Source organism: Microcaecilia unicolor, chromosome 3 (genome assembly GCF_901765095.1).
Source record: "Microcaecilia unicolor chromosome 3, aMicUni1.1, whole genome shotgun sequence".
Classification (NCBI taxonomy): Eukaryota; Metazoa; Chordata; class Amphibia; order Gymnophiona; family Siphonopidae; genus Microcaecilia; species Microcaecilia unicolor.
In genome coordinates, this window is record NC_044033.1 from 320,862,417 (window position 1) to 320,934,505 (window position 72,089).

Genomic DNA, 72,089 nt, shown 5'->3' on the forward strand with positions numbered 1-72,089 from the left:
TAAGAAAGTAAGGTGCCTAAAAGGCCTGTGTCAGGTCTTCATATAATATTTATTGAGAGGTTGTGACAAATTACACCCTAGTAGATTGATAGATGGACCTGTGAATTGATTTGTTCTTATGCCTTTCTCTTTGGTCATCTCTAGTCCAACCTCTTATCTCATTGAAAAGTGCTGTGACAGCATGAAATATGATACAATCTACCTATAGTTTGCAATGTTTGTGCTATTGTGCAACTTTGGAACAGCAGACAATCTATAAAAGTCTTGACAAATTGGATGTGAGAACAAGAAAAATTCCTTCATGTCTCCCAAGTAATTTATAAGAACCAGTGTATGCTGCGATAATATATCCCTGGAGCTGATGGTTATATGGGTCTCATAGTAATGAGATCACATGGAGTCAACATTTAAACAGAAGTTATACATTTTGTGAAAGATACGCTAACCACTGTTACCACGTCCTCCAGCAACGAGTTCCAGAGCTTAACTATTCTATTTCCTCCTATTTGTTTAAAAAATAGTTCCATGCAATTTCATTGAGTGTCCCCTGGTCTTTGTACTTTTTGAATGAGTGAAAAGTCAATTTACCTCCACCCACTCCACACTACTCAGGATTTTGTAGACCTCAATCATTTCCCTCCCATCAGCCATTTCTTTTCCAAGCTGAAGAGCCATAAACTCTTTAGCCTTTCTTCATATGGGAGCAGTTCCATCCTTTCTGTCATTTTGGTAGCTCTTCGTTGAACCTTTTTTAATTCTACTATATCATTTTTGCGATATGGCGACCAGAATTGAACATAGTACTCAAGGTGAGGTCATACCATTGAGTGTTACAGAGGTATTATAATATTTATGGTCTTATTTTGCATCCCTCTCCTAATAATTCCTATCATCCTGTTTGCTTTTTTGGCTGCTGCCACAAACAGGGCAGAAGATTTCAGCGTATTGTATATGACATCTAGGTCTATTTCTTCACAACTGACTCCAAAAGTGGAACCTAGCAGTAGATAACCTTAAATTTCATCTCCCATTTGGATGCCCTTCCAGTTTCTTAAGGTCTTCCTGCAATTTTTTATAATCCGCATGCATTTTGATAATTTTGACTAGTTTCTTTTTTTTTTTTATTTATAACCATTTAAATTTTTACAAGCGATAAAACAACTTGCTGGAAATACAGAGAAAGTAATATGTAGGAATTATTTCAGTCAGGTAATTCTATTTTCTTCCTTAGACCACTAAATAGAGAGAGTGAAACAAGATAAGGAGATCAATTAAACAGTAAACAGAAAAAAAAAACGTGGTATTAACCTGATTATCCCCAGATATTGCTAGTCTAATTCATTATTCCGCATTGATCATCTGGTTGGCCTCTTCAAGGCCAATATGGTGTATAGTTAAAACATTTCATTGAAAACATACTTATTGAACAATATTAGTTAGAAATAATACATCTGATTACATTCTTTCTCTTTTAAAAACCAGAAATTATTTAACAATACATATACTTAAGTCTCTAATTCAAATCCCACTGATTAAAGTAATCCCAGTTTTCACAGGCTTCACTCCTTTTAAAGTAATAATTTGAGGAAATATTTCTGAGGAAAACTTTAGGAGTCATACCCGGAACTCTGGGAAAAACAATAATCTCGATAGTAATCATCTATAATAATATTCATTTTATTATTCAAAATTTCTGGTCTCTTATCATTTTCAAAATCATAACCACTTCTTGCTCATGTAGAATCATTTGTTATATCAATTTTTTACTCTCAAAGGGTTCAGTTGAATTGTCCATGTAACTCTCTAATAAAATTATATCTGAAACAAAATTATTTACTGCCACCGTTAGGTCCTGAAGCGCCTTCCAGATGGTATTCAATGTAACCTCCACGGGAGCCAAAAACTCCAAGTTGATTTCTCATAGGTGTTTAGGAGTGGTTCCGCTGATTCGGGTTCTGCTGTAAACGTCCTCCGTTTCAGCATATACCTCTAACTCACTCCTCCACTCCTTTGGGCATGGTGGTTGAATAATTCGGGAGCGATGGAGTTGTTTTTTCCAGGTCCAAGAGCGTCGACGCTCCTTCGCCGACGCTAATCAAAGGACTCGACAACCCTTTCATCTGTGGGCAGTTTGTCGCTCAGTGGTCCCGCACTTGCTGCTCAGGGGATAAAACGCTGGCCATCGGCGTCTGACCACCGGTTCTCCCCTTCCTCTCAGTTAAGGTAACTGCAATGCAGAGAGGAAATTTACTTAAAGAAGACGAAACTTCAGAGGGCAGCTAGGCCGTTGGGCATACGAACTTCAGGTCACCATCTTACCACTCTCCCAGTTTGGGACACTCTTTGTCTGGTTTCTCCTCAGAGGCCTGTATGATATGGGTAACCCTTCAGCATAGCCCTCTAAGTCATTGAAACACACAAGCCCCTCCACCCCTTCAAGGTGGTGTCTCTTCAGAGGGGAATTTTGACTAGTTTCATGTGATCTGCAAATTAAATCACCTCACTTGTTCAGATTTCCATATCATTTATAAATATGTTAAATAGCATTGGTCCCCTCAGCACTCTCCTATTTACCCTCCTCCATTGAGAAAAATGGTCATTTAACCCTACTCTCTGTTGTCTGTACAATAACTAATTCATAATCAATAGAAAGACACTGTCTTCTATCTCATGACTCCTTAATTTTCTCAGGAGTCTCTCATGAGGTACTTTGACAAAACCTTTCTGAAAGTCTAGATACACTACATCAGTTGGTTCACCTTTATCGACATGTGTATTCTCACCATAAAAGAAATGAAGCAAATTGTTGAGGCAAGACCTCCTTTGGCTGAATCCATGCTGACTCTGTCCCATTAAACCATGTTTGTCTATGTGTTTTTGTAATTTTATTCTTTATAATAGTTTCCACTATTTTCCCCAGCACTGAAGTCAGGCTTACTGGTCTGTAATTTCTTGGGTCTTCTCTGGAACCCTTTTTAAAAATCGGTGTCGCACTAGCCACCCTCCACTTTTCAGTTACTATGGGCAATTATAATGACGTTACAGATCACTAACAGCAGATCAGCAATTTCATGTTTGAGTTCTTTCATTACCCTGGGATGTATACCATCCAGTCCAGTTGATTTATCACTCTTTAATTTTTCAATTTGGCTCGGTACGTCCTCCAATTTCATTGAGATTTCTTTCAGTTCCTCCACATCACGACCCCTGGAACCATTTCTTTTCCAGGTAGATCTCTTAAGCTTCTTTTGTAAAGACTGAAGATAGAAACAAAGAATTCATTCAATTTCTCTGCTATGGCCTTGTCCTCCCTGAGTACTCCTTTTGCTCCTTCCTGATCTAATAGTCCCATAGATTCCCTCACAGCTTTCTGCTTCTGATAAACCTGAAAATGTGTTACTATGAGTTTTCATCTCCACAGCAGGTTTTTCTTCATATTCTCTTTTAGCCTTCTTTATCAGTGCTTTGCATCTGACTTGACAGTGATGATGTTGCTTCATATTTTCTTTATTCGTATCCTTTCTCCATTTTTTGAAGGATGTTCTTTTGGCTCTAATATCCTCTTTCACCTCACCTTTTAACCATGCTCTCATTTGCTCTTTTTTTCCACTTAACAAAAGTGGAAAAAGGAGCAAATGACAACATGGTTAAATATGTGGAATATATCTAGTCTGGGCTTCCGTGATGGTATTTTTAAACAACGTCCATGCCTGATTTAAAGTCTTAACCTTTGCAACCAATTCTTTCAGCTTCTTTTTAACCATTTTCCTCATTTTGTCAAAGTTGCCCTTTTGAAAATTAAAAGCTGCTTCAGGAGATTTCCTTAGTGACTTCTGCTCTAAGAAGCAGTCATTTACTACATCTACTGTAGAAATTTTACCTCCCTAACACTCCTCAATGTAACATTTATCCAGTCAGTATTAGGATAATTGAAATCACCCATATAATGTTGCCCAATTTGCCATATTTTCATCTGTCTGTTCATTCATCCCAACCAGTATACTCCTTCCCTCATTTAGAATGGAATATCAATCCATAGAAATTCCATACTGCTATCTGTTTCATGTAGAATGTTTATTTTGTTTGTCTCAATTCCATCTTTAACATGTAGCGCAACTCCTTAACAATTTTATCCACTCTGTCATTGCGATATAATTTGTACTCTGCTAACACAGTGTCCCATTGATTGTCCTCCTTCCACCAGCTCTCCGAGATGCTTAATATATCTACCTCTTCATTTAGTGCTATATAATCCAATTCTCCTATCTTATTTTTAAGACTTCTAGCATTTGTGGATAGACACGTCAAATTGTCTTTTTTCCCTTGCATCTATAGGCTGCTTTGAAGTTAAAGGGGATAATTTACATCCTTTATTCTGTTCTCCCCTTGAAAACTCTAGGCTTTCTTTCCCCATTATTGAAACCTTTATTGGGATTCCCTAAATGTCCTGTTTCAATAGTATCTTTCAAGGATTCTCTGCACTGAACCATGCGCTGCTTGGTGGCTGTTGGCGTCCCCTTCCCCATTTTAATTTAAAAGATGCTCTATTGCCTTTTTAAATATTATTATCACCAGCAGCCTGGTTCCCTCCTGGTTTAAGGTTGAGCCCATCCTTTTGGAACAGACCCCCCCTCCCCAGAATGTTGGCCAATTCCTAACAAAATTAAATATCGCACCATTGTCTGAACCATGCATTGAGACTTTGCAGCTCTGCCTGCCTCTTGGATCCTGCATGTGGAAATGGAGAGCATTTCTGAAAATGTTACCCTGGAGGTTCTGAACTTTAGCTTTCTACCTAATAAACTAAATTTGGTTTGCAGAATCTCCCTGTCACATTTTCCTATGTAATTGGTACCCACATGTACCAAGACAGCTGGCTGCTCCATAGCATCTAAGTGATGTATGAGGTCCACCACCTTTGCACAAGGCAGGCAAGTGAGCAGGGAATTCTCATGTCCACCATTCACCCAACTATCTAATAATTGAATTACTAACTACTGTCTTATTCTTTCCCTACTGTTCAGATGTTCCCAGAGACACATCCTCGGTGGGAGAGGACATTGCATCCCCTGGTAGTCAGATCTTGGCTACAGCATTACTTCCAACTTCACCAGGGTAATACTCTCCCTTTAGGAGACCTCCCTCCTCTAAGGCAGCACAGGGGCTGCCAGGTTTGAGTTGGGACTTCTCCACAATGTCTCTGTAGGTTTCATCTATGTACCTCCATCTCTCTCAGCTCCTCTCCTACTCTAGCCTCAGGAGAATGGATTTGTTCACTGAGAGCTAGGAGCTCTTTGCATCAGGCACATACATATAACCTATCACTAACTTGGAGAAAATCATACATGTGACACTCAATGCAAAAGTCTGGATAGCATCCCTCTTGGTGCTGGACTGCTGTCTGAGTCTTAGTATTATTGAGTTATTTAATAATTTAAAACTTGTTAAGATGTTGAGATATTAGACTAATATAAAGAGCATTTAGATTATTTGGTATTTTGTATGATTTATTTACATAGTAAGTGAAGGCAGATAAAGACCCAAATGGTCCATCCAGTCTGCCCAACAGTCACAATCATTATCAATTCAAGATTAAATCAACAATGATCTGATATTTTAGATCATGGTCTTTCTTTGATGTTTCTGAGATATAGAACGTAGAAGTCTGCCCGACTCTGTTCTATGTGTTTGCTTCTCAGAAAGTAATGAAATTTAATTAAAACTCTGTAATGAAGGCTTCCCTCTTGTTATCCTAATTGGAATAATAGACTATAAATTAAGACTATAAATGAAGAGATGTGCTAGTTTTGGGTGGGATTTGTGGAGGGTGGGCAGAAATGAAGACTGAACTAGGCCCTGCTGTTCCTTCTAGAGGCTATCTGTTAAAAGGTGTAGGCTGTGGCAGAAAGTTCTAGTTTTAAAACTATGGGGGAAAGGGTTTTACATTATGGAAACTAGTTAATAAAGTTTGCTTTTTTCAATTCAAACTGTCTTTATCAATAAACCTAGAACTTCTCTTTTATCCCCAATCTTTAAAGCACCAAACCACAGAAATAAAATAATGTTCTCTCCAGAGATCTGTCCTCCTCTCTCAGAACTTCTCAGGAAGTTAGAGTCCATTGGGCATCTCTCAATTGGAGGCAAGCCATGGGAGTGGCATGACATCTGCTGAGCTGTGACCTGCTTTCTGCTTCAGACTTGTGAGGCAAGTACTATCAATGCATCTACTCTTCATAGGGGCAGAAAATCCCAAACTACCACTGTATCAACCAGGGCTTCTATGTATTCCAATCATTGAATTTGGATAAGCTTGGACTTTGATGACATACCCTAGGAGTTTCCACACCTGAATATTTCTCCGCATTGTCTCTTGCGCTCTTTCCTACAATATGCTCTTGACCAGCAATTGGTGTCAGTATATTTCCTGATAAGGTCTGATACCTCCTCCACCTTGTCAACAAAGTTTATCTCAGCAAGCTACATCCACTAACCTCTTGAACCACTGGTTCCAGGTCAGAGACACGCAACCATGGGAGTCTATGGATCCTCACACCAATAGCAGAGAGTCTGGATGCAATATCAAAGATGTTATAAGTTCCGCTGGCCATATATATCCTGCACTGCAGCTACTTGTTGGCTAACTGGTGAAGCTCTGTGGCCTGCTCCTGAGGGAGGGAGTCTATAAGACTTAAGCCTCCTATGCACTTTATATGCTCGTGTAGAGCTGGTAGACTGGGATGCAGATAATGAGCATTGAGGCCTAATAGAGTTTCCTCCCAAATGAGTCCATGATCCACATCTCTCTACCTGGGGTAACCAAGGCATAACTCCTGAAACTTCTGGCTCATTTTAGGGAGGATTCAACTATCAGAGTGTGGTGAGGCAATTGTGCTCTCTTGAATCCGGGAGCCTTCTGGATACGATATTGAGTATCCATCTTATTTGGTACAACCTGCACTGAGAGGGGAGATTCCCAATTCTTCATCATTAAGGATAGGGTATAATGGAACTGTGATCCCTTTCTTTAGGAGGAGATGCATAGTCCAAGACAGATTACATCTTTGCCCTAGGCTCCTCCTCCATCTTCAAATTAAATGGATTGGCCAAAGCCATCTCCTTCACAAAACTTGTGAATGAGAGACTCCCGGGTTGAGATTTACATCTCTCTTGAGGCAGGAAGGAGACAGAATGGACTCCATAGAACTCACATCCAGAAGTGCGGATTCTCCTTTGACTTCCATGAGCAGTCCAAGTCAGACTCCTCACAATACTCCAGATGTGTAGAGTGAGTCTGTGCCTGCCCTGGCTCAGTAGAACTATATCAATGTCCCAGAGGATGCCCTACTATCAGATTCCAAGGAAGCTTCCTGTCCCAGTGTTGAGAGCGGTACATAATGAGTTGATGTTGATGACGATGTCGACAACCGTCAAGGCACAGGAGTCGGAGACTGCTCCGTAGACAAAATAGGGGCCTCAGGAAGGAGTTGAGGCTGAGCTCCATCTGGCATAAGCACCCTTGATGCTTGAATGGTGTGCAGCTGAAACATCTCCTCCAGCTTCTCGCTGAGCATGCCCTAGAACTGCTCATTGAGGGCAGGCATTATCAAAGACTGGGGAGTTGGTTCAGGGGCAACCTAAGAAAGGGTCAGTGTCAAATCAGAAGTGGGATCCTGGCTGCTCAGGGACTGGACACCGGAGCCTCTACTAAAGAGGGGACACTATCCACTTAGGAGTGCCGGGGCATCAGCATTGCCGGCAACCGAGAAGCACTAGCAAAGTACTTTGAAGAGGATGATGATTATGCTTCTTTGGTTTCCCTCAACACTCAGCATCATAGTCCTTTGGTGCCAATGAGGATGACATCGAACCCGAACGCATCTTCGGAGTTCGGTCCAATGCACGCTGGTACCAAGGCCTAATATTAGCACCTCCTTGATGCTGGTGTTCTTCCACTGGTAGATGAAGTTTGAGCAGCCATCGAATTTGAAGCTTCCAGTGCCGATGTTGATGGACCATCCTTCAAGGAAACATAAAGTTTTTCCTGCTGGACCTGACTCATCTTCTATGTCCTTAACTGTATTTTTAAACAGAGAGAATAAGAGTTAGGCTCATGGTTAAGCCCAAGGCACCGGATATATGAGTCTCACTACTGAAATCATCAGACTGCACTGGGCACACCTTTTAGCCACTGGGCATCTTCATGGACATTAGGTAAAGAATTGTGGCTAAATTAGACTCCTCAATCTTGAGTGACAAAAAGAGGCAAGGCTCAACTGAGGCTGGTGCTCAGGCCTGAAGGGGACCTGAAAAGCTGAACAAAAAAGAAAGAAAGAAAACTTGATGAACTGAAAACCTAAAAAAAATAAAGGCGAAGGTGAAGAAAATGGTGGAAAATATGAGGAAAACCCGCATGGGAAACCACTGATAAGGTATCTGTGAAAAGCGCTGAGGAGAAACCACAAAGAAGCGGTCTCCCAGCTCCATGGAAAAACGTAGACTGAGGAACTGCACTTACATGTCGGGTGAAGAGGCACCTGCACATGTGCAGTAGGACTCTGCTAGAATTTTCTAGTACCTATATATGCTAGGCAGGGTCAACACCAAGCTCATCCAGATGTCACCCAGATTTGAGAATACTTATGGCCTACTTGCCTTCAGAGAATAGCATGATATGATTTTATAATTTAGGTATGTACCTTTGCACCTCATCCACACATGTGAATGCCATCCACAATATGTGCACCATGAAATCGTGTTGTGTACTTTTCTGCTAATTCATATTATGTAAGAGGTCAATTTATTTGCAGAAGTGACTAGAATACAATATTTACACATGTTCTTGCCGTCTTCAGCTAGGTGACTCTTTACAGAATTACCGCAATGTGTGGAAATGTACATTCTCTAATCTGTGTGCCTAAGTTTCTAGAAATGTGTCTTTTGGATGCCCATCTTTTTTCTATGTGAGAATAGAAACAAGACAATACATAAGTACATACATAAGTACATAATTATTGCCATACTGGGAAAGACCAAAGGTCCATTAAGCCCAGCATCCTGTTTCCAACAGTGGCCAATCCAGGTCACAAATACCTGGCAAGATCCCAAAAAAGTACAAAACATTTTATACTGCTTATCCACAAAATAGTGGATTTTCCCCAAGTCCATTTAATAATTGTCAATGGACTTTTCCTTTAGGAAGGCGTTCAAACCTTTTTTAAACTCTGCTATGCTAACCACCTTTACCACATTCTCTGGCAACGAATTCCAGAATTTAATACACGTTGAGTGAAGAAAATTTTTCTCCGATTCATTTTAAATTTACTACATTGTAGCTTCATCGCATGCCCCCTAGTCCTAGTATTTTTGGAAAGCGTGAACAGACGTTTCACATCTACCCGTTCAACTCCACTCATTATTTTATAGACCTCTATCAAGATATATAGAGCTGGACCTCTTCCCTGAAGAAATAGCAAGACTTAGCCATGTTGGTGAAGGTTCTTGGTGCTGTGGAAGCTGTTGAAAGTTAAGTGCTGCTGGTCATAATTCTTAACTCCTATGTTTACACCGTTTGAGAAAAAGTTAATTTATTGGATCCATGAAGATGTGCACAGCATTGCCTATAGAACCCCCCCCCCCCCCCCCCCCCCCAAAAAAAAAAAAACTATTTCTTTCTACATTGTGAAAGAAGTAGTGACAGTAATGTTTGAGGTATGTCTAAGCAGAAGGTGCTGGGAAGATTATATTTTATTATTTTGACTGTAGAGGCATATATTTAGGGATGGACAGAGATAAGTGTGTTCTAAAGTGTAACTCCTGTTGAACCAATTATAAAACGCAAGAGCACATCTCAGTAGCCCCATTTCCTGGAACACAGCAGGTGTTAGCCAGCCTTCTGGAGGTAAAACTAACATCCAAAAACCTACTATAGGTAAAATTAACATCCACCCTTCAGCAGCAATTTTGAGATACAGAAGCTGCAGGACTGGAACAACGATTGAGTGTTCCCACCTTTAGAAAAAGTGAATAAATGCTGGGTCTCTGAGGTTTGAAAGGGATTGAAGAAGGTCGGGGGGGGGGGGGGCTCTTACTTTAGTATTTCAGCAGCAGCCACAGAAGTCACTTGGAGGAAGGTTGGGGGGAGAAGGGAGATTTTATCCTGTTGTTTCATTATTCCTTATCTTTGTTTCATTGACTTTAAGGAAAAGAAGCCGAAGACATTTAAAATGAATTAAAAAGAAGAAATAAAACACAAACATTTTCTGTGCACAGCCCTCTTTTGCTCTGCTGTGTCTCCCCAACAGCTCAGTATAGCTTTTCTAATACGTCATACCAGTTGGCTTTATCATCTAATACTTTATCTCCTCTACTCTGCCCAGTATAATTCTGTTCTAAATATTTGATATGTGAATGAAATGTAATCTTACGACTAAGATGGTGATGAATTCAATCTTTTATTTTCAACAGATAAGTTACATCTCAGGGAATCTTGTCATGAGCGACACAGTTAAGTTTCCTTATTTTTACCGGACTGTCCCTAGTGAGCTGCACCTCTGTGCTGGGATAATCAAATTGTTGAAGTATTTTGGCTGGAACTGGGTCGGTGTCATTGCAGCTGATGATGAAAACAGCATGAGGGCTGTGCAGATCCTGAGAGAAGAGATTGAGCAGAGTGGAGGTTGCATTGAATTCATAGAAACCATCCAAGAGTCCAGTTCAATCATGATTCAAAATGTTACTAATATTTACAACACCATCATTACATCTTCAGCTAAAGTGATTATTTTGTATTGTAATAGAGACTTCACAGATGCTATAAGATATACACCCATTTGGCAAGTACCGGGAAAGGTCTGGATCATAACAGCTGAATGGATATTTTTCATTCCCTTCAACATTGTCGATAGGAAAAACACCTTTGCTTTCACTGTGGGAAAGAGGACTATTCCAAGCTTTCACAAATTTGTCCGTGAGGTGAATCCTGCTCTATTTTCAAGTGATGTATTCATAGAGTCATGGTGGAAGGACCTGTGTAACAACAAGTGCCCTAAGAGCATCCAAAGATCCTGCAGCAGTGATGAAACGTCTAACTACATCTTACACTGTGACATCGTAATCCTTGGAAGCAGTTATAATGTGTACAATGCTGTGTACGGTCTGGCACATGCACTGCATGACATGATCACTTCTGGTTCTAGAAATAGCATCCTGTTACATGGAGAACGTGAGAACGTTTTGGATTTTTCACCATGGAAGGTAATATCCTTTGATGAAGGAATGCTATTTTCAGAAACAAGGGATAGTCTATAATTGCAGGATGCAGTGAAGTCTGTATAGTCACACAGATGCTTCCTGCTCACCGTCAGAGATGTGTACCAATTTCAAAGATACAAGTTGCTTGTAAAGCATATATATATAATGATGAGAGTAGTATTAATTGCACAGATGTCAGAGCTTTATTTATAAATTACTTCCACAGCGGGTACATCTTTTTTTTCCAATTTGTCAAAACATCTGCCCGTATCATCTGTCTCTGCGTTCAATGAGCTTTCTTCTTTTGATCATATACTCTCCTCTGCTGCTTTTAGGTGACTTCATCCTGCCCTGTCAGACTCTGCATCATCTTTCTTGGGTTTAACCTCTGCTGCTAATCTTACTCAACATGTTTCTTTTCCTATCCACTCCGTTGGCAATGTAAGCTACCTAACCATAAAGTTCATGTTGGTGAGATTTCCTTCTCTGTTCCCTGGTCTAAGGCTTAGGAGCAACCTGAGGAAGTATTATTTCACAGAAAGGGTGGTGGAGGCGTGGAATGGCCTCCCGGTGGAGGTGGTGGAGTAGAGGACTGTTCCAGAGTTTAAAAAGGCATGGGATAAGCATGTGGGATCGCTTAGGAACAGGAAGAATTAGGGTTACAGAGGATGGGCAGACAGGATGGGTCATATGGCCTTTATCTGCTGTCATGTTTCTATGTTTCTAATCACCTGCTTATTTCCTTTTCTCTCTCTTTTCCAGTACCTCCACCCACACCCCTCACTTGCCCCCTCTTTCCCTGGAACCCTTCCTCTATGTCTGTGTTCCCTGGTCTGATTCCTTTTCTCTCTCTTTTCCAGTGCCTCCACCCTCACCCCTCCCCCCCACACACACTTCTTGCCCTCCCAGTCATACCCCAACAGACTCAGCTTTCAATCGTTTTTGTAATGATCTCAATCAGCTCTCCCCCTTCACCTTATCTCCTTCTCTCAGCTCAGGTGACTTATTTAAATTCCTTGCTTCAGCCTCTCCTTGATAGTTGCATGCAAATCCCCCAGCCTCGTATCTGACATTTACTCTTGCACCAACTTGGTTTCTTAAAACTCTATAAATTCTGAGTCAGAGATTCAAGTTGAACAATAAAACAGAGGTTGTTCCTGTGCAACTTTTACTCCAAATTATCTATCTTGTCATCAAAGGTAAATGTTTCTGCATGAGAGCCAGCTGGGCTTGGGCCTGTGACAAGGCCTCTGCCATGTTGGAAGTATGTTTCTTTATCTTCTGCATGCAGCGCCCTATCTCAGGCCAGTGGCATGTCCACAGATGGGCCTGGGTGGGCTGGGGCCCACCCACTTAGGGCTCAGACCCACCCAACAGTAGCACATCTTTAGCAGTAACTGGTGGGGATCCCAAGCTCTGCCAGCTGTAGACTTCCCCATGATGGTAATGAAAATGTTGCTCTCCACGAAACTGGCACCTGAGAATGCTCAGTTTTCAGCGCATGCCTGCTGCAGACTATCAAGGTGGAGAGAAGCATTTTCCCACCAGTTGAGATATTTGTTTGGTGGGGTGGAGAACATTTGGTGCCCACCCACTTCTTGACTAGGCCCACCCAAAATCTGCTGTCTGGCTACGCCCCTGTCTCAGGCCATGTCATTCAGTTGTGCAGATACCTTTTGATATGGCTAACCAGAGCCTCAACTACTGCTGAGGAAAGTGTTTGAATAAGCATGCCATCATCCACCTCCACCATCTTGCAGTCTGTGGATTAGGGCTTCTCTTTCACTTTTCCTTTTGATTTAGCCATCATTACCATTAGCTGTCCTAATTTCTGCCACTTAGCTATGCGGGTGCTGGCATAACTGCTGGTTCCACCACTTTAAACATGCGTTGTTAGAGCTGATATTCAAATAGCTATACCTGGTTTAGTGCCACTGAATATCGGGGCTAGGCAGCCACAGGGCTTTTTATATAGCTATAAATATAGGTAGAGATAGGTAGGTAGATAATCGTGTACATGCAGCTGGAATAATTATCCAGATAACATCCATTACATCATGTTGCTGTGAAATTAAAGTCCATCCCTAAAATTAGATTATATGTGTTTGATTTTATGAATGTATTCTTGCAGTGAGTTCATTAATAAAAATGTTTTGCTTTCCATTAGCTTCATTATTATCTGAAAAAGCTTCGTTTTAACAATGTTCTGGGTGAAGAAATTTTTTTTGATGAGAATGGTGATCTCGCCATTGGATATGATATTATAAGCACAGTAATTCTACCTGATGGGACGCGGAGTAATGACATTGTTGGAAGCTATAATCCTTATGCTCCACCAGAGAAGAGCTTTACCATCAATGAGAAGACAATTGTGTGGGAGGACTTGTTCAGTCAGGTCAGATGTAAAATGGAAACCAGTGAACCATGCACATATCATGCGTGTTTTTATAAAACATATAAGAATACCAAATCTGATCACTGTTCCTTATAAGCTCAGTAGGAGTCCTCTAACTGTACTACTGCCAGTGGGTAGTGAGGGCTTCAAGATCACCAGGCAGACATGTGAATGGACACAAATTGATGATGTGTTCTATTGCTTGGTAGATGCCATGGAGGGAAATAATCGAATGTCGCCGGCGAAATAGGTCGCCGCGATCTATTTTGGCAGTGGCGCAACAGCTGGCCGGAACCGTATTATCGAAAAAGCTGGCCGACCATCTTTTTTTTTCGGTTGAATACAGTTTAGCCCGGCCAAATGCCAGAGTTTGCTGGGCTTGAGTTGGGGCACCTTTTTGAGGCTTGGTCGTGAAAATAAAAAGACCAAGTAAACCCAGCAAAATACTGATGAACACCGCTTTTTTTTCCATTATCCGCGAAAGCTGACCATCTGGTAGCCACGCCCATGCCCGCCCATGTCCTGTCTTCGCTACACCGCCGACACGCCCCCTAGAATTTTCACCGGCTCGGTGATGGGAAAGCTGTGATGCTGTCAAAAAAGCAGCTTTCGATTATACGGATTTCGCCGCTTTTGAGAGATCGCCGGCCATCTCCCGATTTATGTCGGAAGATGCCCGGCAATCACTTTTGAAAATAAGCCTGATAGGGGCCTTGTGGATCACCTCTGAAGACCCATTGCCGTTCTTTGAATGATTACTGACTACAGTCTGACTGAAATTGGTATAGCCATGACCACAAATGACTTTTAAAGTTGTCAGCTTGCCTTTGTGGTCAGCCATATCTTGCACCTCAGACTGCTTACAATCAGGTGTGGGCTGGAAGGTAAAGCCAGACTAAATTTCTCAACAGAAGGTGTCTTGCAAGGGTGTTGTAAATGTCATGGTGAAGTGGAAGCTCTGGGATTTTTTTGGATCTGAGTGAGCAAACTAGCTGTGGTGCTCCAATGACGAATGTCTGATGTTGACAATAGTAAGAGGATTACCATACAGGACTCCAAGATGTAAGATCACCGAACATATAAAGAGGAATCCAATAAAATTTATATGGAAATATAATGTTTGATTTTAACAAAATATTTCTAAAAAGCAAGGAAAAGACCTCAAAACGCCCGACCGCTTACTTTCAGTTTTCAGCGGCTTTAACTGGGGGCGTGGTGTTCATCACTGGTCATAAAAACCTTGCTTGGAAAGAATTATTTTAACTTTTAATTCATTTCCAAATAGATTTTAACAATTTTGCTCTTTTTACAAGAAAAGCTTTTTAAATATATTGACAATATCAATGCTAACTTCAAATTTTCTTTGGTTCATAAAAACCTTCACGGATTCTCATGAAGTGCTCTAAAGCAGCTTTACAAAGATAAAGTAAAGTCGAGCACTTATCTGTTGGGCAACAGATAAATTCTCGACTTTACTTTATCTTTGTAAAGCTGCTTTAGAGGGCAACAGATAAATGCTTGACTTTACTTTATCTTTGTAAAGCTGCTTTAGAGGGGCAACAGATAAGTGCTCGACTTTACTTTATCTTTGTAAAGCTGCTTTAGAAGGGCAACAGATAAGTGCTCGACTTTACTTTATCTTTGTAAAGCTGCTTTAGAAGGGCAACAGATAAGTGCTCGACTTTACTTTATCTTTGTAAAGCTGCTTTAGAGGGGCAACAGATAAGTGCTCGACTTTACTTTATCTTTGTAAAGCTGCTTTAGAAGGGCAACAGATAAATGCTTGACTTTATCTTTGTAAAGCTGCTTTAGAGGGGCAACAGATAAGTGCTCGACTTTACTTTATCTTTGTAAAGCTGCTTTAGAGGGGCAACAGATAAGTGCTCGACTTTACTTTATCTTTGTAAAGCTGCTTTAGAAGGGCAACAGATAAGTGCTCGACTTTACTTTATCTTTGTAAAGCTGCTTTAGAGGGGCAACAGATAAATGCTCGACTTTATCTTTGTAAAGCTGCTTTAGAGGGGCAACAGATAAGTGCTCGACTTTACTTTATCTTTGTAAAGCTGCTTTAGAAGGGCAACAGATAAGTGCTCGACTTTACTTTATCTTTGTAAAGCTGCTTTAGAAGGGCAACAGATAAGTGCTCGACTTTACTTTATCTTTGTAAAGCTGCTTTAGAGGGGCAACAGATAAGTGCTCGACTTTACTTTATCTTTGTAAAGCTGCTTTAGAAGGGCAATAGATAAGTGCTCGACTTTACTTTATCTTTGTAAAGCTGCTTTAGAGGGCAACAGATAAATGCTTGACTTTATCTTTGTAAAGCTGCTTTAGAAGGGCAACAGATAAGTGCTCGACTTTATCTTTGTAAAGCTGCTTTAGAGGGGCAACAGATAAGTGCTCGACTTTACTTTATCTTTGTAAAGCTGCTTTAGAAGGGCAACAGATAAGTGCTCGACTTTACTTTATCTTTGTAAAGCTGCTTTAGAAGGGCAACAGATAAGTGCTCGACTTTACTTTATCTTTGTAAAGCTGCTTTAGAGGGCAACAGATAAATGCTTGACTTTACTTTATCTTTGTAAAGCTGCTTTAGAAGGGCAACAGATAAGTGCTCGACTTTATCTTTGTAAAGCTGCTTTAGAGGGGCAACAGATAAGTGCTCGACTTTACTTTATCTTTGTAAAGCTGCTTTAGAGGGGCAACAGATAAGTGCTCGACTTTACTTTATCTTTGTAAAGCTGCTTTAGAGGGGCAACAGATAAGTGCTCGACTTTACTTTATCTTTGTAAAGCTGCTTTAGAAGGGCAACAGATAAGTGCTCGACTTTACTTTATCTTTGTAAAGCTGCTTTAGAAGGGCAACAGATAAGTGCTCGACTTTACTTTATCTTTGTAAAGCTGCTTTAGAGGGGCAACAGATAAGTGCTCGACTTTACTTTATCTTTGTAAAGCTGCTTTAGAAGGGCAACAGATAAATGCTCGACTTTACTTTATCTTTGTAAAGCTGCTTTAGAGCACTTCATGAGAATCAGTGAAGGTTTTTATGAACCAAAGAAAATTTGAAGTTAGCATTGATATTGTCAATATATTTAAAAAAACTTTTCTTGTAAAAAGAGCAAAATTGTTAAAATCTATTTGGAAATAAATTAAAACTTAAAATAATTCTTTCCAAGCAAGGTTTTTATGACCAGTGATGAACACCATGACCCCAGTTAAAGCCGCTGAAAACTGAAAGTAAGCGGTCGGGCATTTTGAGGTCTTTTCCTTGCTTTTTAGAAATATTTTGTTAAAATCAAACATTATATTTCCATATAAATTTTATTGGATTCCTCTTTATATGTTTGAATGTCTGATGTTGCAATATTAATCATCATTGTTAGTAAATGAGTATCAGTGGGTCATAGAGGGGCCACTAATGATCCATATAGTACAATTCAGCATTATGTCTTCCAAATGTACATGTGCAGATTGGGCCAAGTACTCAAGTTCTATGTTACACCGTATAAACCTCACTAACTTGAACTTTATGGTTAGGTAGCTTACAAATAACAAAATTAATTAAATAAAATTATATTTTATCTTCCATTCAAAATATAGTGCTCATACCTCATTCCCATATTCTCCTGAGTAGCTTGGTAATGAGACAAAAAAACGTAAAAGGCTAGAACAACCTCACGTTTACAAAGAAACTGCATCTGAAAAGTCATATTCCAGTGTTATCACAACTTTGTACGATTATTTTCTCAATCCTCAGGCACCTCCTCAGTCCAGATGCAACCCAAGTTGCCTTCCTGGGTTCAGGAAATTAACCAGGGAAGGAAGGTCCATTTGCTGTTATGACTGTATTCGCTGTTCAGAAGGCGAGATCTCCAACCAAACTGGTGAGCAATGACATTATAATGAGACATGCCCTTGGGCACTGGTTATTCATCATTGAGCCCATATCCAGCCTTTGCAGTCAACACTGTAAAAATATTAACGGGTATGGCTATAAAAAAAAAAAAAAAGCAAGGTATTGATCATCAATACAGTGAAACCTCGGTTTTCGTTGACTTCAGATTTCGTCGGTTTCAGTTATCGTCGAATTTTCTCACGAAAATTTTGTCTCGGTTTTCGTCGATCGCCCCGGATTTCATCGGCGTGCCCATGTAGCTAATCTTGTGTTACTTGTAACATAGTAGATGACGGCAGAAAAAGACCTGCACGGTCCATCCAGTCTGCCCAACAAGACAAACATATGTATATACCTTACCTTGATTTGTACCTGCTTTATTTAGGGCACAGACCGTACAAGTCTGCCCAACAGTACTTCCCGCCTCCCAACCACCAGTCCCGCCTCCCATCACCGGCTCTGGCACAGACCGTATAAGTCTGCCCTCCACTATCCTCACCTCCCAACCACCAACCCCTCTTCGTCCCACCTGCTCCACCACCCAATTTCGGCTAAGCTTCTGAGGATCCATTCCTTCTGCACAGGATTCCTTTATGCATATCCCACGCATGTTTGAATTCCATTACCGTTTTCTTCTCCACCACCTCCCGCGGGAGGGCATTCCAAGCATCCACCACCCTCTCTGTGGAAAAAATACTTCCTGACATCTTCCTGAGGCTGCCCCCCTTCAACCTCATTTCATGTCCTCTCGTTCTACCGCCTTCCCATCTCTGGAAAAGATTTGTTTGCGGATTAATACCTTTCAAATATTTGAACGTCTGTATCATATCACCCCTATTCCCCCTTTCCTCCAGGGTATATATATTCAGGTCAGCAAGTCTGTCTTCATACGTCTTGGAACGCAAATCCCGTACCATTCTCGTAGCTTTTCTTTGCACCGCTTCCATTTTTTTAACATCCTTCGCAAGGTACGGCCTCCAAAACTGAACACAATACTCCAGGTGGGGCCTCACCAACGACTTGTACAGGGCCATCAACACTTCCTTTCTTCTGCTGATCACATCTCTCTCTATACAGCCTAGCAACCTTCTCGCTACGGCCACCGCCTTGTCACACTGTTTTGTCGCCTTCAGATCCTCGGATACTATCACACCAAGATCCCTCTCCCCCTCAGTACCTATCAGACTCTCACCACCTAACACATAAGTCTCTCTTGGGTTTCTACTTCCTAAGTGCATCACATTGCATTTCTTCGCATTGAATTTTAATTGCCAAACCTTAGACCATTCTTCTAGCTTCCTCAGATCCTTTTTCATGCTTTCCACTCCCTCCCAGGTGTCCACTCTGTTGCAAATCTTACTATCATCCGCAAATAGGCAAACTTTACCTTCTAACCCTATGGCAATGTCACTCACAAATATATTGAACAGAATCGGCCCCAGCACCAATCCCTGAGGCACTCCACTACTCACCTTTCCCTCTTCCAAGTAAACTCCATTTACCACCACCCTCTGTCGTCTGTCCGTCAACCAGTTCCTAATCCAGTTCACCACTTCGGGACCTATCTTCAGCCCATCGAGTTTATTTAAGAGCCTCCTGTGGGGAACCGTGTCAAAAGCTTTGCTAAAATCTAAGTAGATTACGTCTATAGCACGTGGATGATTCAATTCTCCAGTTACCCAATCAAAGAATTCAATGAGATTCGTTTGGCACGATTTCCCTCTGGTAAAACCATGTTGTCTCGGATCTTGCAACTTATTGGCTTCCATGAAATTCACTATCCTTTCCTTCAGCATCGCTTCCATTACTTTTCCAATAACCGAAGTGAGGCTTACCGGCCTGTAGTTTCCAGCTTCTTCCCTATCACCACTTTTGTGAAGAGGGACCACATCCGCCGTTCTCTAATCCCTCGGAACCTCTCCCATCTCCAAGGATTTATTAAACAAATCTTTAAGAGGACCTGCCAGAACCTCTCTGAGCTCCCTCAATATTCTGGTGTGGATCCCATCCGGTCCCATGGCTTTGTCCACCTTTAGCTTTCCAAGTTGTTGATACACACTCTCTTCTGTGAACGGTGCTCTATCCACTCCATTCTCAGGTGTACTTTTGCCAGTCCCTCGTGGTCCTTCTCCAGGATTTTCTTCAGTGAAAACAGAACAAAAGTATCTATTTAGCAAATTGGCTTTTTCTTCATCATTATCTACTGTACATAGCGTTTCGCTGTATCTTTTAGTCTCACAATTCCCTTTTTAGTCATTCTCCTTTCACTAATATAACTGAAGAAATTTTTGTCTCCCCTCCTTACATTTCTAGCCATTTGTTCTTCCGCTTGCGCCTTCGCCAGACGTACTTCTCTCTTGGCTTCTTTCAGCTTCATCTGGTATTCCTCCCCGTGTTCCTCTTCTTGAGATTTTCTATATTTCTGGAACGCTAACTCTTTGGCCTTTATTTTCTCAGCCACTTGCTTGGAGAACCATATCGGTTTCCTTTTTCTCTTGCTTTTATTTACTCTCCTTACATAAAGGTCTGTGGCCTTATTTATTTCTTCTTTCAGCCTGGACCACTGTCCTTCCACTTCTTGTACGTCCTCCCAGCCCATCAGCTCCTTCCTCAGGTATTCCCCCATTTTACTAAAGTCAGCACGCTTGAAATCCAGGAGAGTTTAGAGTGGCCGCCCTCCACTTCAGCCATCATATCAAACCAAACCGTTTGATGGTCACTGCTTCCCAGGTGTGCACCCACTCGGACATTTGACACACTATCCCCATTTGTGAGCACCGGATCCAGTGTTGCTCCCTCCCTCGTGGGTTCCGTCACAATTTGTCTGAGCAGAGCACTTTGGAAAGCATCCACAATCTCTCTACTTCTTTCCGATTTTGCAGACGGAACCTTCCAATCTACATCTGGCAGATTGAAATCTCCCATCAACAGAACCTCTTTTTTCTTTCCTAATTTTTGAATATCTGCGATCAGATCTTTATCTAGCTCCTCTAATTGTGTTGGGGGTATGTAGACAACACCCAAGTGGACAGAGGTTCTATCCTCTTTTTTTAAGGTGCTTCTTCTTTTCCCCAGGTCCCTGTCATTTCAGTCGCCATGATATCATTCTTTACATACAGAGCTACTCCTCCACCTTTTCGACCCTCTCTATCCTTCCTAAATAGATTATAGCCTGGTATGTTTGCATCCCATTCATGGGAACCATTGAGCCACGTCTCCGTGATTGCAACAACATCTAAGTCTGCCTCCAACATCAGGGCTTGAAGGACATGAACTTTATTGCTTAGACTACGAGCATTTGTGGCCATTGCTTTCCATCTATATTTCCTGGTATGTGTTTCAACATTTGTGAGTTGGGGGTGTCTTTTCACTTTGGGTACCTTCGTATCTTTTTGTTCCAACTTTATTGCTTTTTCCTCTGCCTCAGTTTTAATTTTAGGAGCATCACAGTGCTGTAATGTTTTATTTTCAGGAGCATCACAGTGCTGTAATGGAGCAAAAGAATTCTTTAGTGGGAACACTTGTGCGGGTGGATGCTTCTGTGTTACCTGATGAAGTCTGCCTGAGCCTACTGTGAACCATCTGTTCTTATGTGGTTTTATTCTTTGAGGCAGTGGTGAGAAGTTATTATTCTGTGCAGTCCTAGAAGCTGCTTTAATTGCATCCAATTCTTGCATTACTTTACTGAGCTCTTGTTTTAAACTGGATAGCTGAAGACAGATAGGACAAGCTTTAAGTCTCCAGATGATTGGCCTTGAAACAAAAGCACCACAATTATTGCAGAGAATAAAAGTCATCCTGATTGGTTGAAATGGGTATGAACAGGTGTATTATGTTGAGATTAACAGTCTGCAAGACTGCCTGTGTATGATTGAGGAGTAAAGTTAATGAGGTTTGGTTTGTCTATAAATGATTGGAAAACCCTGGGGTGGTTGGGATGTGGGGAGGGTGGGTGGGATTATAAGTCTCAATGTGTCAGCTAAATGCTGTTATCAAGGCAATTCTCTAGATGGGACCAGAAATGGTACAGTCTGATCAACGAATTTTCAATTGATTTAACTTTCAAAATTGCCCTAGAATATAACTTTCCTTTTTTGTAATATAAATCTAAATATTCCCAATAATTATATCAGTTTCAGCAATGTAAAATGCAACTTTAGAGCCTCAATGCAATGCAGATTAAACAGCCTCTGCTCTCTATCAGAACTTGGCAGGAAGAGGAAGAAAGAAAATAAGAGGTTTCACAGGGCAAATTAATTAATTAAGCAATAAGCATTAAATTAAAGAGAATATCAGGTATCTCACCTATAGCCAGAAAGTTGAGAAGTTTGGAATTTAAAAGGTCAGAATTTACTCACGTGTCATTTTTCTATGGCGTTGTTTCCGGTTGTGGGATCACACTGCTGCTGTTTTCGGAGCCAAGTTTCGTCGTTTTGCCAAAATACTGCTGCTGCTGATTGAGTGCCTGTATCAAAGTCCCTGCAGGTACATTAGGACCCAAATTTCATCGTTTTGCCACAATACTGCTGCTGCTGATTGAGTGCCTGTATCAAAGTCCCTGCAGGTACATTAGGAACCAAATTTCGTTGTTTTGCCACAATACTGCTGCTGCTGGTTGAGTGCCTGTATCAAAGTCCCTGCAGGTACATTAGGACCCAAATTTCATCGTTTTGCCACAATACTGCTGCTGCTGATTGAGTGCCTGTATCAAAGTCCCTGCAGGTACATTAGGAACCAAATTTCGTTGTTTTGCCACAATACTGCTGCTGCTGGTTGAGTGCCTGTATCAAAGTCCCTGCAGGTACATTAGGACCCAAATTTCGTCGTTTTGCCACAATACTGCTGCTGCTGATTGAGTGCCTGTATCAAAGTCCCTGCAGGTACATTAGGAACCAAATTTCGTTGTTTTGCCACAATACTGCTGCTGCTGGTTGAGTGCCTGTATCAAAGTCCCTGCAGGTATTAGGACTCAAATTTCGTCGTTTTGCCACAATACTGCTGCTGCTGGCATAGGCGTAGTTTGACTGTTTCATTTGGGGGGGCAAAGGAAGGGGTGGGGCATATTAGCATGTTCATTTGCATATATGCATATGCAAATTATGCTAATATGGAGGAAGGAAGGGAGCAAGAGCTGGCTTTTTTTTAGGAATAACCATAATGAATATGAATATGTATGCGATATCTCATACATATACATTATGGTTATTCCCAAAAAAGCCGGCTCTTTCTCCTTCCTTCCTTCCTTCCTTCTTTCCCCTTTACCCAGCACTCCCTCTTCCTCTCCAGTAGTATTTCCCCAACCCCTTTCCCATACCACAGATGCACATTTCCAAAAGCTGACATATTCCAATTAATAAATTCTGAATAAAATACTTTTTTCTACCTTTGTTGTCTGATCATTACATTTTTCTATTCGCTTTGGTCCCAGTGTCTTTTTTCCATTTGATATTTTTTCACTCACCATGTCCACCATCCTCCTGTGTCCTTATGCGTCCAGTCTACCATCTGTAGCCCTGTCCCTATCCTTCCTCCAGTTTCAGTATCTGCCCTCAAAGTGTTCCGATCCAGCCCTTAAATGCATCAGTTTCCTCTCCATCCATATCCAACATTTCTCCTCACTCCCCTCCCCTCCATCCATCCATGTGCATCTACTTCCTCTGTCTTCCTTCCCCTCCATCCATGTCCAGCATTTCTCCTCTCTCCCCTTTCCCCTCCATCCATCCATGTCCAGCAATTCTCCTCCTTCCCCTGCCCTCCGCTCCGTCCAGCAACTCTCCATTCTCCCCTGCCCTCTCCTCCATCCATCCATCTCCATCAAATTTCCTCTCTCCCCTTTTCCCTCCATCTATCCATGTCCAGCAATTCTCCTCCTTCTCCTGCCCTCCGCTCCGTCCAGCAACTCTCCATTCTCCCCTGCTCTCTCCTCCATCCATCCATCTCCAGCAAATTTCCTCTCTCCCCTTTTCCCTCCATCTATCCATGTCCAGCAATTCTCCTCCTTCCCCTGCCCTCCGCTCTGTCCAGCAACTCTCCATTCTCCCTTGCCCTCTCCTCCATCCATCTCCAGCAAATTTCCTTTCTCCCCTGTCCCCTCCATCAATCCCTGTTGTCCAGCAATTCTCCTCTCTCCCCTGCCCATCCTGTTTCTGTCCATCCCCTTCCCCCTTCTATCCAGCGTCTCCCCCCCCTCTCTCCCCCTTAGCAGCATCTATAAAATGACAACGTGGATGCAGCAGCTCACAGGTTTGCTTGCTGTGTTAAGTGAACGGCGACGGCTGCGCGGGGGAATGGAAACAGTGATGTCTTCATTACTTACAGTGGACGAGATAGGCTGGCTTACACTTCCATTCCACTCCCGAAGTGGCAGCGATGAACGGGCAGGCAGCGCTGCAGTAGTAAAAGCAACAAGGAGGCAGGTTCGACTCTGCCCTTCACTTCCCTGCCCTCTGCGTCCCGCCTTCCTCTGATGTCATTTCCTTTTGGGCGGGACACTGAGAGGGCAGAAAAGTGAAGGGCGGAGTCGAACCTGCCTCCTTGTTGCTTTTACTACCGCAGCGCTGCCTGCCCGTTCATCGCTGCGACTTCAGGTAAAAAAAGTCGCCGTTTCAGTCGTCGTTTGGGGAGGCAATGCCCCCCTTGCCCCCCCCCCCAGTCTACGCCCATGGCTGCTGGTTGAGTGCCTGTATCAAAGTCCCTGCAGGTACATTAGGACCCAAATTTTGTCGTTTTGCCACACTACTACTACAGCTGGTTGAGTGCCTGTATCAAAGTCCCTGCTGGTATTAGGACCCAAATTTCATTGTTTTGCCACAATACTGCTGCTGCTGGTTGAGTGCCTGTATCAAAGTCCCTGCAGGTATTAGGACCCAAATTTTGTCGTTTTGCCACAATACTGCTGCTGCTGGTTGAGTGCCTGTATCAAAGTCCCTGCAGGTACATTAGGACCCAAATTTCGTCGTTTTGCCACAATACTGCTGCTGCTGGTTGAGTGCCTGTATCAAAGTCCCTGCAGGTACATTAGGACCCAAATTTCATTGTTTTGCCACACTACTACTACAGCTGGTTGAGTGCCTGTATCAAAGTCCCTGCTCTCATCATGGGACCCAAAAAAGTTTCTATGGCCAGCAGTCCTTCAAAGAAGAAGGACAGGAACACAATTGAGTTGAAGAAGGAAATCATTGAAAAATACGAGAGTGGCATTAAGATTGCTGAAATTGCCCGCATATACGGGAAGTCACCATCCACGATAAGTTTAATCATTGCAAAAAAGGAAGCAATAAAGGAGGCAAAAGTAGCAAAAGGTGTGAATGCAATAACAAAACAGAGATCACAAACAACTGAAGATGTGGAACAGTTATTATTAATTTGGGGCCGATTCTGTTCAATATATTTGTGAGTGACATTGCCGAAGGGTTAGAAGGTAAAGTTTGCCTATTTGCGGATGATACTAAGATCTGTAACAGAGTGGACACCCGGGAGGGAGTGGAAAACATGAAAAAGGATTTGAGGAAGCTAGAAGAATGGTCTAAGGTTCGGCAATTAAAATTCAATGCGAAGAAATGCAAAGTGATGCACTTAGGGAATAGAAATCCACAGGAGACGTATGTGTTAGGCGGGGAGAGTCTGATAGGTACGGGCGGAGAGAGGGATCTTGGGGTGATAGTATCTGAGGATTTGAAGGCGACGAAACAGTGTGACAAGGCAGTGGCCATAGCTAGAAGGTTGTTAGGCTTTATAGAGAGAGGTGTGACCAGCAGAAGAAAGGGGGTGTTGATGCCCCCCGTATATGTCGTTGGTGAGGCCCCACCTGGAGTATTGTGTTCAGTTTTGGAGGCCGTATCTTGTTAAGAATGTAAAAAGAATTGAAGCGGTGCAAAGAAAAGCTACGAGAATGGTACGGGATTTGCGTTATAAGATGTATGAGGAGAGATTTGCTGAACTAAACATGTATACTCTGGAGGAAAGGAGAAACAGGGGTGATTTGATACAGACGTTCAAATATTTGAAAGGTATTAATCCGCAAACAAACCTTTTCCGGAGATGGGAAGATGGTAGAACGAGAGGACATGAAATGAGATTGAAGGGGGGCAGACTCAAGAAAAATGTCAGGAAGTATTTTTTCACGGAGAGAGTAGTGGATGCTTGGAATGCCCTCCTGCGGGAGGTGGTGGAAATGAAAACGGTAACGGAATTCAAACATGCGTGGGACAAGCATAAAGGAATCCTGTGCCAAAGGAATGGATCCTCAGGAGCTTAGTCAAGATCGGGAGGCGGGGCTGGTGGTAGGGAGGCGGGGATAGTGCTGGGAAGACTTATACGGTCTGTGCCAGAGCCGGTGGTGGGAAGCGGGACTGGTGGTTGGGAGGCGGGGATAGTGCTGGGCAGACTTGTACGGTCTGTGCCAGAGCCGGTGGTTGGGAGGCAGGGCTGGTGGTTGGGAGGTGAGGATAGAGCTAGGCAGACTTATACGGTCTGTGCCAGAGCCAGTGGTTGGGAGGCGGGGCTGGTGGTTGGGAGGCGGGGATAGTGCTGGGCAGACTTATACGGTCTGTGCCCTGCAGAGCACAGGTACAAATCAAAGTAGGGTATACACAAAAAGTAGCACATGAGTTATCTTGTTGGGCAGACTGGATGGACCGTGCAGGTCTTTTTCTGCCGTCATCTACTATGTTACTATGGATCAATCAAAAATAGTTAGATGGCGATTCTGTTTCTGAGGCCATTATATGTGAAAAGGCCAGACTGCTGTATGCCGATCTCATAAAGAAAATGCCCGGGACGAGTGCTACTTCACTAAGTGATTTTAAGGCCAGCAGAGGCTGGTTCAAAAAATTCAAGAGATGCACTGGCATACACAGTGTTACTAGGCACAGAGAAGCTGCGAGTTCGGACAAGTCTGGTGCTGAAAAATTTGTGTCTGAATTCAAAGATTACCTAGAGGCTGAAGGATTTATCCCCCAACAAGTCTTCAACTGTGATGAAACTGGCCTGTTTTGGAAGAAAAAGCCAAAGAGAACGTTCGTTACACAGGAGGAAACGGCACTGCCAGGACATAAGCCTATGAAAGATAGGCTTACTCTTCTGTTGTGTGGTAATGCTAGTGGTGATTGTAAAGTGAAGCCCTTAATGGTGTACCATTCAGAAACTCCTAGAGTATTTAGCAGAAACAATGTGATCAAAAGTAAACTGTGTGTGATGTGGAGAGCAAACAAGAAAGCATGGGTCACGAGGGCAATTTTCATTGAGTGGATGAATGAAATGTTTGGCCCGAGTGTGAAAAAATGCCTCCAGGAAAACCATTTGCCCCTTAAGTGCCTCCTGTTAATGGACAATGCTCCTGCACATCCTCCAGGTTTGGAAGATGCACTGTTGGAGCAGTTCCGTTTTATCACTGTGAAGTTCTTGCCCCCTAATACCACACCACTCATCCAGCCCATGGACCAGAATGTCATTTCCAATTTCAAGAAACTGTACACAAAAGCATTGTTTCAAAGGTGCTTTGAGGTGACATCAGACACAGAATTGTCCTTAAGAGAGTTCTGGAAAAACCATTTCAACATTCTCAACTGCATCAGCCTCATAGATAAGGCTTGGCAGGGAGTGACATCCAGGACGATAAACTGTGGATGGAAGAAATTATGGCCAGGATGTGTGCATGAGAGAGATTTAGAAGGGTTAGATCCTTCACCTGATGACCCTACACATGTTGTGCAGTCAATTGTTCATTTAGGTAATTCCATGGGTTTGGAGGTGAGTGGTGAGGATGTGGAAGAGTTGGTGGATGACCACAGAGAAGAACTCACCACTGAAGAGCTGCAAGACCTTCAACTAGAAGTGCAACAGACGGCAGATGAAGAAGTTGCTTCGGATAATGAGGAAGAAACAGTAGAGAATGTTCCTTCTTCAGAGATTAAGGACATCCTCTCCATGTGGAGTAAAGTACAGGTGTTTGTGGAGAAAAATCACCCAGACAAAGCTGTTGCAAGCCATGTCTGCAACTTGTTCAATGATAATGTGTTGCCCCATTTTTGTTGCCCCATTTTAGGCAAATCTTAAAGAGGCGACAGAAACAAACCTCTTTGGACACGTTTCTTGTGCGGCATGGGTCAACAGACTCTGAAGCTGGTCCTAGTGGCAAAAGAACAAGAAGGGAAGTGACCCCCCCCCCCCCCCCCCAAGACCGAGCTCCTCGTCTTTCCACCTAAGCCCACTTCTCCTCTTCCCCCACTCTCTATCTCAGTTGATGGCACCCTCATCCTCCCCGTCTCATCTGCCCGCAACCTCGGGGTCATCTTCGACTCCTCCCTCTCCTTCTCTGCGCATATCCAGCAGACTGCCAAAACCTGTCGCTTCTTCCTTTTCAACATCAACAAAATTCGTCCTTTCCTCTCTGAGCACACCGCCCGTACTCTCGTCCACGCTCTCATCACCTCTCGTCTCGACTACTGCAACTTGCTCCTCACTGGCCTTCCACTCAGCCATCTATCCCCCCTTCAATCCATTCAGAACTCTGCCGCACGTCTCATATTCCGCCAGAACCAATATACTCATGTCACCCCTCTCCTCAAGTCGCTTCACTGGCTTCCGATCAGATACCACATCCAATTCAAGCTTCTCCTCCTTACTTACAAATGCACTCACTCTGCTGCTCCACCCTACCTCTCTACCCTCATCTCCCCCTACATTGCTGCCCGTAACCTCCGCTCACATGACAAATCCCTCCTCTCAGTACCCTTCTCCACCATTGCCAACTCCAGGCTCCACTCATTTTGCCTTGCCTCACCCTACGCCTGGAACAATCTTCCTGAATCCCTACGCCAAGCCCCCTCCCTACCCATCTTCAAATCCTTGCTTAAAGCTCACCTCTTGAATGCTGCATTCGGAACCTAACCTTTTGAACATATAGGTTGCCCCAATCTGTCTGACCTATCTGATTAACTGTACATTTGTCTTTTTAGATTGTAAGCTCTTCGAGCATGGACTGTCCTTCCATGTTAAATTGTACAGCGCGCTGCGTAACCCTAGTAGCGCTTTAGAAATGTTAAGTAGTAGTAGTAGTAGTAGTAGAAGCTGGTCCTAGTGGCAAAAGAACAAGAAGGGAAGTGACCCCCCCCAGAAGCTGGTCCTAGTGGCAAAAGAACAAGAAAGGAAGTGACCTCCCCAGAAGCTGGTCCTATTGGCAAAAGAACAAGAAGGGAAGTGACCCCCCCCCCCCCAGATAGTGTCCTTATGGAGGGGGATCCCCCTTCCAAACAATAATCTCTGCTCCTCTCTCTCCATCTTCCATACACCAAGAAGAGTCTTCAGAAAGGTAAATGCCATGTTAAATGTTCATTTATTCTATACACTAGCCTTTTTTATTCATTTAAAAGAAAAATTGCTTGTTGCCTCGGTTTTCGTCGATTTTGGTTTTCGTTGATAGTTTTTCGGACGAATTATTGACGAAAACCGAGGTTTCAGTGTATCCAGATAATTTTAGTACTCATATAGATATGTTTTATATAAACTAACGGTCCTTAAAGGGAGTGATGGAAATTAAATACGTAGGAGTGCAAATCCCACAAGACCTATGTAAATTATATGAGCAAAATATTCCAACACTGTTAATAGAGACTGCAACAATATTGAATCTCTGGCAGCCACTGCCCATCTCGCTACTTGGACGTATTGCAATGTACAACATGATGGTCATACCTTGTTGGCTATATGCTTTCCAAATGCTACCGCTATACCTCAAAAACACAGATGAAAAAAAGATGACCTCAATCATTGGGAAATTTTTGTGGAGGGGAAGAAGATCAAGGCTACCACTGGATATGGTAAGCATGCCGACGGAATATCAATAGCGTGCTCTATGCGATATTTAAATGATTGGTTTCGGGGAACCAATGATTTTTCGGCAACTCAGCTTGAATTAAACTTATTCAAACCCCATCATTTTAGTAGTACCCTACATGGAGTGAAGTGTCAAAAGCATCGGCCCTAGAGGTCTCACATATCTTGCCTACCGCACAAAAACTTGGAAATGGTTATGCAGATTGCATCACTGCTCCTACAGAGTTACTCCATTTTTGCAGATATGTGGTAATCCAACTTTTCCGCCAGGTAACCTTCATGCGATATTTGGCAAATGGAGAGCCCAAGGAGCAATATACTTACAGCATATAATCACTGAGGAAGGGAAACCGAGATCGTTTGGGACTCGAAGCTTTTGGGACCAAAAGATTATTTTTATTATTGGCAATTAACCCACTATGTTTCCAGCTTGCCATGGGAGAAACTAACAGAGGACGTCCAGGAGGAATTGGCTTCGGTCCTTTCCTTGAATTCTCAACAAAAGGTCCCTTTGTCGTTCCATCATAGACATATCAAGCACACCAAATCTGAGTTGGACTATGCTAAATATGCTAAGGAATGGGGACGAGATCTGACAATACAGATCCCAACAAGTGTGTTGCAAGAACATGTACTAGCGTTGAGGCGGATGACGCCATGGACAGCATGTTGGGAACTACAGTATCGGTTTGCATTAAGGCTCCATGTGCCCCCCCGTCGGGCGTTCCATATGGACTTGTCATCAGATGGGGCATGCCCAAAGTGTGGAGGGAGCGGGGCGACACTGGGGCATATGTTTTGGAGCTGCCCGAGAGTAGCGAGGTTCTGGACCAACCTCCTTGCTCAAACGACGAACCTATGGAATGCAAAATGGACCTACTCACCTATGCTATTGTTTGGTAAGCCAGAGCTTGGTACTCCATGGCCTAAAGGATATGTGGCTTTTGTGAAGCGGGCAACTCTGATGGCAAAGAAATCAATTCTACTTGACTGGTTAAACATAAAGGGCCCCTCGCTCCAGACATGGCGATTTCAGATGGTGTCTTTGCTACGGATGGAGCGATTATTCATTAAGGAACGACCACATCAAGAATTTGAACAGTTCATGGACAGATGGAACCCGTTTTATCGAACTTTGCCCTCTGGAGCACTGAGTCAGTTGTTGAACATATAGACAAATATTTCAAGAAAGTTCAATGATTTGATATGTACCTTGTAGAAGGAAGGGAAGGGGGATAGGGGTAGAGGGAAGAGAGGAGTTGTTATAGGAGGGGTAGGTTAGGAAGACTGGGAAGAAAATGTGTATCTGATGATGTATAGTCTCTTGGGAGTTAGCATTACACTGTTTATATGGTTGTGCCATCAATAAAAAAAGATTCAAACATAAACTATCGGTCCAATATTCAGTTTGGGGTACTGGGTGTCTTTGGGGCAGAGAATAGGCATATTCTGTGCTAATCAGTGCAGCTATATTCCATGTAGCAAATGATTAGCGCTTGATTAGCAGGGAGCCCTAACTGCCTAGAAAATAGGTGTTGGTAAGTGTTCACCACTAATGGTGAAATTTTAGAGTAAGCTGCTTTATGGGAGCATTTGGATTTGAAAATATGGGGCACACAGAATTGATATGATGGAAAAAATTATATAGTTCTCCCCACTGTTTTGTGGTATTGTTACTCTTGACTTCTATTGATATGTCAGAACTTTAGAACACATGGAGGGGCATAATTGAAGGGGTTGCCCAGGTTTTGCTGAGGACGTCCTCGCAAAACGTCCCGGTGGAGGGGCGGGGAAACCCATATTATCGAAACAAGATGGACGTTCATCTTTCATTTCGATAACACGGTCGGGGATGCCCAAATCTTGATATTTAGGTCGTTCTTAGAGATGGTCGTCCCTAGACTTGGTCGTTTCTGATTTTCAGTGATAACGGAAACTAAGGACGCCCATCTCAGAAACGACCAAATGCAAGCCCTTTGGTCATGGGAGGAGCTAACATTCATAGTGTACTGGTCCCCCTGACATACCAAGACACCAACCGGGCATCTTCTGAAAAGATGGGCGTCCTTCTCTTTCGAAAATGACCCTGCAAATGTTCTGTTTTGTGGGTAGTCATTATTGTCCAAATTTGCAAACATAAGAGTTGCCCTAATGAGTTAGACCAAAGGTCCATCTAACCTGGTATCCTCTTTCCAACAGTTGTCAATCCAAGTCACAAGTACATAGCAGAACCTCAAAAAATAGATACTCCATGTCCCTTTTTTTCTCAGGAATAAACTTTGGCTTTCCCCAGATCTACCTTAATAATGTTTTAAGAATTTTTCCTCCAGGAATCTGTTTACACTTTTTCATAATGCAGCTAACTACTGTTCTTCTGTCCCTTGCCCTTTGGGAGGGGAAGACACTTCAGCCTTGGAGATACACTCCTTGGCTACTATAAGAGAGACAATCAGACTCGGATATGCAGCAATCAAGTAAAATCTTTACTGGTATTTCTCTTAGTCGATACAAAAGTGATTGTTCCCTCTGGAGCATTTTTGTCACACAGCCAGCAAGACATTCAGACTGAGTTACAAGGCTGCTCAATTTGGCTTTCTCATTCTGCACTTATATACTGTTATAAGTTTCATTTCTTCTAAAACATACGATTCCTCTTGTTCTTACTTATTGTACATAGAAGGATATTTTCTATTTTCTTCATTATAAATAAAAGGTTATTTCCTTTATTCTTACCAGCCTCTCCTGTCCAAGTATATTTGAAAGAGTAAACAAACATTTTATGTTTACCTGTTCTTACAGACCTCTGGCATATCTCCCCTCTGCTCCATGCTGAAGAGCCCTAACTTCTTTAGCCTTTCCTAATATGAGATTTGATCTACCCTTTTAATCAAACTTCTCTGTAGCTTTTGTAATAATGCCATGCAACTACAAGAATACTATACAATGTTTGAGGTGTGGTTGAAAAAGTTTTGGCTGATAGGGGATAAGTTTACAAAAGGACACTAATATTTAGGTGCCTAAATATTCTGCAACAGATGCTATGAGATAATAAGACAATATTTTCATTCTCAGATATGGATATCTGTATAACATGCCCAGAGGACCAATGGCCTAATCAGAAGAGAGATGCCTGCATTCCAAAAGTAATAACCTTCCTGTCCTATGAAGAGCCTTTGGGGATAATTTTGACTTTCATCATAACTTTCCTCTTTCTCATCACTGCTGTTATTCTGGGAATCTTCATTTACTACCAAGACACTCCCATAGTGAAAGCCAACAACCGAGACCTCAGTTATATTCTCCTTATCTCACTCATGCTCTGCTTCCTCTGTTCTTTGATATTCATTGGCCGTCCTGAAAAGGTGATTTGTATTGTCCGACAGATTGTCATTGGGATCACATTTTCCATTTCACTCTCCTCTGTATTAGCAAAAACCATTACTGTGGTCATGGCCTTCCAAGCCACCAAACCTGGGAACAAGCTTCGGAAATGGATGGGTTCCAGGTTCTCAAACTCTATAGTCCTTTCCTGTTCCCTTCTTCAGGCTCTTCTCTGTCTCATCTGGTTGTGTACTGCTCCTCCCTTCCCATATCTTAATATGAGATCAGAAACTGGAACAATACTAATTGAATGTAACGAAGGGTCAATAGTTGCATTTTACTGTGTTCTGGGATATCTAGGATTTTTGGCTGGTATCAGCTTCATCATAGCTTTCATAGCAAGAAATCTACCTGACAGTTTCAATGAGGCCAAGTACATCACCTTCAGCATGCTGGTGTTCTGCAGTGTCTGGGTCTCCTTCATCCCAACGTATCTGAGCACAAAGGGCAAGTACGTAGTAGCAGTGGAGATATTTGCTATCCTGGCTTCAAGTGCTGGCCTTCTGGGCTGTATCTTTCTCCCTAAGTGCTTCATTATTCTGCTGAGGCCTGAAAGGAACAGTAGAAAATTCCTAACTAAAAATTGGAATGATTAAAATTTGTGCAAATGATACATTAATTTATTATTGTTATCATTTGTTGGGTAAATCCAAAGTGACTTATCTGTGTTTGTTTTTGCAGAAGCTGCATCACTGGTCAAGGCCATCCTACAGTTCACATATTTTTCTTTTTTATTATTTTAGCTAAAATAAGAGGTTATTCACAATTTGAACACAAAATTTAAGTAAATATAACAGTCAATGACAATTTTGTCATTGATCCATTGTTGGATTAAACCTTATACATGTGAGTAGCTTTTCAGGGTCTTCCTTCATTCATCGTATTAATGTGAAACAGTAGTAACATTTGGGGGCTACTTACAAAGCTGTGTTAGCTATTAACATAAAAATTAACATGGTGGCCTAACGCACGCCTGTCGAGTGCCAAAAGGGTCCTATAGCATCCCACAGTATTTTTTTGAGACAGACTGTCTGTTCTATAAGTTTTGTCAGAAAAGGGATGTTAGACACTGGTCAGTAGTTTTCCAGCTTGTCCTTGTCAGTAGGGGGCACAAGACAGACCTTTTAGTGCCATTGGCATTTGCCCTTTCACAACAGAAAACAACTGTGGCCCTTTCAAAAAGGCCTCTGATGCCAGCTGTAAGGAAGTTGCCTGTAAGTCATGCAAGGTTTTATGAAAGCCTCCTCTGTTTTCGGGTTGAATGAATCCCAGATAGCTTTACACGGTGGGGACAAGGATGTGTCCCTTTTTTTTGCTGGTGGTAAGTTTGATGGAACTGCATATGGGACCTGATGGAGACCTATAATTTTGCTGGAAGTTGTGATTAGGAAGGCTGCTTATGTTGCATGGAACTTCATCCTTTGTAGGAAAGAAATTGAATTGCTGTGGGTTCTGGACTCCTCAACTGTCCCGTGGCAGTACTATGTCATAAAACTGTCACAATAGAAAGGGTTTCAGGCTTTTGTAATGACGGTTCTAATCATAAATAGACTGAAGAACATTTTACAACCAATCACACTAAAAAATGTTTTATTTTGAATGTATTCATATTTAATAATACCTAAATGTGGGGACCATAAGTTAACTGCTTTGTTTGTACCCACAGAAAGACGGTATATCAAATGCATTTCCACATTCTTCTTATTCTTTTAAGTGTCCTACTAGGAGAATATGAAATCAATAAACAATACAAAAAATGGCTGGCTTGACTGTTGAATCTTATAAAGTAGTAATATTATTTGATACATATTGCAGTGGGATGGGGTAACCAGTGTCCCTTTGAGTAAAGACGTAACATGCTCATACTTTTTTACTCACATGATAAGTCTGCCATATTTTGAGTTAGTTAAAGATGTTAGATGTCGGAAGTTTTGATACCTTGATAAAAGGCATTGCAGGAATCTAAATTACTAATGACTAAAGCATGGACTAATATCTGAAGAGCAAGCTGATGTAATAAATATCAAATTGAATGGATCAATTTAAATTTATAGAAACAAAGTTTAACAACAGATGAAATCTAAGCCTTAATATTAAATTGTATCATCCGACGTAACACCTAGTATTTTAAAGCTGTTACTTCCATGCTTTATTTTAGTTCTAGATGTAATTTTGTGCATACTGATGGATGAAGCAAAGCGTCCAGACCAGACCAGTCCAGAACCTAATGCTAATCCTATGTCCTTCTTGTACCAGATCATACTGATTAAGCTGTATTCTTTTCTCAATTGATTATTTGGATGACAAGCGGGCTTATTTTCGAAAGTGATTTCCGGCCATCTTCCGACATAAATCGGGAGATGGCTGGCGATCTCGGAAAAGCGGCGAAATTGGTATAATCGAAAGCTGCTTTTTTGACAGCATCACTGCTTTCCCGTCGCCTCACTGGCGAAAGTTCAAAGGGGCGTGTCACCGGCAAAGTGAAGGAGGGACATGGGCGGGCATGGGCGTGGCTACCAGATGGCTGGCTTTCATGGATAATGGGAAAAAAAACGGCATTAAGCAGTATTTCGCCGGGTTTACTTGGTCCTTTTATTATCACGACCAAGCCTCAAAAAGGTGCCCCAACTGACCAGATGACCACTGGAGGGAATGGGGGATGACCTCCTCGTACTCCCCCAGTGGTCACCAACCCCCTCCCACACAATAAAAATAAAGCAATTTTTTGCCAGCCTCAAATGTCATACCCATGTCCTTGACAGCAGTATGCAAGTCCTTGGAGCAGTTTTTAATGGGTGCAGTACACTTCAGGCAGGCAGACCCAGGTCCATCCCCCCCCCCCCTTACCTGTTACACTTGTGGTGCTGTGTTGAGCCCTCCAAACCCCCCCCAAAACCCACTGTACCCACATGTAAGTGTCCCCCTTCACCCATAAGGGCTATGGTAATGGAGTACAGGTATGGGGAGTGGATTTGAGGAGGATTTGGGGGGCTCAGCACCCAAGGTAAGGGAGCTATGTACCTGGGAGCTTTTTTTGTATTTTTTAAACATTTTTAGAAGTGCCCCCTAGGGTGCCCTGGCATGTGAGGGGGACCAGTGCAGTAAAAATGCTGGCTCCTCCCACGACCAAATGCCTTGGATTTCACCGGGTTTGAGATGGCTGGCATTTTTGTCCATTATCACTGAAAAACAAAACCGGTGATCTGAAATCCGGCGAACTCTGGCATTTGGCCGAGCTAAACTGTATTATCGAAAAAAAAGATGGCCGGCCATTTTTTTTGATAATACGGTTCTGGCCAGCTGTTGCGCCGCTGCCAAAATAGATCGCCGGTGATCTATTTCGCCGGCAATGTTCGATTATGCCCCTCAAGGTTTCTCTTTTCTTGTGGCAGACTTGATTACTGACTGCATAAGTCAAAACTACCCAAACCTCCGCCTTTTTTTGCCTGTGGTAAGGTGTGTGTTATCACTGCTTTCTTAAACTAGGAGATGTGAGCAGTATTTTATCACTGAATTGTATCTGTTTTGCAATGCTTGGCTCCTGTGTGCCTGGAGTTCTGGAATTTTCTGCACATGGGGCTGGAACATTGGTGGGGAGAGGTCGATGGAGTCTTCCAGAACACTATATTTTAGTTATGTGGAGTAACTTGGTCAGATCTTTAGGCTTAGTGGTGATTAAATGGCAAACACCAGTAATTGGAAAGCAAAACCAGTGCTGGGCAGACTTCTATGGTCTGTGCCCTGATCATGGCTGGACAGATTTGGATGGGTTGGAGGAGGGTTTCAATGACAGGTTCAATATCTGGAGAATAGTCTCTGCCTGAAAATGGCAAGGACAAATAAAGATCAAGTATTCATATGTAGTAACATGGTAACATAGTAGATGACAGCAGATAAAGACCTGTACGGTCCATCCAGTCTGCCCAACTATACCTGACCTTGATTTATCCTTGCCATTTTGGGGGTATAGACCATAGACATCTGCCCAGTACTTGTCCTGCCTCCCAACCACCGGTGCTGCCACCCAATCTCTGCTAAGCTTCTGAGGATCCATTCCTTCTTAACAGGATTCCTTTATGTTTATCCCACGCATTTTTGAATTCCGTTACCGTTTTCATCTCCACCACCTCCCACGGGAGGGCATTCCAAGTATCCACCAATACTTCCTGATATTTTTCTTGAGTTCTAGTTCTACCGCCTTCCCATCTCCAGAAAAGATTTGTTTGCGGATTAACATACCTCATGCTATGAGTTTATCTTATTGGGCAGACTGGATGGATCATACCTGACATTATCTGCTATAATCTACTAAGCTACTATAATACCCGAGTGAAGGTTGAGGGTTGGCCTGTGAAATAACACAGACAGACAAAGGTATATAAATGAAAAACAAGTGTTGTATTAACTGAACCTCGAGGTCTGTTATATCACAGGACCATGGGCACAAGATAATATGCCTCTGTAGTTCAGTAAATACGGTCTTAAGCAGGCCTTACAGGTTGGCAGGCCCAAAACAGAGTCTGTGGCTGGTGGGGCTGCCAAACGCCAAATGCAGCCTGTCAGTTCTTCTCGGTTCTTTTCTGAGTCTCAAAACAGGATAGAAGACTGTTTCAGCCACACAGCTGAAGACTCCCAAGCTGAGAAATAAAAACCTAAAGGTATCAGTATAGATAAAGCAAATTCAAATATATGTGTAGTAAGACTGGTACCTGAGTATGGTGGTGGTGTAATGTTCTCACTCACTCTGCAGTCAAGAGAACAGTATGACCAAAATGAAGAATCCTTCAGTGATGCAGCATCTAGACAATAATGCTGAGTGAAGGTATGCAGAGATGACTAAGTAGCTGTAGGACAAGTCCAATAAAAGAGGAGTGTCGAAGATGAGCTTGAGAAGATGCCATAGCTCTTGTGAGTGGTAATATAAAGAATAGAGAAATACCATATGATTGAGATTGAAGGTAGCAAAAATGGATGCATGCAGAAATCCAGTTAGACAATATTCTCTTTGTAACTGGTTTTGATGATGATGGTCACTGATAGAAAGAAACAATTGTGAAGGTCTTGTGAAAGAAGAAGTGTGATGAAGATAAATAGTAAGAGCATGTTTACAATCTAGCATATGCAAACACTGATGTCTGGGAGAGTAATGAGGAGGAGGATGGAAAACTGGTAATTCCATCTGATTTATAGTTTATTAGTGCTTTCTATACTGCTTTAATGATTGGGCAGAACTAAGCGGTGTACATTCTACAACACATATGAGAAAAAGAAATGGAACTCCATTTTTTGATAGGAAAGTGCAGGCATTCACATAGTACTGAGGCACGTATAATAGATTAGGGAAGGTATAGGAGGGAATCATATAAAAGGGATGAGGAGAAAAAGATGGACACAGGATAGTAGAAAAACCTTAATTATCTGGAACTCCGAACACTTGTATAAATAACCAGGCCTTGACTTTGGATTTAGATGAAATGGAGATATCATTTGGGTAAGAAACTTGAGATGAGTTCATAGAATTACCTTGTCTTGGAGTCTCTGAGTACAAGGAGGGTAGGATACTAATGCTTGAACCTGTCCAATTCTTCTAGATGACGTCAAAGTGATAAGAAACAAGGTTTTCCAAGTTAGAAATTTCAAAGTAGAATCCATTGGTTCAAAAGGTGGTTGGGTTAATATGTTGAGTACCAAATTGAGATCCCAAGCCACAGGAGGTAGGTGAATCGGTGGTAGAAGATTCATTAAGCCTCTGAAGGAATCTTTCACAATGGTATGGCTGAATAATGTAAGATCTTCAAGAGTATCATGAAACACTGATAAAGTAGCTGTATGAACTCTAATAGAAGAGTGAGATAGAACTGGAGAGGTGAAGCAAATAATCCAAAACTGAAAATATGGATGATGAAACTGGATTGATATGTTGCAGTTGACACCAATGAATATAGCAATGCCATTTTGAGGCATAGGATTGACGAGTAGACTCTTTCCGTGCAGCAAGAAGTACTTCTAGAACTTGTAGATAGAATACATCAGGTGTTAGATGTGAGGATGAATTAGCCAAGCTACTAAGTTCAGTGACTGTAGATTTGAATGTAAAAGTTGAACTTGATTGTGTGTTACAAGGTGTGATATGTAAGGAAGAAATGGAGGAGGAGACTTTGCTAGATTGAGTAGCACTGGGTACCATGGTTGCCTGGTCCAATGAGGTGTACATAAGAACATAAGTAATGCCATACTGGGAAAAGACCAACGGTCCATCAAGCCCAGCATCCTGTCCCCGACAGCAGCCAATCCAGGTCAAGGGCACCTGGCAAGCTACCCAAACTTACAAACATTTTATACATGCTATTTCCGTAATTGTGGATTTTTCCCAAGTCCATTTAGTAGCTGTCTATGGACTTATCCTTTAGGAAACCATCCAACCCCTTTTTAAACTCTGCCAAGTTAACCGCCTTCACTACAACAAATTCCAGAGTTTAATTACGCGTTGGGTGAAGAAAAGGTTTCTCCTATTTGTTTTAAATTCACTACACTGTAGTTTCATCGCATGCCCCCTAGTCCTAGTATTTTTGGAAAGCGTGAACAGGCGCTTCGCATCCACCTGTTCCAATCCACTCATTATTTTATATACCTCTATCATGTCTCCCCTCAGCCATCTCTTCTCCAAGCTGAAAAGCCTTAGCCTCCTTAGTCTTTCTTCATAGGGAAGTCATCCCATCCCCGCTATCATTTTTGTCGCCCTTCGCTGCACCTTTTCCAGTTCTACTATATCCTTCTTGAGATACGGTGACCAGAATTGAATACAATACTTAAGGTGCGGTCGCACCATGGAGCGTAACAATGGCATTATAACATCCTCACATCTGTTCTCTATACCTTTCCTAATAATACCCAACATTCTATTCACTTTCCTAGCCGCAGCAGCACACTAAGCAGAATGTTTCAGTGTATTATCAACGACGACACCCAGATCCCTTTCTTGGTCCGTAACTCCTAACGTAGAACCTTGCATGACGTAGCTATAAATCGGGATCTTTTTTCCCCACATGCATCACCTTGCACTTGTTCACATTAAATATCATCTGCCATTTAGCCGCCCAGTCTCCCAGTCTTGTAAGGTCCTTCTGTAATTTTTCACAATCCTCTCGCAAGTTAACGACTTTGAATAACTTTGTGTCATGAGCAAATTTAATTACCTCTCTGGTTACTCCCATCTCTAAATCATTTATAAATATATTAAAAAGCAGCAGTCCTAGCACTGACCCCTGAGGAACCCCACTAACTACCCTTCTCCATTGTGAATACTGCCCATTTAACCCCACTCTCTGTTTCCTATCCTTCAACCAGTTTTTAATCCACAATAGGACATTTCCTCCTATCCCATGACCCTCCAATTTTCTCTGTAGCCTTTCATGAGGTACCTTATCTAACGCCTTTTGAAAATCCAGATACACAATATCAACTGGCTCCCCTTTGTCCACATGTTTGTTTACGCCTTCAAAGAATTGAAGTAAATTGGTCAGGCAAGATTTCCTCACACTAAAGCCATGCTGACTTGGTCTCAGTAATCCATGTCCTTGGATGTGCTCTGTAATTTTGTTTTTAATAATAGCCTCTACCATTTTCCCCGGCACCGACGTCACACTCACTGGTCTATAATTCCCCGGATCTCCCCTGGAACCTTTTTTAAAAATCAGCGTTACATTGGCCACCCTCCAATCTTCCAGTACCACGCCTGATTTTAAGGATAAATTGCATATCACTAACAGAAGGGGAGCCGGTGGATATTGTATATCTAGATTTTCAGAAGGCATTTGACAAAGTGCCGCATGAAAGACTCCAAAGGAAACTGGAGAGTCATGGGATCGGAGGCAGTGTATTATTATGGATTAAGAGCTGGTTAAAGGATAGGAAGCAGAGAGTAGGGTTAAATGACCATTATTCTCGATGGAGAAGGGTGGTTAGTGGGGTCCCTCAGGGGTCTGTGCTGGGACCGCTGCTTTTTAACATATTTATAAATGAGCTCGAGATGGGAGTAACTAGTGAGGTAATTAAATTCGCAGATGACACAACGTTATCCAGGGTCGTCTCATTGCGGGAGGAGTGTGAAAAATTACAAGAAGACCTCGTGAGACTGGGGGATTGGGCGTCCAAATAGCAGATGAAGTTCAACGTTGACAAGTGCAAAGTGATGCATGTGGGGAGGAGGAACCCGAATTACAGCTATGTTATGCAAGGTTCCGCGTTAGGAGTTATGGACCGAGAAAGGGATCTAGGAGTCATCGTGGATAGGACGTTGAAATCTTCAGCTCAATGTGCTGCGGCGGCTAAGAAGGTGAACAGAATGTTGAGTATTATTAGAAAAGGGATGGAAACCAAGCATGAGAATGTTATAATGCCGTTGTATCGCTCCATGGTGCGACCGCAACTGGAGTATTGTGTTCAGTTCTGGTCTCCTGATCTCAAATAAGAGATAAAGGAATTGGAGAAGGTGCAGAGAAGGGCGACAAAAATGATAAAAGGGATGGGACGACTACCCTATGAGGAGAGGTTAAGACGGCTAGGACTCTTTAGCCTGGACAGAAGGCGACTGAGAGGTGATATGATAGAGGTTTACAAAATAATGAGCGGGATAGAGCAGACAGATGTGAAGCGTTTGTTTACGCTTTCTACGCTTTCTAACAATAATAGAACCAAGGGACAGAAGATGAAATTAGAATGTGGTAGGTTTAAAACCAATTGGAGAAAGTTTTTCTTTACTCAGCGCATGGTTAGACTCTGGAACTCATTGCCGGAGAAGGTAGTGACGGCAACTGGCCTTGTTGAGTTTAAAGGGGGGTCTGGACAGATTTCTGAAGGAAAAGTCCATTGATCGTTATTAAATTTTGGGTTTTTTTGCCAGATTCTTGGGGCCTGGATTGGCCGCTGTCTGAGACAGAGTGCTGGGCTTGATGGACCTTTGGTCTTTTCCCAGTGTGGCAGTGCTTATGTGCTTAGAAGCTCCGCAAGCTCATTTTTCAGTTCTCTAGGATGTATACCATCCGGTCCAGGAGATTTGCTACTCTTCAGTTTGCTGAACTGCTCCATTACATCCTCCAGGTTTACCGTGAATTCAGTTTCTCCGACTCGTCCGCTTGAAATACCATTTCCTACACCAGTATCACACCCAAATCTTCCTCAGTGAAGACCGAAACAAAGAATTCATTCAATCTCTCAGCTACGTCTTTGTCATCCTTGATCGCCCCTTTTACCCTCTCGGTCATCCAGCGGCCCTACCGATTCTCTTGCCGGCTTCCTGCTTTTAATATACCTAAAAAATTTTTTTACTATGTTTTTTTGCCTCTAATGCTATGTTTTTTTCATAATCCCTCTTGGCCTTCTTTATCTGCACCTTGCATTTGCTTTGACACTCCTTATGTTGCTTCTTGTTATTTTCAGATGGTTCCTTCTTCCATTTTCTGAAGGCGTTTCTTTTAGCCCTAATATCTTCCTTCACTTCACTTTTCAACCATGCCGGCTGTCTTTTGGATTTCCGTCTTTCTTTTGTAATTCACGGAATATGTTTGTCCTGGGCCTCTAGGATGGTATTTTTGAACAGCATCCACGCCTGTTGTACAGTTTTTACCCTCTCAGTTGCCCCTCTAAGTTTTTTTTTACTGTTCTTCTCATTCTATCATAGTCTACTATTTTAAAGTTAAACGCTATCATATTTGACTTCCTATGTATAGTTACTTCAAGGTTGATATCAAAACTGATCATATTATGATCATTGTTATCAAGCGGCCCCAGTATCATAACGTCCTTCACCAGATCATGCGCTCCACTAAGGACCAAGTCTAGAATTTTTCTCTCTCTCGTCGGCTCCTGCACCAGCTGCTCCATATAGCTGTTCTTGATTTCATCAAGGAATTGTACCTCTCTAGCGTGTCCCGATGTTACATTTACCCAGTCTATATGTGGGTAATTGAAGTCACCCATTATTATCACATTGCCCATTTTGTTTGTGGCTCTGATTTCTTTTATCATTTCTGCGTCTACCTGCTCATCCTGGCGAGGTAGACGGTAGTACACTCTTGTCACCGTCCTTTTCCCTTTTATGCATGAAATTTCAACCCACAATGATTCAAAGGTGTGATTTGTGTCCTGCTGAATTTGTAATCTATCTGAGTCAAGGCTCTCATTAATATACAATGCTACCCCTCCACCAGTCTGGTCCAGCCTATCACTACGATATACTTTGTACCCCGGTATGACAGTGTCCCATTGGTTATCCTCCTTCCACCAGGTCTCAGTAATGCCTATTATGTCCAATTTTTCATTTAGTGCAATATATTCCAACTCTCCCATCTTATTTCTTAGACTCCTAGCATTTGCATATAGACATTTCAGAGTATGTTTGTTGTTCCTATTTGCATGATGCTTAGTGCTTGACACTATTGATTTGCCATCTTTTATCTGATCTTTGGTTGTATTTAAGGGCACCTGGCCTACCACTGTTCCTTGTGTAACCTCACTATCCAGAAACCCTATCTTCCCTGTTTGTGAGGTATCATTGCAGGATACCTTATCCCGAACCATGTGCTGTTGTGCGACTGTCAGCCTTTCCCCCATATCTAGTTTTAAAGCTGCTCTATCTCTCTTTTGAATGCTGATGCCAGCAGCCTGGTCCAACCCTGGTTAAGATGGAGCCCATCGTTTCGGAATAGGCTCCCCCTTCCCCAGAATGTTGTCCAGTTCCTAACAAATCAAAAACCCTCCTCCCTGCACCATCGTCTCATCCACGCATTGAGACTCCGGAGCTCTGCCTGCCTCTTGGGTCCTGCGCATGGAACGGGTAGCATTTCAGAGAATGCCACCCTAGAGGATCTGAATTTGAGCTTTCCTCCTAAAAGCCTAAATTTGGCTTCCAGAACCTGTCTCCCACATTTTCGTACGTCGTTGGTACCCACATTTACCAAGACAGCCGGCTCCTCCCCAGCACTATCTAAAATCCTGTCCAGGTGCCACGTTCGGTCCGCCACCTTCGCATCAGGTAGGCAAGTCACCAGGCGATCCTCCCATCCACCAGCCACCCAGCTATCTACATTCCTAATGATTGAATCGCTAAGTATGATAGCTGTTCTATCCTTTTCCTTCTGGTTAGCCATTGAAGATATATCCTCGGCACGAGAGGATAGTACATCTTCTGGTGGGTAGGTCCTGGCTACAGGAGTACTTCCTACTTCACCTCCTGGGAGACCTCCCTCCTCCAAGGTAGCACAGAGGCTACCTGACTGGAGGTGGGACCTCTCTACAACATCCCTGTAGGTCTCCTCCATAGGCGCCGACTCCGTGGGTGCTGTGGGTGCTCGAGCACCCCCAATATTTTGAAACCTGCCCTCCTTGCTTTCCTGCAGCTCAGCCAGCGCTTACAACTGATTTTACCTGAACAGTAGTGAAAGCAAAGCAGGGCAGAGCACAGCAGGCTGCCTCTCTGAGCATCCCGCCCTCATTTCCTGTTTACATAAGGGCAGAAAATAAACATTAGATTTAACTATAACACCATTTCGTCTTCCTCCATCTGCCACTGTTCCAGCTACTAGTTTATATTTGTCATTTTTGGTTCTGCGGTGTGTGTCTGCCTGTGTGTGAGCGTGTGTGCGTGTTTGGATTGTTTGTATGTTTGCTTATATCTACTAGTACTTATACCGAGCTAGTACTGGAGCTCTGCTGGAGGTTTGCGTCACTTTCATAATCCCATCTCTGTCTTGTGTCTGTGTAGATATGGAGACGGACAACCGGTCTGTTGAGAATGGCAAAAGAACACGTTCATGTCACTTCACGGTAGAAGAAAATGACATGATTATGAGACGTGTCACAGAGGAGTTTGCGCGTTTGAACCCCCAGTGCAATTTGCGGGCACGGAGCACTGTCAGTGCAAAAACTAAATTGTGGGCGCAAATTGCACTTGAAGTAAGCTCATTGGGAAGGGCACAACGCACTGTAGAACAGGTGAAACACCATTGGCGCGATATGCGCAGTAGGGTGAAAAGTAAAGTGGCAAAGATCAGGGCTTCGCAGCGACAGACAGGTGGTGGTCCACCAATCGATCTCCAGCTGACTGCTGCTGAAGAGCTGGTGAACACCACCCTGCTCCCTGAGGCTGTGTTTGGGGTACCAGGCTGGTGTGATACAAGCACAGAGAATGGTGTTGGTAAGTGGATTTGTTTATGTACTGATGTGTCTTCTTGAAATACTTGGGTATGCGGTTTCATTGAAATATTTTCTTCCGTGTGTAGAGGTGGTGCCCGATGTCCCTGTAGCTAGTGGAGGTCAGGAACAGGAGATAGAAGAGGAAGAATTTGCGTCTTCACCCTTGAACACATCTTGCCCGTCCAGTTTTCCATTGTTGCAATGTGTGTCTGACAAAGTACAGGCAACACAACGGAGTACTGGCACAGAATCCTCCTCTGCATGTTCCATGGGGTCCAGCTCTGTGTTGTCATGTTTGTCTGAGGACGTACAGCTGGCACAGGCAAGTACTAGCACAGAACCTTCCTCGGCATGTTCTTTGGGGTTCATTTCTGTGTTGTCAGAACCTGTGTCGGTTGACGTTCTGCATACACAGGGCGGAAGCAGTGAAGAGCCATTATCACGTCGCCAATGTGTGGCGATGGAAACACTGGGAACCAACAGTGTTGATCCCCCTGTATCACTATCCCGAGATGCAGCGGGACAGTGTGTCTTGACGATTGACAGTATGTTAGAAAACCAAAGGGACTGGAACCGTGTTACACATAGGCTCCTCAGGACCATGTCACGACAGATGCGCTGCGTGTGTACTGTCGATAAAATTGCAAGTGTGATGCGGAACGACATGCTGCACATGGTGAACATGCAACGGGAGATGCAAAATGAGATGCGGGACCTACAAAATGAGATGGGGGAGATGCGGACTGAGATGCGTGCTGGACTGCGGGACATTTTTTACGAGATCCGTAGAATGGCTGATATCATGTCCTCGAATGGTGACGGAAGTCTTCATACTTTAGAAGGTAATATTTATTGGGCTGGTAATCTTATCCATCAACATTATGTTTGTATCTGGGACGCCGGCATGCTTCTGCTTTGCTGAGAAAACACGTCAAAGGGGGACACAGAGCCCTATAGCACTGTTACTGTGGCAGTTTGCTGAACTGACAAGTGCTGTGGTTCAAGTTTTCTGTCTTTCGCAATGTTGCTTGCTGTAAACTTTATCACGGCTGTGTTGTATTACAAATGCTCTTTTCCTGTCAAACAATCACAGGCATGGACCATCATTCCCAGTGGACCGGCAGCAGTCCCAGTAGGTACATTTACATACTTTACACCACAGAGAATAAAATACTGAAGTGTGGGTGCAAACTACTGTATGTTTCTATATTTTCAGGGGCACGTGAAATGCGGGGGTTTGCACGTTATTCTCCTTATCCTTTGACCACCACACCGTTGAGACATGGTAACTGTTGTCTCTCTTTTTTCCATTGTCTCAATGCATGTGTGTTTATACCTGTCTGTACAATGTGTTTTTTTTTTAAGGTTGCCAAGCAACATGGAGCAATGCTCGTGTTTCAAGCCTGCGTGTTTGCGATGCTGCGGTACTTGCTACAGCAAGCGAAGGTAATTATTGTCTCACAATCCTGCCGTTCGCCACCAGGCCATAGATGTTTTGTTATCCCCTCTAACTGCCTTTCTTGGCATCACAGGTGAACAGGTCGATTCCACGTATGTTGTGTGACTTGTACCTTAGAATTATCATTCTTTACGTTTGTTGGTTTACCACAACTCGAGTTCTTGTTCTTTGCCAAACCTCCTCTTTCATATGTTCTGAAAATCTTCCTTTTCCATTAAACAGGCCTTCATGAAGCAAGAAATACGCTGTACTCGCCCGATGGTGCACAGTCTCCGTATCCTCCTAACATCTGACCTTCTTTGATTGATCAAGAAACTTCATGTTCTACTGTAATGTCTTATTCCGATTTCATACTCATGGATTTCAATGTATTGTCGTAGCTTTCTGTTACTTTACATGTATATCCACATGAAATTTATCGATAACATGTACTGTTAATGTATGTAATGTTGCATGTATGTATGTTACTTGCCACATTACCACTTTTTAAGCTGTAACCCGGATATGGCAGCCGGTTTAAAGGCAAATGTTTACCACATCAGGCCTGCAAACTGTTGGTAACATGTGGTATACAGATGCAAGACAAATTAAGAAAAAAGTGGTTTTCTTGTCTTTGATATTCCCTGTTTTTGACCCGGGTGCATCGCTTGAATTGTTTTTCCTGTTCAATATGATATGCTGTTCTTTGATATTTTTATTTAAAACTAATGTTTTTATAACAAATGTTTCGATAGTATTACACTGTACAAGTCTTGTGTCAATTTACAATGTTACAACCTTATACACATTTATGTACAAGTTTTTTCTCCGAGGACAAGCAGGCTGCTTGTTCTCACGACTGGGTGACGTCCGCGGCAGCCCCCACCAACCGGAAGAAGTTTCGCGGGCGGTCCGCACGCAGGGCACGCCCACCGCGCATGCGCGTCCGTCTTCCCGCCCGTGCGTGACCGTTCCCGCCAGTCTTTTCTTTTCCGTGCCTGGAGAGAGACGTGTTCACCTCTCTCTCTTCCTCAGCCCCGGAAAACCGTCGCGTTGTTCGCGAACCTTCTCTTTTTTCGTTTATTTTCGTTGCGCGTTCCTCAAACATTTTTTTCTGTAAAAAAAAAAAAAAAAAGAGAACGCGCTGTACTTTTCCCTCGTTTTCTAGCGGGGGCGTCACGTTGCGGCCTTGTGGCCGTGCGGTCGAGTTGTTTTTTGAGGTGTGATTTACCGCCACCATCGACAACTTTGATTTCGCCGACGCGATTTTTCCGTTGATGTCCTCGAAGGTCCCGAGTGGATTTAAGAAGTGTGGTCGGTGCGGCCGGCCTATCTCGCAGACCGACACTCACGCTTGGTGCCTCCAGTGCCTCGGGCCGGAGCACGATACCAAGTCGTGTACTTTGTGTCTTGGTCTCCGGAAACGGACTCAAGTAGCGAGGCAAGTTCTTCGGGACCGTCTTCTTAGAACTTGCACCGGCCCCTCAACGTCGACCTCGACGGCATCGGTATCGACGGCCGGTTCTTCGGTACCGGTATCGATGTCCGCGAAATCGGCACCTATGGCATCGACCCCAGGAGCACAGGTCCCGTCGGCCTGCCGGTCCTCCGGTGACGGTAGGGGTGAGAGGCCGCGTGGGCAATCGGCCCCGGTCACTCCCTCTGCCCATGGCCCTCAGGACCGAACCCTGTCTGACCCGGTCCCTCGAGACCGAGGGGGATCGACCTCCTCCTCCTCCGTTCCACCTAGCGCCGATGACGGGCATCGCAAGAAAACAAAGAAGCACCATCATCGGTCGCCATCGATGCATCCGGCCCCCGAGAGGAGTCGACGCCGAGTAAGCGTCAGCGTCGAGAGGAGAGGTCCCCCTCTGTAGTAGAGGTACCGACGCGTCAGGGTCCCAGCACTTCGATGCAGTCTCCTGGACCCGAGCAGCTTCCGGCACCGACGCCTCTACCAGCCCCCCCGTCTTTCCCGGCAGCGGGCCTGGACGAGTGCCTCCGAGCCATCCTTCCGGGGATCCTGGAAGGGCTGATGCGCCAGACTGTGCCAGCGCCGGGGGTGCTTGCGCCCTCGGCGCCATTGACGGTGGCGCCGGCAAGCTCTAGCCCGGTGCTGAGGCCTTCGACGCCGACGCCGCTTGCGGCGCCGGTCTCGACTGCCACGCAGGTGGAATCCCCGTCGACGTCGATGGAGGGAGCTTTGTCCCCGCTGGCGCGGGAGTCCACCGCTCGATGACACCGAGGTCTCGGTGCCTCGACGTCGAGCCGGGCCTGGTTGAGGACTCAGCTGCATGAGCTTATGTCCGACACCGAGGAAGAGGCCTCGTGGGGGGAGGAGGAGGACCCCAGATATTTCTCCTCAGAGGAGTCTGTGGGCCTTCCTTCCGACCCCACGCCTTCACCAGAGAGAAAGCTCTCGCCTCCTGAGAGCCTCTCCTTTGCCTCCTTTGTCAGGGATATGTCTATATGCATTCCCTTCCCCATGGTCTCTGTGGACGAGCCGAGGGCTGAGATGCTCGAGGTCCTCGATTATCCATCACCACCTAGAGAGTCCTCCACGGTACCGTTGCACAATGTCCTCAAAGAGACATTGCTTCGGAACTGGATGAGACCTTTATCTAATCCCACCATCCCCAAGAAAGCAGAGTCCCAATACAGAATCCACTCGGACCCAGAGTTAATGCGGCCCCAATTGCCTCATGACTCGGCGGTCGTGGACTCTGCTCTCAAGAGGGCACGGAGTTCAAGGGATACCGCCTCGGCGCCCCCGGGGTGGGAGTCTCGCACTCTGGACTCGTTTGGGAGGAAGGCCTACCAATCTTCCATGCTCGTGACCCGCATCCAGTCTTACCAGCTCTACACGATCATCCACATGCGGAATAATGTGAAGCAACTGGCGGACCTGGTTGACAAGCTCCCGCCGGAGCAGTCCAGGCCTTTTCAGGAGGTGGTCAGGCAGCTGAAGGCGTGCAGAAAGTTCCTGTCCAGGGGTATATATGACACCTGTGATGTGGCATCTCGTGCTGCGGCCCAAGGTATAGTGATGCGCAGGCTCTCATGGCTGCGTGCCTCTGACCTGGACAACCGCACCCAGCAGAGACTGGCCGACGTCCCTTGCCGGGGGGATAATATTTTTGGTGAGAAGGTCGAGCAGCTGGTGGACCAACTGCATCAGCGGGAAACCACCCTCGACAAGCTCTCCCACCGGGCGCCTTCAGCATCCACCTCAGCAGGTGGACGTTTTTCCCGGGCCCGGCAGGCTGCTCCCTATGCTTTTACCAAGCGTAGGTACACCTAGCCAGCCCGAAGGCCTCGTCAGGCACAGGGACAGCCCCAGCGCGCTCGTTCTCGTCAACAGCGTGTGCCTAAGCAGCCCCCTGCGCCTCCACAGCAAAAGCCGGGGACGGGCTTTTGACTGGATCCATGGGAACATAGCTGCCCTCAAAGTGTCCGTACCGGACGATCTGCCGGTCGGAGGGAGGTTAAAATTTTTTCACCAAAGGTGGCCTCTCATAACCTCCGACCAGTGGGTTCTCTAAATAGTGCGGTGCGGATACGCCCTGAATTTGGCCTCCCTGCCACCAAATTGTCCTCCGGGAGCGCAATCCTTCAGCTCCCATCACAAGCAGGTACTTGCAGAGGAACTCTCCGCCCTTCTCAGCGCCAATGCGGTCGAGCCCGTACCACCCGGGCAGGAAGGGCAGGGATTCTATTCCAGGTACTTCCTTGTGGAAAAGAAAACAGGGGGGATGCGTCCCATCCTAGACCCGAGAGGCCTGAACAAATTCCTGGTCAAAGAAAAGTTCAGGATGCTTTCCTTGGGCACCCTTCTGCCAATGATTCAGAAAAACGATTGGCTATGTTCCCTGGATTTAAAGGACGCATACACTCACATCCTGATACTGCCAGCTCACAGACAGTATTTCAGATTCCGCCTGGGCGCACGGCACTTTCAGTATTGTGTGCTGCCCTTTGGGCTCGCCTCTGCCCCACGGGTGTTTACAAAGTGGCTCGTGGTGGTAGCGGCGTATCTACGCAAGCTGGGAGTGCACGTGTTCCCATATCTCGACGATTGGCTGGTCAAGAACACCTCGGAGGCAGGAGCCCTCCGGTCCATGCAGTGCACTATTCAACTCCTGGAGCTGCTGGGGTTTGTGATAAATTACCCAAAGTCCCATCTCCAGCCAGCCCGGTCTCTGGAATTCATAGGAGCTCTGCTGAATACCCAGACGGCTCAGGCCTTCCTTCCCGAAGCGAGGGCCAACAACCTCCTGTCCCTGGCTTCGCAGGCCAGAGCGTCTCAGCAGGTCACAGCTCGGCAGATGTTGAGACTTCTGGGTCATATGGCCTCCACAGTTCATGTGACTCCCATGGCTCGTCTTCACATCTGCTCAATGGACCCTAGCTTCCCAGTGGTTTCAAGCCACCGGGAATCTAGAAGATGTCATCCGCCTCTCCACCAGTTGCCGCACTTCACTGCTCTGGTGGACCATTCGGACCAATTTGACCCTGGGACGTCCATTCCAAATTCCACAGCCCACTAAAGTGCTGACAACGGATGCATCTCGCCTGGGGTGGGGAGCTCATGTCGATGGGCTCCACACCCAGGGTCTGTGGTCCCTCCAGGAAAAGGATCTGCAGATCAACCTCCTGGAGCTCTGAGCGATCTGGAACGCACTGAAGGCTTTCAGAGATCGGCTGTCCTGCCAAATTATCCAAATTCGGACAGACAATCAGGTTGCAATGTATTACACCAACAAGCAGGGGGGCACCGGATCTCGCCCCCTGTGTCAGGAAGCCGTCGGGATGTGGCGTTGGGCTTGCCAGTTCGGCATGCTTCTCCAAGCCACATACCTGGCAGGTGTAAACAACAGTCTGGCCGACAGACTGAGCAGAGTCATGCAACCGCACGAGTGGTCGCTTCATTCCAGAGTGGTACGCAAGATCTTCCGAGAGTGGGGCACCCCCTCGGTGGACCTTTTCGCCTCTCAGACCAACCACAAGCTGCCTCTGTTCTGTTCCAGACCAGGCACACGGCAGACTAGCGTCGGATGCCTTTCTCCTTCATTGGGGGACCGGCTTCCTGTATGCTTATCCTCCCATACCTTTGGTGGGGAAGACCTTACTGAAGCTCAAGCAAGACCGCGGCACCATGATTCTGATAGCGCCCTTTTGGCCCCGTCAGATCTGGTTCCCTCTTCTTCTGGAGTTGTCCTCCGAAGAACTGTGGAGATTGGAATGTTTTCCGACTCTCATTTCGCAGAACGACGGAGCGCTTCTGCACCCCAACCTTCAGTCTCTGGCTCTCACGGCCTGGATGTTGAGGGCGTAGACTTCGCTTCATTGGGTCTGTCTGAGGGTGTCTCCCGTGTCTTGCTTGCCTCTAGGAAGGAATCCACTAAAAAGAGTTACTTTTTCAAGTGGAGGAGGTTTGTCGTTTGGTGTGAGAGCAAGGCCCTAGAACCTCGTTCTTGCCCTGCACAGAACCTGCTTGAATACCTTCTGCACTTATCAGAGTCTGGCCTCAAGACCAACTCAGTAAGGAATCACCTTAGTGCGATTAGTGCTTACCATTATCGTGTGGAAGGTAAAGCCATCTCTGGAGAGCCTTTAGTCGTTTGATTCATGAGAGGCTTGCTTTTGTCAAAGCCCCCTATCAAGCCTCCTGCAGTGTCATGGGATCTCAACGTCGTCCTCACCCAGCTGATGAAACCTCCTTTTAAGCCACTGAATACCTGTCATCTGAAGTACTTGACCTGGAAGGTCATTTTCTTGGTGGCAGTTACTTCAGCTCGTAGGGTCAGTGAGCTTCAAGCCCTGGTAGCTCATGCTCCATATACCAAATTTCAACACAACAGAGTAGTGCTCCGCACCCACCCAAAGTTCCTGCCGAAGGTGGTGTCGGAGTTCCATCTTAACCAGTCAATTGTCTTGCCAACATTCTTTCCCAGACCGCATACCCGCCCTGCTGATCGTCAGTTGCACACATTGGACTGCAAGAGAGCATTGGCCTTCTATTTGGAGCGGACACAGGCCCACAGACAGTCCGCCCAATTGTTTGTTTCTTTTGACCCTAACAGGCTAGGGGTCGCTGTCGGGAAACGCACCATCTCCAATTGGCTAGCAGATTGCATTTCCTTCACTTACGCCCAGGCTGGGCTGGCTCTTGAGGGTCATGTCATGGCTCATAGTGTTAGAGCCATGGCAGCGTCAGTGGCCCACTTGAAGTCAGCCACTATTGAAGAGATTTGCAAGGCTGCGACGTGGTCATCTGTCCACACATTCACATCACATTACTGCCTCCAGCAGGATACCCGACGTGACAGTCAGTTCCGGCAGTCGGTGCTGCAGAATTTGTTTGGGGTGTAAATCCAACTCTACCCTCCAGGACCCGAATTTGTTCTGTTCAGGCTGCACTCTCAGTTAGTTGTTCTTCGCAGGTCAATTTTCTGTTGTATCCTCGCCGTTGCGAGGTCCAATTGACCTGGGTTCTTGTTTTCAGTGAGCCTGAGAGCTAGGGATACCCCAGTCGTGAGAACAAGCAGCCTGCTTGTCCTCGGAGAAAGTGAATGATACATACCTGTAGCAGGTGTTCTCCGAGGACAGCAGGCTGATTGTTCTCACCTACCCTCCCTCCTCCCCTTTGGAGTTGCGTTTCTTCATTTTTGCTTGTCATTCAACTGGCGGGAACGGTCACGCACGGGCGGGAAGACGGCCGCGCATGCGCGGTGGGCGTGCCCTGCGTGCGGACCGCCCGTGAAACTTCTTCCGGTTGGTGGGGGCTGCCGCGGACGTCACCCAGTCATGAGAACAATCAGCCTGCTGTCCTCGGAGAACACCTGCTACAGGTATGTATCATTCACTTTATTACGTACTTATGGTGGAGTAGTGTTTCTTGTGTGCTTTCACCTTTTCCTGTACGATGCTTATAAAGCAATGTTAAATAAAGATGATTAAATATTTGACCTGATCAGTGTAACATATGACATCATTTTTTGGGGATGTTTTTATGTCTTGCCGGTTTTGTCACATAATATGACATCACATTTAAAAAAAAACATCTCGTACTACATTGTGGAATAATAGCGCATCAGTTTCTGTTAAACAAATGTGTACTCTTTTTCGCAGACTATTGAGGCATATTTTGTAACTGTTTGCCCTTCCAAAGTTCCAGAGAAACCTATGGAACTTTGGATGGATAACTGCTTACAAATGAGGCGCAATGTGTATGGTACTTGTATGTTAAATCAATGACTGCAACACATGCTAAAACTATGCCGTGATTCATTTGTGTATGTAACTGATTTAATTATACAACACTAATGAAGATTGTACCTATGAAAGGAGGGCTTTCTTTCCAATATTTATATCGATGTATGTGAAGCTTTTCCATAACATGCTGGTGCTAGAAGTGTTATACAAACAACAAGGGAAATGGTTGAACCACCATGATATTAAATTGCTTTTCCGATTGAACCCACCCAATTAGCACATTTGTATACATTTTATATACTATTACATTGTTTTTGCTATCTCTCTATTTGGGTCGTTCAAATCAACGTGGTTAAAATTATAAGAAAGACAAAAATACAAGTGCTTTCAAATTATTGAATAATTTATGATACTTGTATCTGTTAATGGGTTTTTCTATGAAGACATGTGCAATAATTTGTACCTACAAATTTTAAGGAGGATTTAATGCACAAATCAGATAATCCATTGCACTTTGCACATCAATATTGTGTATTGTAATTCCGTTGTTCCATTTCTATCTGTTCATGGCACTCTCATGAAATAGCAATGATATTACTATACATCTGACATTCAGTTATATATTAATATGGTGCTCTTGATGAGGTGTCACATGAACCGATCGAGGTAATATGCTATTTGGACATCTGTATTGTGTTTTTAAATTTTTTCCAGCTTTTGCTATCCATTCTTGTGAAGCAGTGCAAAAATGTGTGATATAGCTTTGTAAAAAAAAAAAAACCTGTACACTGCTTTACAACTTTTATGTTGTGTGCTTTCCTTCTATTGATGTGAACCTTTAGAAACAACTGTGTATACAGAAAACCATTATGATTTCTTGTACTTTTCCTGGTTCAATCAGCATTCTTATTGGTAAATTTGTACCGTTGGGGATCCAAGGAAAAAAGAAAATGTACGAGAATGTTCTAGTAGCCACTGGGCCCCGCGCACGTGTCAAGTAGCGTGGGGGGGGGGGCGGCGGAGGGTTGAGAAAACACGTGCGATAACAGTAAAAGTTTTTCATTGGCGGAGAATCAATGGAGGACACGCCTACTGCCTGCGAGGCCGCCCACGCATAAAACGTGGGCGTCAACTCCTCAGCCTGCAAACCCACTGGACATGAAGATGTCGATGACTGCTGGTAAGACAGGCTATGCTTTTTCATGGGGTGTACGGTGTTGGGGGGCAGAACGCAAGGAGGCAGAGGGACACAAGTGGTGTAGGGGTATTCACACAAGCGTCTGCCATGTAATGTGGAACGGAAGGGGAAATTAGGGGGGGGCATGCATGAGAAAATTCGGTAGCAGAGAATGGGGGTCATAATGACACCTTGCTACAATAACAACGTATTAGGGTTTTGGGTAGCGGGCAGGGAGGAGGCTACACGACAGCTCGGTACAGTTTATCAAAAAATGTAACTTATCCAACAGTAATTAACCAATAGTTAGCCGATAATCTGTTTCACTCTCTGTTCCTTCTGTTCTTGTGGCACCGCGTAGTACAGCCACGGATGTGAGCTCTGAAATTGGAATACGTTTGTGGTGTTTTTTTGCTTTGGAGGGAGAGGGAAATCTACAGCAGTGTGGAACCCATGATGTACCTAACTGCTGTACAGTAGCAAAATAAGCTGTGAGACTCTATGTTCAAAAATCTGTGATATAGCTTTTAAAAAAAAAAAAGCAGTCCACTGCTTTACAATTTTTATGTGGTCTGCTTTCCTTCTATTGATAGGAAACTTTTGAAAAAGCTGTTAATACAGAAAACCATTATGATTTCTTGTACTTTTCCTGTTTCAATCAGCATTGTTATTGGGAAATCTGTGTGTGGGGGGGGGGGGGGGGTTCGAAGGAAAACCGGGAAAGAACTAGAATTTTCATCTTTCCACTGGGACCCGCACACGTGTCTACAAGCGGGGGAGGGGGGAGGGGGGAGAAAACACGTGTGAAAACAGAACAATTTTTCCATTGGCGGGGAATCAATGGAGGACACGCCTACTGCCTGCGAGACCGCACACGCATAAAACAAAGTCCAGCAACGTATGTGAGCTGTGAAATAGGAAAGGTTTGCTGGTGTTTGTTTTTTTTATTTATGGAGGGAATGTACAGGCGTGTTGAACCCATGATGTACCTATGTGCCTTACAGTAACCCAATAAGCTGTTTCACTCTCTGTTCCTTCTGTTCTTGTGCCCCCTCAGCACCGCGTAGTCCTGCCACGGATGTGAGCTGTTCAATAAGAAAAGGTTTGTGTTTAATTTTTTTTCCTTTTTCTGGAGGTAATCTAGTGCTGTGTTGAACCCAGGATGTACCTATGTGCCCTACAGTAGCCCAATAAGCTGTTTCACTCTCTGTTCCTTCTGTTCTTGTGCCCCCCCCAGCACCGCGTAGTACAGCCACGGATGTGAGCTGTGAAATAGGAAAAGGTTTGTGGTGTTTTTTTCTTTTGGGTGAAGGAATCTACAGCTGTACCTATCTGCAAAACCCATGATATACCTACTTGACCTGTACTTTCCTAATATGCTGTCTCACAGTCTCTCTCCCTTCTGTGCTTGTTTCCCCTATGCAGCCAAGAGGAAGTGTGACCCTCAATTTACGGGAGGGGGAGGTGAGTTGTAAGATTAAGACACCCTTCATAAACGTTGTGAAACATGGAAAAAAACCCGGAACTGCAAATAATGTACATATTTCTTGGCCTTACTTCGAAATTACTACTGTTTTTGCAGTGAATGAGGAGGGGGAGCCATCCACCAGCCAAATAAGATCTCCACGTACATCGAGTGAGTTTGTGTTTAGCACAGAACATAACATGTTAATGTGAGCGAGCATAAAACGACATTACACAACATGATATCCATTTCAATATTTTGATTATTGCAGGCTTATCGAGTGACAGCACCTATGTAGGTGAGGAATTTCTGGAACCCCTAGTACAAATGTCACCGTGGCTGGAGAGGGCGTGGAGTGTGTTTTGCACCTCATGGAAGAACTGTCACGTAAGTTAACTGGTATGATTTCTAAAGCTAAAGGGGGAATGTGGGAATAATGAAATATGAGGAAGAAAATACAGACATGTACAGCTAACTGCAACAGTATACAAATGTGTCTTAAACGTTTCCCACATTTCCTCAACAGGTTTCACATTACAAGCACAGCGCATCAGGGACACTGCTCATTGGCCACCACCCAGATGCTGCGAAGTACAAAGTACACCTATTCCAGAAAGCATACCGCCATTCTCTCCGCCTACCTCCTCTACTGGATCTGACATCGCATCCCCCTTTTCGCCAGCCGCAGAACCCACGATTGGAATCCAAGACCTACAGGAGCTGGTTAGCAGAATGCAGGAACAGTGCCGGGACCTTTCTCGGCAAGTGAATGCCATAAGCGATATGCTAACAGACCTAGCTGATCGCATCCACCAACATGTCCCACGTGAAAAGTGAATTTTTGCGACCTATAAACGCTTCAATTAACTTTTATTTTAATTTGGGTGACAAATATTGAAACAGTTACGTTGCACCGTTTTCCTAATTGTTTCATATGTAGCCAACATTTGTTACCACACCACTACACCAATTCTCATACATAATGCCTGAAAAATCTGACACGACCATGTGTTACAAGTGCGGGACAATTCTGTCTCAGCGTGAACTGTGCACTCTCCCCACTGTAAATGATCCTCCCCTCCGCCTGAGGGTCCTCGGGATCTCCCCTTCACCCTTGCGGCCCAACCTCCTGGTTTACTGCAGTCTACAGGACAGGGCTCAAAGAAATCAACTTCAAAGCAAAACTAACAAGTTCTTTATTTTGCTTGGGATCCAACAGTCCCGCAGTGCAAAAAGACACAATACTTGAAATCAACAAAAAACCTCCCAATTCCCCCTGTTGCTCCTTTCAGGGGTACAAACACAGCAAGAAAAAAAAACAACTTTTAACTCCCAGGCTTCCAGCACCCAGCTGGGTTCCTTTCAGACAGTTTTATAGCCCTGGGTCTTCTTTCTCCCCCCCTCTCCCTTGGGAGGGGGGCAAAACACTGCAAGCAGTTCCAACAAAAAAAAACCAAACACAGTTCTTGAGGCTTCAGCACACAGCTCAAACCCCTCCAGCTTCTTTTAGGCTTTTTAGCCACAGTTCACACTCCACCTTCTTCCTGCTGGGCTCAGCCCACTCCGAGAAAATCTCTCACCCCTCTTCAACCAGAACTCTTTAAACTCACAGTTCAATCACAGCCTGAGCTCTGGAAAATTAAAAGGCCCCACCCATCTGGGTCACTCTCTCTAAGCACTGACTCATTCTCCCACATGACCTTTCCTCTTTCCTCTCTTAGCCCAGTTACCATACCATGAAGTTACCTGGTCCCTTATTTTGTTACCTAAGGAGTGAGCCCAGGCTGAGAGATCCATAGGCTCTTCCTCGCTCTCCTCTCTTTCTCTCTGCCCAGCTTCTTGATACTCCATGGGCTCCCCGTCCCACCCACTTTGCAGCTGTTCCTCTTTCCCTTGATTACCCTGCAGGGGCACCACCCTTTCCTTGTTAGAGTTCTCCCCCTGTTCCTGCTGGGGAAGGTAATCTCTGTACCAGGCTTTTCCCCGAGGTTGCTGGGAAATGTAGTCTCTTCCTCTCCTCCATTTTATAGGGGTCACGAACCTTTCTCTGCTCTCTCTCGGGGGATACTGGGTAATGTAGTCCTTTTCTCTCCACCCTTTTCTAGGGGGCATTACTACTTCTCTCGCGCTCTGTTCTGCCTACGTCTGCTCGTGAGCCGCCTCCCTTCTTCCTCTTCCACTTCCATCTTATCTACCCCCAGGTCCTCTCCTTCACACCACATGCTTGTGGCTGTGAGAAGCACAAATATGTAACATGCTAGATGCTTACTTCCTCCGTGGAACACTGGACCAGCTGTGCTGGAAACCCCCTTCAATAACACCTACCTCCACTGTAACACCAACGTGTGAACACAAAAGTGGAACACTGGACCAGCTGTGCTGGAAACCCACCGTTTGGCGGAGGGTATCTAGACCTGTGTTGAACCCATGATGTAACTATGTTGCCTATAGTAGCCCGCTAAGCTGTTTCACTCTATGTTCCTTCTGTTATTGTGCCCCCTCAATAACACCTCCCTCCACTGGAACACCAATGTGTGAAAACAAAAGTGGAACAGTGCAACAGCTGTGCTGTAAAGCAACCATTTTCGTTAACTTCCTCCCTCCACTGGAACACCAATGTGTAAAAACAAAACTATATCACAGGCCCAACCCTTTTTGCTAACTTCCTCCCTCCACAGGAACACCAATGTGTGAAAACAAAAGTGGAACAGTGCAACAGCTGTGCTGTAAGGCAACCGTTTTCGCTAACTTCCTCCCTCCACTGGAACACCAATGTGCAAAAATATCACAGGCCCAACCCTTTTCGCTAACTTCCTCCCTCCACTGGAACACCAATGTGTGAAAACAAAAGTGGAACAGTGCAACAGCTGTGCTGTAAAGCAACCGTTTTCGCTAACTTCCTCCCTCCACTGGAACACCAATGTGTAAAAACAAAACTATATCACAGGCCCAACCCTTTTTGCTAACTTTCTCCCTCCACTGGAACACCAATGTGTGAAACAAAAGTGGAACAGTGCAACAGCTGTGCTGGAAACCCACCGTTTGGCGGAGGGTATCTAGAGCTGTGTTGAACCCATGATGTAACTATCTTCCCAACAGTAGCCAGCTAAGCTGTTTCACTCTATGTTCCTTCTGTTATTGTGCCCCCTCAATAACACCTCCCTCCACTGGATCACCAATGTGTGAAAACAAAAGTGGAAAAGTGCAACAGCTGTGCTGGAAACCAACCCTTTTAGCTAACTTCCTCCCTCCAGTGAAACACCAATGTGTAAAAACAAAAGTGGAACACTGGACCAGCTGTGCTGTAAACCAACCGTAGGGCACATCGGTACATCATGGGTTCAAAACAGCTGTAGATTACCTCCCGAAAAAGAAAAAAAATGCACCACAAACCTTTTCCTATTTCACAGCTCTCATCCGTGGCTGGACTCTGCGGTGCTGAGGGGGCACAAGAACAGAAGGAACAGAGAGTGAAACAGCTTATTGGGCTACTGTAAGGCACATAGGTACATCATGGGACCAGCTGTGCTGGAAACCAACCGTTTTGATTATTGCAGGCTTATCAAGTGACAGCACCTATGTAGGTGAGGAATTTCTGGAACCCCCCAGTACAAATGCCACCATGGCTGGAGAGGGCGTAGACATTTACAGTAAACTGCAATAGTACACAAATGTGGCTTAAACGTTTCACACATGTCCTCTACAGGTTTAACGTTACAAGCACAGCGCATCAGGGACACTGATCGTTGGCCACCACCACCGTGATCCCACGAAGTACAAAGTACACCTATTCCAGAAAGCAGACCTCCATTCTCTCTCACTGTCCCATGTGAAAATTGAATATCCCGACCTATAAACGCTTCAATTAACTTGTAGTTATATCTGTGTGTGACAAATATTGAAACAGTTATGTTGCACCGTTTTCTTAATTGTTTCATACGTATCCAACAATTGTTACCACAGTACTATACCAATTATCTCTCTATATAAAACGCACCTCCAACGTTCTAATGAAGCCTCTCTTAGCAAAGTGAAGGGGGTGAGATCGCATTGTGTCTGCCCCGCCCATGCGTCAAACGTGATGACGTCGAGGGCGGAGCTATGTCACAACCAATCGCATCGCTCGGCAGCGAAGCGTCAGGGAAGGAGGCGGCGCTCTCGACGTCTAGCCTTCCCTTCGCTGTGTTCCGCCTTCTTCTGACGTCAAGGATGACGTCAAAAGAAGGCGGAACACAGCGAAGGGAAACCTAGACGTCGGGAGCACCGCCTCCTTCCCTGACGCTTCGCTGCCGGAACCGCCACGGAGGTAAATTTAAAAACAAGAAAAAAAAAACGCATGTTGGGGGGAGAGAAGAGGGTGGCCAGTAAACTACAACAATGGGAGCGGGAGGGCAGGGGAGAAACCACAGCATGGATGTGAAGGGGGGGGGGGGGGAGAAGAGGCCGGCCCAGGCTGGCACATGGGAGAGAGAGGAGCATGGATGCGAGGGGGGGTCATGGAAGGGAGAGAGGGGACTTGCTGAAAAAGGATGAATGGAGGCGGCAGGGGACAGAGGAGCATGGATGGGCATGGATTGGGAGGGCAGGACTCAGGGAGAGAGGGGAATTACTGGAAATGGATGAATGGAGGGGGCAGGGGACAGAGGAGCATGGATGGGCATGGATTGGGAGGGCAGGACTCAGGGAGAGAGGGAAATTGCTGGATAGGGATGAATAGAGGGGACAGATGGGAATGGATGGATATGGATTGCAGGGCAGGCCTCAGGGAGAGAGGGCAATTGCTGGATAGGGAAAATGGAGGGGCCAGGTGACAGATGAGCATGGATGGGCATGGATTGGAAGAGCAGGACTCAGGAAGAGGGGAATTGCTGGATAGGGATGAATGGAGGGGCCAGGTGACAGAGGAGCATGGATTGGACTCACACTTTCACTCTGACTCTCAAACAGTCACTCTCACATACACTCTCCCAAACATACACACTCCGAGGAAAACCTTGCTAGCGCCCGTTTCATTTGTGTCAGAAACGGGCCTTTTTTACTAGTCATACATAATGCCTGAAAAATCTGACACGACCATGTGTTACTAGTGCGGGACTATTCTGTCTCAGCGTGAACTGTGCACTCTCCCCACATGCTTGTGGCTGTGAGAAGCACAAATATGTAACATGCTAAATGCTTACTTACGGCATCATACACTGTAACAAGAGAACGTACAAGAAGTCTGCTTAAGGAACAGACACACACCATCCCTTGGGGGAGGTAATCTACAGATGTGTGGAACCCATGATGTACCTATCTTCCCTACAGTAGCCCGATAAGCTGGTTCACTCTCTGTTCCTTGTGTTCTTGTGCCCCCTCGATAATACCAATACGTTACAACAAAAGTGTGTAACACAATAGAACAGCTGTAAACCAACCCTTTCCGCTAACATCTTCCCTGAACTGTAACACCTATGCGTGTACACAGAGCTGTGCAACACACCCGAACAGCTATGCAGGCAAACAGCCATATATCACCTACTTAAACACCAACGTATCATTGACGTCAACCACCACGGGACATGCTACACTTATTTGTGGTTTCAACAGCCCATTCCTACAAAACAAGTGTGTTTGGATCTTGCTGACCACATGAAGCTTGAACCATCAGTCATTATGTTAGATATTTTGGTATAGTAGCGTATGAAAACCATGTGGGATACACCAGAAACATCTTACAAAAGCTGTTAATATATGTGTCCAACTTATTCGGATGATGATGCATGCAGATAAATGTAGCAATTATATTGTCATACAAGCCAACCTCTTGGGGGTGCTGACCTCAATGGAAATGATCTCTCCTTGGACACAGTTGAAACCATGTTTGATACACCTGAATCATGTTACAAAAGCTGTTAAAATATGTGTACAACAAATTCGGGTGATGATGCAGACCAATGTTGCAATCCCTTTGCAAAATGGCCTTATTAATATATTGAACCATCCACAGCCCATACATACAAAACAAGTGTGTTAGGATCTTACAGAGCACAGGAAGCTTAAACCATGTGTCATTATCTATGATATTTGGTATTGTGGCGTATGAAAACCATGTTGGATACAACAAATCCAGATGATGATGCATGCCAAAAAATGTATCACTTAGTTTGTAAAATGGCCTTATAAATGTATTATTCACATGTTCTGTACAGTGTAAATAGCATGTCCAATAAAAGTCAATCTATGTGACATTAAAAATTGTGTGTAATCTGTAACATAAATGAATGCAACTCTTGGTGTGGTGGGGTGGGAGTGCAAATGGAAAAAAATGTACAGTGGGAGAACAGAGCCGCATAACGTTATGAAATTAAAACAGGGTATTAGAGGGGTGAGAACTGCATGTAGCAACCACCAGTAACACTTGGTGTACCATACAGGTCTTTATCATTGACAATCACACTCTGGGGAGCATTTTCAAATTACATGCAAAGTTGTAAATGTAGTAAATATAGACTGTCTCGTGTATCCCTTTGGTGCTTCTGTCAGCAAAGCACAAGTGTAACACAAATGTTGTTTTCCTGACAAATAAGTATGCTGTGGCGAGTTCTATTTTAAGAATGGGTGGCAACGGATGATATGCCGTAACATCCTGTCAACACCAAAAAATGTGAACAGATCCATTTTCTAGACAAAAAAACATTTATTAAAAGGTTGCATTGAAACAATCTACTATAATAAAACTCACCCTCAACATTCTGAAGACAACGTTCTGAAGTCACTCAGTCACTCCCTGAAGGGTTCATGGATTCATGGTGGTGAAGCCACAACACTGACCATGTCTCTCTGCCCCGCCCTCGCATGACGGACCAATCAGAAAAAACACCCTCAACATTCTGAAACACAAAGGACCATCACAACACCGTTCCCAAGCAACACTAGGCAACGTAAGACGGACCAATCAGAGGAAACTACGTGACAATAAGGGAGGAGCATTCCCCAGCAGAATGGCTCATTATCTGTGCAGCACGGAGAGCACAGAACCACCGCTGGAACGAGAGAAGAATATAACTGCTGTGGGTATGTGCAAAAATAGACCGGGGGGGGGGGGGGGAAGAGAAATTTTTAAATGCCTAATGCCAGTACTGAAGAGTGCCAGAGGGCCTATAGCACAGACTATATTTGGGATCGCTTGACATGGAGTCAGAGGAGCCGGAAAACAACGTGCCCGTCACCATCTGGGACGTGGGCGAACAGGACAAGCTGCGGCCCAGCTGGAAGGATTACCCGCGACCCAGCCAGCAGCAAACAACGACCAAGGACAGCACAGCACATCCCCCAACCCCCAAGCAAAAAACAAAACAAAAAAAGACACACATCAACAACCTGCACACACACCGCACCCTCACACACTCACACACACACAAAACAACTCTGTGACACATACACACACACACAAAAAAAGCCACATGCTAGCGCCCGTTTCATTGGTTTCAGAAATGGGCCTTTTTTACTAGTTAAACCATAAAACATGGAACAGCAACAAGCAGGCATTGCTGAACAATGAACACAAAACATGCTTTCTTTGTCTCGCACAATTGCACAGAAGATCAAACATATACACAAGCCTAAATTATATCTGCTATGATGTTTTCAATGGTCCACTGTTTGAAGAGGCACTGTGTTCCACTTTATAGGAATGTGGTCAAGGGGGAGGTATACCTGGCTCCCACCTTTCCAAAGGCCGGCCAGAAATGTATAAGTCGGAAAAAGGTGAGACCCACTGTAACAGCTATGTGGGAAAACCCCTTTGTGCTGGCGTAGGCAGCATTGCTCTGACAAGTAATTAGTTGGAGTGTTAATGGCTGAAGAGGGCATGGTAAAGTCAAATTTAAATGAACACACGTGAAAAGAAAACCGTCATGATATACATATATTATGTGTAACATCAGAAATAAAGAACCTAACATCAAGAGTAAACAGCATGCATCCATTGGAGTCTCTTGATGTCACATCCTACAATAAAACAGAGAACAAGGAGTATCAAAACAGCAGCAATAGCAAATAACACAATCAAGTACATGACAAAATGTTGCCACGAGCACATCACATTAAAAAATTTAACGCCGGAGTTATCATAAATCTCATCTCCCCTCACTTTCTGACAGGTGGACTACACCGCCTGTTCACGGCCCCCTATTCCTCCCATGACCACCAAATTCATGCCCCACTAATATCTCCCAATTAGTAGGGGGAGGGGATCAATGAAAATCCACCGCAAGTTAAAATCATGCAAATTGATACTTACATGAGAAATACTGTTGTATGACACTTCTTCTTGTCTGATTCCCTCTTGTCGCCTCGGTCCCAATGCCATCAGCAGGAAGCCTGTGCTGTCCTACCACAGGTGTCAATGCTGGATCTATGTCCATATGAATCCCATGACTTACAGCAATGTTATGTAGAATACAGCATGCCACAATAATCTTTATAACTTTCCTTGGGGTATACAGTAGTGCACCACCAGAAATATGTAGGCAGCGGAATCTGCTCTTAAGCACACCAAAGGTACGCTCAATTACATTCCTTGTCCTGATATGCGATGCATTATAACGCTCCTCCTGGGGGGAACGTGGCACCGGCACCGGTGTCAAAAGCCAAGTCTTGCAGCCATATCCAGCATCACCTAAAAAAGCAATACACATATGTTCATTATCAATGTCCCCTATTGCTGTTATGTGCTGTGCACTCAGGCTAACAAGAGTTTTCATATGTTTACATCCCAAACCACTGCACCCCTAGCCCATATGTTTGCCCTTCCCTCCCCTTCAACATTGCCCCCTGTACCACAGTACCTCTGTTTTGCGGACAGCAATGTACAAACGTTGCACAGTGCTGTAAATAGTCAACATACGTACCCAAAAGCCAGCCTTCACCATATGTTCCATTAGACAAATTGCGGCCTATGTCTGAATGGGACAGTTTATAAGAGTCATGGCAGCTTCCAGGGAACCTCACAACTGCGTCCAAGATCCTCAGCTTGGCGTCACAAATTGCCTGAACGTTCATGGAGTAGGTCGCCTTCCTGTTGCGGTACACAGATTCTGTTCTTGATGGCGGGACCAATGGGACATGGGTGCAATCAATGGCCCCCAAAACATTGGGAAAGCCAGCTATACTGAAGAATTGCACTTTTAATTCCTGCAATTCTACCTCACTCCGAGGGAAACGGATGTAGTCCCTAAACCGTGCAGTTAAGGCATTCAAAACCACATCCAGATGCTTTGAAAATGTTGATTGCTCCACACCACAGCAAGCCCCGACCACTTGCTGGAAAGAACCCATTGCAAGGAAATGCAATGTGCACAGTAGTTTAACAAGTCCAGGGACAGCATGTGATCTCGCAGTGCGGGAATCTATTTCCCCTCTTATCTTCTCATAAAGTTCAAATATAGCCTCTCTATTCAAACGGTACATATTGACAATCTCCGTATCAGACATTTCGTCCAAAGACACCCTTGTGCGGTATATACGCCGGTGGTACACACGCTGCCGAGGTAGCGGCCTGAAGACATGCTTGCGGTCAACCCCATCCCTCACTGGTGGCTCTCCATGCTGCACTACTGCACGCGTTTCTGCAAGAATGCAAGGAATACCGATATACCACCATCACACATCTCAAAAAAGAAAATATAACAAAAGCACTAGAAACAAATTCCTCACCAACACATTACAATGCATGCTCTGATGTTTACACCTTGCACTTCTGGCCCATATGGAGGAAGGAAGAGGAAATGACCTTTTTCGGGGGAGGGGGGGGGGTTCTGATGGGACCTGCCTCACAAGAACGCCAGCTGGGACCTGGCGTTATTCGGCGGCGCTGTTTCGCCGCATAGCGCCGTTTGACAACTCTGTTCATGAGGCGCTACTCTTTGATCATCCGGGAGGAATAGAAAAGGACATCATTTACATGAGATTGATTACATTTAATTGTCATGTGCGCTGGTGCCTGGCGCAATTGCAGTTTACGGCGGTAATCACGTTGATCATCCCACATTGTTAAAAGCGTGCGCAAAAACGGCGATAATGGGCTTGTGCATAAGCTTTGACTTTTGATCATGAGGGCCTGAGAGAGATAAGGAGAGAAGACAAGAAGCAGCCTGCTGTGCTGTGCTTTGCTTTTACTGCCCTTCAGTCAGGTAAATCAAAGCAATAGATTTTAAACTAACAGGAGGTAGAAAAAAGTTTAATTTGTGTCGTCCTCTTATTTCATGAAAAAAATGTGTCTTTGAAAGTGAGACCAAAGTGTCCCTAGGGCTCATGTTTAGGGTTATTTTTTTTCTTTTCAGTTAATGGCTATGATTTGTCATAGCCTAGTAAAAAAGGCCCGTTTCTGTAGGCAAGGAAACGGGCCTTAGGCAGGCAATTCCCCCCCCCCCCGTGCTACGGCCCCCTCGAACCCCCCCCCTCCCGCGAACCTGTCGTTTCCCCCCCCCCGGAATGCCGAAAACTGCCGCCGCCGCCGTTGTTGTGCTACCTTCCCTTCCCGTAGGTTGTTCAATCATCTTCTTAGAAAGTTTAACTCCATTCGTCTGACGTCAGACGCACGGAGTTAAACTTTCTAAGAAGATGATTGGACAACCTACGGGAAGGGAAGGCAAGGTAGCACAACAATGGTGGCGGCAGTTTTCGGCGTTCCGGGGGGGGGATCGACAGGTTCGCGGGAGGGGGTGGGTTTCGAGGGGGCCATAGTGCGGGGGGGGGGGGGTGACAGCTGATTCCGAGGCAGTAGGAGGAGTAGGGACTCCTCCCCTTGCCTTGGAATCAGCTGTGTTGACGTCCGTGACGTCCGTGACGTCCGTGACGTCCGTGCGTGTCTGCCTCGCAGACCACTTGCAGCCAGGGAACCACGGTCCCAAGCATAGAACGTTGGAGGTGAGAATTATTATATAGGATAAATTTCTCCTGCCTACACCCCTCAAACTGCAAGCACTGAGTCTTTCCCGATTAAATGGTGCTCTGTTTTATCTCTGGCTGCTGTTACAAATGTTTAAAAAGGTCAAATACAGAAAAACAAAGTGGGGTTCACACTTTCCACAGCAATTGAACACAACAGAAAAAAGGGGGTGGAGAGGGCCCAATGTCAAGAGATCAGTCACCACACTCAAGGGTAAGATGCTCCAGAGAAACCTTTATTAGGACCCAACTCGGTCCGTGTTTCGGCTGTATCAGCCTTCTTCAGGGGTCAATCAATAGATGTTCTATAATATATCGATTGATGGAGCATTTACTGATCAATTAATAAGTCACATGAAACCTAATTTGAAACCTTCTGAAAGGAGCAACTCTAAAAACGGAAAACTTGTGGTGTATAATAGATTGGAAAAAACCAGCTCATATAGCAGATGCCTAAAATGATGTGACTATTAACACAACGCAAGCAGATGCACTGCTGTCAAACCAGGTTTGACACTGCCTCCACCCCCTTTTTTCTAAAAAGGTCAAATGTCATTTGAACCTTAAACTGCTGTTACACATAACTGATGAGAAACCAAAAGGAGATTGTGCAATGGCAAGAAAAACATTTTTTGTTCTCTGTTTTAAAATTGTAATTGAAATGCTAAAGAAGAGTTTATGGTTCTTTTAGCCAGAGAATGTAGAAAAATCACTTTGCATTTTGAAAAGAAGTAGCCTGTTCAGAAGTTTGGGCAGATATTAACAAGGATCTGGGCAGAGTTAGTGTCTTTGTGCTGCACTTTTAATAGGAGTGGTATGTTAAGCCTTATTCGTTTACTATTGGAACCAGCTGCTCCTGAGCTTTCTGTAGTAGACTATCCAGCTTATAATCGAAAGAGAAAAACGCCTATATTGCGACCCAAATCGGGCGTCTTTCTCCCGTGGGTGCCCAAATCGGTATAATTGAAAGCCGATTTTGTGCGTTTCCAACTGCAATCCATCGCGGAAACGGGTAAAGTTGATGGGGGCGTGTTGGAGGCGTGGTGAAGGTGGAACTGGGGCATGGTTATCGGCCAAGGAGAGATGGGTGTCTAGCTGATAACAAAAAAAGGTGTTTTTACCGCGATTTTGGGTCACTTTTTTTGGTGTAATCCCCATCGGTAATCGGCCCCTAAAGCACTCGCAGAGCAGCCAAGCGTTATGCTGGCTGCTCTGCGCATGCCACAAATGTCAAAACAACAACAACAACAACAAAAAACCAAAACACAAACATGTGTGTTTCGGGAGGGGGCAAAGGCGCTCGTCAGGAGCGTCCTGTATGGACGGCCTTGCCACTCCCCCCCCCCCCCCCCGCCTGAGGTCACCGCTGCTCACCGCTTCCCCCTGCAGCATAGAAATCCAAACTTTAGCAGCCTCGGCCCCCCTCCCTTCCCTTCTTCCTTTCTTTCTCCCACAGGAGGCGGAGCTGTGGGAGAAAGAAAGGAAGAGAGGAAGGGAGGGAGGCAGGGGCTGCTAAAGTTTGGATTTTTATGCTGCAGGTGGAAGCGGAGAGCAGCGGCGACCTCGGGCGGGGAGGGCGGAAGATGGCGTGAGCCGTCGTTTTAAAGCAGGAGAAAGGGAGGGAGGGAAGAAATTTGATAGTTACTCTTACCTTGATAAAACTGTATTGGTTACCTCTTCAGGCTTACATCATATTTAAATTGGCAGGTTTGATATTTAAGATTTTTGCTGGTTCTAGTGCAGAATATTTAAGCGGATTCTTTTCATTTCCTTTGAATTTGAGATGCTCCTGAGCTGGAGGTTCTCGATGGCTTTTCTTCCCTTCACTTTCTGGTATTAGATATAGGAAGGTTTTTTTTTTCCTTGCAGTTTGGAAGCCGGGCAGCCCTAACGAGAGGTACAGACCTCTCATTAGATTTCTTGGCGTTTTGCTGCGTTAAGGTAATCGGAAAAGGATAGTGCATCTCGTTACAATAGGGTTTCTACACGAATCGCTCATCTACATTCCATTTTCGATAGCTGCTACCATCCTCGGAAAAAAGCCTTTAATGCATGTCACAGTTTAAAACTTGTTCATTAATGGGTTGTAAAAGTGTCGTTAAAGTTTAGTGCATCTGACCCATAGAGAGGAAATACCCTCAGCAGTGAAAGTTTTTTTTTCTTTGTTTGATTTTTTATGTTTGATTTAGTTGAGATATAGAGGCAGACAGTTTTAAGAAAAAGCTTTAAAGAGAAAGAAAAGTTTTAAAAACACAGGCAGCCTTAGCCACCAAACAAACCAGCCATGAAGATCCCCAGCACACTTTCAAAGCCAGGTATGATAAGAATCAATTGAGCAGCTTATGATTGTGGGTTTTTGAATTGTCCTAACAATGATCGGTATTGGAGAGAATGCATACAAGAGACTGTGGGACCACAAAATTTGAAAAGCATCTTGTGTGAGACTGTTCTGACTTGGTCACCTAGAGAAAAATTGCTGACATTTGTTGTTCTGTGGGAGCACAAAGAAGTGAATATTTGCAGGGCTGGTCTTAGCAAGTGCGGGGCCCTGTGCAGACCAATTTGGTGGGGCCCCATCCTAGCCCCGCCCCTACCCTAGCTCCACCCCATTGATAAGATTATTCCATTTTTAGAATTTTTTTTTATTTATGAAATTTCAAATAAAGACAAATGAAGCTAAACTTGTACAAAAAAACTGATTGAAATAATAAGCACAATGCTATCATCATGAAACCTCCCCTCCCCAGAAATTATTCAGTTCAAGCCCACTACAATTAGTAGTTCCAATTCTCATAACAAAGGAGAAAATAAGGAAAAATATTAAGAAAAGATCCAGCACAGTGCTACAGTGTACAAGGTATGCCAGGAATGCTTTATCTGCCTATGGCTGGAGAGAGGTTGAGTGACTCGATGCGGTCCCAGTCCGGGTCAGAGCGGAGGCACGAGGCAGAGTTGAGGCACTCTGAGCGGGGCCTCCTTAGGCGCGGGGCCCTATATGGCTGCCTTGGTTGCCTCTGCCTAAGACCGGCCCTGAATATTTGTTTGACCCCACTTCGCAAAAAGCTTTTGCGTAACTGTGGTCTTGAGAGACCATTCGTGAGGTAGAAGTTTTCTGCTGAGTCTGGTAATGTGTTCAGATTGCCTGAAACATAAACTGCTGAGACATGTTGACTTCAGGGCAAGAATGAATTTCCAAATTAGAACTGCTTCCCTGCAGAGGGAGTATGAACCCATGTTTTCTTGTTTGTTCACATACCTCATGGCTAATTGATTGTCTGTATGGACCTGTATTGATTGTGTAAAGATTGATGAAACACCTTTGATGCAAGTCAAATTTCACGCAACTCCAGATTGATGCTGCAGAATTTTTCTGCTGGGGACCAAAACCCTTATGTCATTATGGTTTGTTGATGTGCTCCTCATCCCTATTTTGACGCATCTGAATGGGGAAGGTGGTTGAAATGGAGCTCCTGTGAAAATATTAGAAGTAAGAGTCCACCAATTCAATTGTTGGATGAGATTGGTGGGTACTGGAATCATAGAACTGAGAGAGTAAACAGATTGTACCTGTTGGATTATTTGTAGTAAATAATTAGCAGATTTTAGTACACACAGCTTCAGCTTTAGAAATGTTAATTTCTTTCTTCATCTCTCTCTCATTCACCCCTGAATGATTCACTGCTGAGTCACTTTAAAGTTGAAGTAACAAAACATCTGTTTACTCACAGTTTGTAGTTAGATTATAATCAGACAGGCTTATATATACATATTACTATACATTTGTATTATCAGCTCCTTCCATGTGCTTAGATGGTAATGGATGCTCACACCACCATAGATCCTCTCAGGTTAGGAGAGATCATGAGCTCCATGTGCTCCATGTGCTGCATGTGCTGCATCTAACCCCCACAGGAAGTTGCATAGCTGTGTGACCTCTCTAAGTAATTCACATCAGAGGTCACAGAGTAATCACAGAGAAATAATAGGTGACAGGCAATGCATGTAAAAATACAATTACATTCCAACAAACCCCTTCTCATGCATAACTGTCATGCAATTATTTATTCATACAAAGTCCAAGCTTTATACGCAGATTCACAAAATGTTCTCTGGGTAACGGTTTGGTCATGATGTCAGCTGTCATATCACTTGTGTGACAATAGTGTAGACTGATGACCCCTTCTTTCGCCAACTCTCGCACGTTGTGGTATTTCGTTGCGATGTGCTTGGTGCGTGACTGAACCTTGTCATTCTGTGACAGTCGGATGCAGCTCTGATTATCTTCCATTATCTGGATTGGTCTCTTTTCAGCTATTCCGAAATCCAGCAAAAGTTTTTCAATCCACATCAGTTCTCTGCACGCTTCCGATACGGCCACATATTCAGCTTCTGTAGAAGACAAACTCACAATACTTTGTTTATGACTGGCCCATGAAATTTGTACATTTCCATACATAAACACATATCCACTTGTGGATTTATAATCAGAATGATCCCCTGCCCAATCTGAATCACAGTAACATATTAGTTTTGGATTACTATTGGCTGAAATCTTTAATTTACAATCAATGGTACCCTTTAAATACCTTACCATCCTTTTAACTGCAGTCCAATCTGATTTGGTAGGTGAGCTGACCCTTCTGCTCAAAATTCCTACTGCATTTGCTATATCAGCCCTGTATGTGGTAGCTAGATATAAAAGCTTACCTATGGCTGATCTATATTGGATGTTATCTGGTAAAGGTTCTCTTACTGTTTCATCCTTCAGAAAATCAGTGATCATGGGAGTGCTTACAACTTGGGCATCTTGCATACCTAAACTTTCAATAAGCTCATTTATTTTCTGCTTCTGGCTTAGAAGATAAGAACCATCATTTTGTTTCTCAATTTCTATACCAAGATAGTATGACACATTACCCAG

At 44.3% G+C, this 72,089-nt stretch overlaps 1 protein-coding gene across 1 annotated transcript; it reads left to right on the forward strand.

The window, feature by feature from the left end:
• The first annotated feature begins 10,431 nt into the window (after window positions 1–10,431).
• LOC115464677 (vomeronasal type-2 receptor 26-like) lies at window positions 10,432–33,345 on the forward strand. Its single transcript, XM_030195038.1, has 4 exons — window positions 10,432–11,253; window positions 13,418–13,645; window positions 17,396–17,522; window positions 32,441–33,345. The coding sequence occupies exons 1-4, from the start codon at window positions 10,432–10,434 to the stop codon at window positions 33,343–33,345; spliced, it is 2,082 nt and encodes a 693-aa protein (XP_030050898.1).
• The last annotated feature ends 38,744 nt before the right edge of the window (window positions 33,346–72,089 follow it).

Bases quoted from the DNA above. Each gene is read 5' to 3' on its own strand.
- LOC115464677 (XM_030195038.1), top strand. From the start codon at position 10,432: ATGGTGATGAATTCAATCTTTTATTTTCAACAGATAAGTTACATCTCA. The intron at 11,254-13,417 runs GTAATATCCTTT...GCTTTCCATTAG, and splicing joins TGGATTTTTCACCATGGAAG to CTTCATTATTATCTGAAAAA. The intron at 13,646-17,395 runs GTCAGATGTAAA...CTCAATCCTCAG, and splicing joins GGGAGGACTTGTTCAGTCAG to GCACCTCCTCAGTCCAGATG.